The 72,089-nt window shown below is 36.2% G+C and overlaps 4 protein-coding genes across 5 annotated transcripts; 3 read left to right on the plus strand and 1 right to left on the minus strand.

Moving 5' to 3' along the window:
* Positions 1–4,837: 4,837 nt before the first annotated feature.
* Positions 4,838–10,742, plus strand: LOC104908541 (CBBY-like protein). The gene is made up of 8 exons (XM_010697656.4): positions 4,838–5,277; positions 7,341–7,411; positions 7,539–7,697; positions 8,321–8,387; positions 8,557–8,652; positions 8,913–8,959; positions 9,924–10,004; positions 10,414–10,742. Exons 1-8 carry the CDS (start codon positions 4,951–4,953, stop codon positions 10,535–10,537), a joined length of 972 nt encoding a protein of 323 aa, XP_010695958.1. The 5' UTR covers positions 4,838–4,950; the 3' UTR covers positions 10,538–10,742.
* A 29,776-nt stretch (positions 10,743–40,518) lies between these two features.
* On the plus strand, positions 40,519–50,521 carry LOC104884445 (lysine-specific demethylase REF6). Of its 2 annotated transcripts, none has more exons than XM_010669093.4 (7): positions 40,519–41,636; positions 43,362–43,440; positions 43,581–43,648; positions 43,737–43,887; positions 44,309–44,934; positions 46,310–47,029; positions 48,531–50,521. In XM_010669093.4, exons 1-7 carry the CDS (start codon positions 40,781–40,783, stop codon positions 50,255–50,257), a joined length of 4,227 nt encoding a protein of 1,408 aa, XP_010667395.1. In that variant the 5' UTR covers positions 40,519–40,780; the 3' UTR covers positions 50,258–50,521. The 2 variants fall into 2 exon arrangements, with proteins under 2 accessions (XP_010667395.1, XP_019103145.1); XM_019247600.3 differs by having other exon boundaries at positions 41,495–41,636; positions 43,598–43,648.
* Positions 50,522–51,838: 1,317 nt separating this feature from the next.
* LOC104884449 (uncharacterized) lies at positions 51,839–55,946 on the minus strand. The gene is made up of 6 exons (XM_057390848.1): positions 55,385–55,946; positions 54,989–55,270; positions 53,649–54,907; positions 52,658–53,393; positions 52,426–52,440; positions 51,839–52,377 (listed from the first exon to the last, which is right to left on the minus strand). The coding sequence occupies exons 1-6, from the start codon at positions 55,944–55,946 to the stop codon at positions 51,839–51,841; spliced, it is 3,393 nt and encodes a 1,130-aa protein (XP_057246831.1).
* Positions 55,947–62,140: 6,194 nt separating this feature from the next.
* On the plus strand, positions 62,141–67,591 carry LOC104884444 (zinc finger CCCH domain-containing protein 67). The gene is made up of 6 exons (XM_010669092.4): positions 62,141–62,693; positions 62,785–62,883; positions 64,828–64,938; positions 65,141–65,410; positions 65,843–66,094; positions 67,071–67,591. The coding sequence occupies exons 1-6, from the start codon at positions 62,292–62,294 to the stop codon at positions 67,215–67,217; spliced, it is 1,281 nt and encodes a 426-aa protein (XP_010667394.1). The 5' UTR covers positions 62,141–62,291; the 3' UTR covers positions 67,218–67,591.
* Positions 67,592–72,089: the final 4,498 nt, after the last annotated feature.

The raw sequence follows: 72,089 nt of genomic DNA on the forward strand, positions 1-72,089 counted from the left end.
CTGCGCTTTTTCCTAACTAGCGCAACCCTTCTAGCTTAAGGACTGCGCTTTTCTAGCGCAGCCCTACTTAAAAAGTGAAGGGCTGCTACTGAAAGGGATGCTGTCAAAAAGCACAGCCCTACATGCCTTTTTTAGCGCAGCCCTTCTTCATTTTTCCACTAGTGCTTGGTGGCTGAATTTTTTTTAAAAGAACTAACCACATTCCGTTAGTGGTTGTCCGGCTATGGTGGTTGTCCGTGGTGGAGGTGTTCAGTCGTTGGTGGTGGTTTGTCAGTGGTGGTACATTGTTGTGGAGGTATGAGAGATGGAGTGAGGTGGAGGTGAAGTTTGATGAGAGGTAAGAGAGTAAGAGTGGGGTGAAAGGGGAGGGATATGGGGGACATTTCAAAGAAAAAATACAGGCGATTTTTAGTAAATACGGGCCGTAAATAGTGATTGGGTTACTTAAATGGGTCAAACTTCAAATCCTAACCCACTTATTTTGGGTTAGGTTCGTCTCAGGTTGTCTACTCTTACCATATCTAAGTAAAATAGACCGATCAAAGCTTGGCCAATTTGTAAGTTTTATAGGAAATTATTTATTATTTTTCTTATCATTACTTTAAGACATCCTTCTGTTTGATTTATTTTGACATAATTCAGAAGAAATAAGTGCATATAACTTCTAATAAATCAAATAAATTCCTGTAATTTATACTACCTCTGTAGCTTTTTAGTTTATGTAATTTGACTTTAACGCTTGTCAATGCAGAATTTTGACCATTAACATTTCTAATTCCGTAACATGTAAAAACTATAAAAAAATAATCCTTAATCTCTTCATTTTTCAATTGCAACATTTCTATTATAAAAATTTCATATTAATTGCAACATTTCTTTACTTGGTAATATCTTTTTATATGTCTATCTCCTATGACACTTCCTTTCACCAAACTAATTGTTGACCCGCGCAATGCCCATGTCATTTCATGTAACTTGACATTTATTTATTTATCAAATCAAGTGAAATATTAATTCATTCTATAGAGTTTGATATTAAAATTAGGCGCTTGTAGTTTGAAATTATAATTTTATGTCGAATATCATTAAAAAATAAAATTGTAAGTTTCCGATCACAATTGATGACAATCATTAGTAATCCCTCCCTAATGAATTACTAGCAACAATTGAATATTTTACCTCTCGCAAATATACTTAATGTTGCTAGTAATTCATTACGGGGGGAGTAGTTTGTATTTCTCATTTAATTTTTTCATATGTAGTTTTATTATTTTATTTTTGTTGGGCCCCCTTTGGGAACCCCTTGATAAGAAGGACCATAATGGACCAGCAATAAAGGTGATCGTGGACTGGGCCGGACTTTGGCCAAAACACGTGGCTCGTTTCGGGCCAAAGGTTTGGGCCGGGCCAAAAAAAATTCGCATCAAAGCCCAGTATTTCGGGCCGGCCTTAGCGTGCGGGCTTTCGGACAATTTTCAGATCCGGCCAAAATTTGGGCTATTTTTCCAAACCTAGGTTGTCCTTAGCCCAAATTTTGGCCCAAAAAGTCGGGTCGGGCCAAGCCGAAAATTCATGCCCAAAATCCGTCCAAAATCCGACCGCGCCAAGCTAATCTTAATTACCTCTAACCAGCACCTATCGCAGGTCAGCCAACCCACCTACACTGGTCAATGCTTGAGAGTTGGGGGATTAAAGGAATTCCTACTCGCAAAACAAGTAGGTATTGGGGCTCGAACTTGTTACCTTAAAATCACAAGGTGAATTGCCTACCACCTCCATCAAGCAAGTTTGGTTCAATTTTATTATATAATGAGGTATAAGGATCAAGTAGTTGGAATTAGAGTTTGGCATCAGTCATCGGTGCAGGTTGTGCTAGACCCATACTCAGACCCCGCAAATTTGGATTTAGGCCCATATCAGCTCTAGAGCCACAAGGTCTGAAAAATCCGGACCCTTCCCCAGATCCAATGGGTCTGATGGATCCTGGGTCCAAAAAGGGTATGTCAGGTCCTTGGTTCAAAATGCGCTCATTAGGAATTTCTGATGTTTTTTTAACCTCTTAATTTGTTAAACATGTTTTTTAGTTATTAAAATGATAAAAGAACAAAATAATAGTTTAATTCTTGTATAAACATTTAAAGTTAAACACATTCACAACAAATTGACGTGAATTTTGGTAAAATGTTTAATTACCACTTTAGATATTTTGTATTATAATGCAAATTTTATATATAAAAATGAAAATGGATCTACGGGGCGGGTCTTGATCTGAATTCATGAGACCCGGGTCTGGGTTTTACCACCTAGACCAAGATCCTATCCAAACCCAACGGGTCTAAATGTTTTAGACCTGAGCTCTTCAAAATGGATAGGGTCCAACTGAGTCTCGATCAGATCATGGGTCCATGACCGTCCATCTCCAAGTGTGGTGGTAAGATCATAACATTTACAACCCGACTTGTGTGGACTTGGTTCATTGTAAAATTAGTGTGCACCAAGCTCACACACGTGAATCGTAACGCACACTACTATAATACAGAGAAATCCACTATATCATAACATATACACTATATATCAGATAGAAATATACTATATCATAAACAAATACACTATAAAACAAAGAATCACTATAGCTCTTGCAAAAAAAAAAAACCACTATAGCACAGAGAAAAACACATTATACCACATATAAACACACTATATCGAAATTGACAATATTATCCTAATCTTCTATAACAGGTTCAATTGTACAATCAACTATAATAGAAACACACTACATCACAAACAGATACACTATATTAGAAAAAATTAAAAATACACAGTATCACAAACACACTATAGCACAAAGAAACACTATCACAAATAAACATACTATAGCAAAGAGAAACGCACTATATCGAAACCGACAATATAATCTTAATCTTCTATAACGGGTTCAATACAATCAACAATATCACAAAAACTGAAAAATAGAGTAAGAACTTGAAGAGGGATAAAGTGAAGCAATCATGAGAGAGAAACTGAAAAGGCATGAAAATCTAAGAGAGACAAAATAGTAGAAGTTCTAATCATTACAGCCTATATAACATCTATTGAGTGCACACTAATAACTATGCACCGGATTTATACGAGTTTTTTTTCATAACATTAAAACTCGAGGGTCCCGCTAGGTCCTAGGGGATTTGGGGGGGGGGGGATAAGGTTTTCCTTATCACCCCCATCTTCTTCTCAAGGAATTTGACTTACAAAAATAACTAATTTTTCCTTAACGAGATGCCAATTTAATAAGGTCTTTCATCTTTTCTACCTAAAAAAAATTGGGGAATTCGAAATTGCTTAGGGCATATTCTATTCGGCATAAAACAGCTGAACTGAACTGAACTGATTGGAGCTGAACTGAACTGATTGGAGTTGAACTAAACTAAACTGAATTGAATTGAATTAAATTAAATTAAATTGAATTAAATTGAATGAAATAAATATATAAATAATATTTAAACAATAATAATATGAATATTAAATAATAATTATAATGATGAGTAATAATAATGAATAATAATAATAGTAGTATTTTGGATATTTTTAAATAATAGTTATAAATAAATAATATTAATAATCATAAATTAATAAAATAATAATAATAATAATAATAAATGATAATAATCATAATTAATAATAATTATTTCATATTATTTGTATTAATATATTAATACTTGATGATGATATATAATACCAATAATATCTAATAAGTAAATTAATATTACTATTTTAATAATTAGATTTAATAATATAATACTCCATCTGTTTTTTTTTATCTTTCTCATTTGGAATCTTGACACTATTCATGCATAGAGAGAATCTTCTCAAATGTTCTTAATTTATAAGAAAAAACATAGTCATGTGGGGTCTTGTTTTATTCGTCTCAATTAGTACTTTATTAATATTCAATCGTTATAATTTTTACTAATATATAATGAAAGATATTTAAGTTTTAAAACGTGCATTGGAAGACGCGCACAGGAAAGTGAGAATGATAAAAAACAGAGGGAGTAATATTTAGTAATAATAATAATGATTGGTTTGGACCGCTAAAATTAAATCATAAACCGTTTTGACGCGATTTGATTGGTTTATGGGCTAAAAAACGTGGGTTTATTTGTGCTTTGACCTAAACCATGTTCCTTTTAATAATAATAGTAATAATAATGAGTAAAGCTATAATAAACAAAACAACAACAACAACAACAACAACAACAACAATAATAATAATAATAATAATAATAATAATAATAATAATAATAATAATAATAATAATAATAATAATAATAATAATAATAATAATAATAATAATACTTAATAGTCATGATATAAAAATAAATAATAATAATAATAATAATAATAATAATAATAATAAGAGTAATTAGTAAAATAAATTATATCAACATAATAATAATATTTAACAAAATGGTTATAAAAGAATGGAGTTGAACTGAACTGAACTAAACTGAACTGAATTGAACTAAATTGAGCTAAACTGAAGTAATTGGAGTTGAACTGAATTGAACTGATTGGAGCTGAATTGAACTGAACTGATTGGAGCTGAACTGAACTGAAAATAAATTGGAGAGAATAGACCCTTATTCTCTTATCCAAAACTTTACATCATTAATCAGAAAAATGCTGACTAAATGACTTCAAATAAAAAAGACCTCATAGCAAGGAGCATATAAAAATGAGAGGCCAAGCTCGAACCCCTGAAATCTCCAAGGACTAAGGTGGACCATTGTCCCAAAGATAGCAGATAAGCCATGGAGTATTATGAAAAAAAATCATTTAGAGTTAGACAATATTATATCATTCCTATTTTCTCCTGTAAAATGCTGACCATAGGTTAGTTAGAGAGAGAAATCAAATCCCACTCTCTCACTCTGTCTTCTCTATTCTTCTCTAATGTCTTCCTCTGTCATGTATTCCCCATCAACAGCCCCTTCATCTTCCACACCCATTTCTTCCCACTCAAAACTGTCCAAACTTTGCAGCTTTAAGCAGAATAATGCAAAAATCCTCTCACATTCTTCTCTGTTTGGTAAATCCTTGACAATAACAACTAATGATTTACACGCAAATCAAATAAGTAGAAAAAAAAGTACAAGTGTTGTGAGATGCTCTGTTTCATCCCCTGCCATTCCAGCAGCTCTTCTCTTTGATTGTGATGGTGTGCTTGTTGATACTGAGAGAGATGGTCACCGGGTTTCTTTCAATGATACCTTTACTGAAGTATGTTCTTCATATCTCTTTACTCTTTTCGTTTAGAGGCATACATATCCATTGCTATGTCTGAGTGTTAGAGGATCAAACAGTTAAGGAAAAATAAGTCTGGAATAACATAACACTCACGGCCCGTTTGGTAGTTGTTAATAAATTGCGGTAATGGAATGAATTTTAAGTGTAATTTTATTAGGGAAGCACCCTTAAAATTTCCATGGAGAAACATTTTTTCTCCATGAGCAAACTATCTCACCCCTAAACTTGTGTTTTTGTCCCTAAGGGGAAGCAATTTTCGTTACTACTCATTACCACCCTACAAGGTGGTATTTTTTTTTTTTTTTTTTTGAGCAGTACAAAGTGGTATTGGATGGGAATGAAAATTCAAGAAGAAAAGTGGACACTTTAGGATAAATTAGCATTACCATGGGAATGAACAATGATATTTTTCACAAATTTACATACAAATTCATTCCAATTACTACCATTTATGACCAACTACCAAACGGACCGTCAAGGATAATTTATTCTCATTTGGAGGGCTCTTAACAAGTAGGCTTTTTTTTTTAAAAACCACTCTATAAAACACTAAATTGGTAAGAAATGCGGTATGTAATTTCTTCTTACGAAAACAAATCTTAAACAATTTTTTTTTACGAGCACAAAAAGTTATTTCAAATTCCAATCGTTAACCCAAGGGTGCAACATTCACTGTGTCATGTACAAGTTACGTGACTTTTTAAAGCCAGCAAAATCTATGACATAGTCAATGCCTTAATATCAAGTCAATGATCGGAATTTGGCATAAGGTTTGTTCTCGTAAAAACATTTTATTTAAGGTTTATTTTTGCAAAAAAAAAATTATATAAAGTGATTTCTCACAAATTTTATGAATTTATAAATTAATTTTTGACAAAAAAAATTCAAACAAATAAGCAAAGTCAAAGAGTTCCAAATGAGCAAAGAACTTAGAAAATAGCGTGGGTTTATGATGCTCACAAGTCTTCAATACACATGCTCTGCACTCTATAGTGGTTTTTAGGTTTATTGATGATATAATTTTGATAAATTTGTTTGTAATTATTGTATATCACCACTCTTTTGAGTGTGAAAGCATTCGTTATACACCTACTTTTTTTCATCATTTACTTATTTACTCATTTGTAGATCTCCTTATTGTGCGAACTTTGCTTATTTGAAGATTTTAAACGAGTAACAAGTAATAAGTGTACCACCAAATGTATGATAAAAGTTGTAATATTAATTATGTTGATTCAGTTTGATTACTTATTTTATTGTGTACTTTTTTTTATTCTATATTTAAATTTGTGATATGGTTGTCTATTTTATCTCTTTGATACTTCTTTCATTTTCAAATATATGATACTTTTTCTGTTTTCAAATACTTGCAAAGTTTGAATTTGAGCACACAATCTAAGAAAAAGATTATATCCCGTAAAAAAATGTATAGATCATAAATGAACAAGTTAGTTCTTATAACTCATACTTGATAACTTAAACCTTTCCTTGAACCAGTGTCTAAATTACTTAATATAAACTTTTTCCATTTACCATCTTTAATCTCTTCCTTAGATGTAACGTTGCAAGTATAAGTTGTCAAATGACCAACTCAACCAAAAGTTTAAGCTAATGGTTGAAGTTCCAGAAATAGATCTATACTCTATCACGTTCCCCCACGCAAGATCCCTCTGGCCTTGATGTGTGGATGCAGCACATGCCTCCCTTATACCCAGTGCTAAATATTCCACTGAGAAAGGATGGGTGAATGAGATTCGAACCCGTGACCTTTTTATCACGCTGGCTCTGGTACCATGTCAAATGATCAACTCAATCAAAAGCTTAAACTGATTGTTGAGCGGTTGAGCCCCAAGAATAAATCTATACTCTATCATAAGTTATTGAAGTTCTTAATTGGGGGCAGTTAATGAGATTGGATAACATCTATTGGACTTAATTATATATGATGATGAACCTAAACAGGTTAATTTATTAGCATATGCTTCAACTCCTTCATGAATTCATTTCAGACTTTTGAAATTTGAATGAATCCACAGAGGGGACTGGGTGTCTCTTGGGATGTAAATTTGTATGGCGAATTGCTCAAGATTGGAGGTGGTAAGGAAAGGTATATATATCTTCTTAATCCATGATAGTTTACTCATTACAAATTATATGTAAGAAGACAAATTGTTGAATGGCTGTTTCTTAAGCAATTTTGTCTGATCTATGGTGAAATCATTTGCGTTATGTAGGATGACTGCATACTTTAATCAGACGGGCTGGCCAGAAAAGGCTCCTTCAGGTGATGCAGAGAGAAAGGATTTTGTTGCTTCTCTCCACAAGCAAAAGACAGAGCTGTTTATGGCACTTATTGAGAAGAAACTGCTGCCTCTTCGGCCAGGTGTTGCAAAGTATGTTACTTGAATTTATATTATGATCGAACATTTTCCAGTTTTTGGTCCAATGATGTTTCATGGCTTATTATATATTGTGCAAAAAACTCAAGATTAGTCATAGTTGTATAGTTATACTAATCATGTTTATCTTGAAAACTAACCACAAAAAACGGTAAACTATTTTTTCGGGTTTTTATATCTTTGTTTTAGTTTTCAAAAACTTGAAACAATGAAAACAAAAAACGATATTTCTGGGCCTCTATGTTTTTCCTTAGCATGGTCAAGACAGACTTACAACTATGCTTGAGCAACATTTTTTTTACAATAATGGAGTTTTTTGCTCAGTCATAATACTTATCATGACCCATTTGAACATGCTTTCTCATGTTTCTTTAACATGGACTTGACTACTTGAGAAATTTCGAACATCCCAGAAATACAGGATTCACCAATTCAACGTTTTAACATATCAAGTTCACATCCAAATTATAAAGAACACATGTGCCTTAGTGGGTGCCTTGATTGTTCATATTATCATGCATATGTCACATTATAATTAGGCTCAAGCTCACATTATTAGAGATTACGTCTGTCGATTTGCTTGTAAGTATCCGAATTTTCTGTTCTCAACTGTGCAGGCTGATTGATCAGGCTTTCTCAAAAGGAGTCAAAGTTGCTGTGTGCAGCACATCTAATGAGAAGGCGGTATGCAACTTAAACGTGTATGCTTTATTGTTTTCGTGCAATAACTGTCAGGCTCAATAATGACTGACGTATTATGGTTGCTCAAATCAACAGCATTAAGTTCTATGTTTTAAGTTTCATGAAAGACTATAAAATCAGTTGTGAGATAGATTGGATGTATTGGTTTCAGGTTTCTGCGATAGTTTCATGCTTGTTGGGACCTGAGCGAGCAAAGAAGATCCAGATTTTTGCGGGAGATGTGGTCCCTAAGAAGAAACCCGACCCTGTAAACTTCCGTTCCCCGTTATGCTTATAGTTTAATCTATTTACTGAGAGTCTCGGGCAATTAGCTCCTTTCCTTTTGCTCAGTATAATAACAACAAAAAATTATGGTTTATGATATATTGTCACAACCCACAATTTCAATACTCTTAGCTTCATTGATGTCACAAGATTGTCCTAACTCCTAAGTATCTCTACTTTCTTCTTTTTCTTGTTGAATGAAGTTCTTAATCTTTTGTACTTCGCATGTTTCTTTTAATGCAGGCCATTTACGTACTAGCATCCACAACCCTCGGTGTTGATCCTGCAAGGTACATAAATGATAATTTTTGTGATACTAAGCTATGATAGTACTACCTCGCTATATATACTATCTTGCCTATTCACGATCTCCTATGCACAACTTTGGTTGTTAATGTTTTTAAACAAGTATCACTATAAATTATGAGAACTTTGGTGGTTGAAAAGCCGCTTTAATAATGTCAAAAATGGGAATCGTAACACTAGGTTTTTCCACCAAAAGTGTCACTATGAAAAGGAATGCAACTATGCAAGTAGGATCCTTTATTTAAAAGATGATGTTGGGGGAGGACATCAACAACCCGTCGCAAAATCGAGAACTCGTTAATAATTTCTCCCAGACTCTCTATACCACATTAGTGATGATAGTGTGAGTAATAGTCATTCCCCAATTGAATTTGAAATAAAAAAAATCCCTATTCTCAACGAACCCTTATAAAGCTCCAAGGCCAGATGGCTTCCATGTCATCTTCTTTCACATAACAACATAAGAGGATACAAGTTTAACTGAAGTTGTTCAAACAGGTATAAGTCAACTAAACGGTATTCCTGTAGCAATTGGGGTTATGGATTTTCAGTTTATGGGAGGTAGTATGGGATCTGTAGTAGGGGAAAAAATCACCCGGGTGATTGAGTATGCTGCCAATAAATTACTACCCCTTATTATAGTATACCCTTCCAGAGGGGCCCGCATACAAGAAGGAAGCTTGAGTTTAATGCGAATGGATGTATTAGCTTATGAATGTAGCAACAATGATAGTTTTATGAATGTAACTTGGATGTCCCCTATCTCCCTAGTGATCGTATTTGCACTCTATATTTCTAATTCTAAAGAACTATTTAATTAGCTACTTAATATAACTATTAATTTCCACCAATAAAGAAAAATCAAAAACTAGAGGGAGTATGATTTAGAGAAGATCATCAATCATAAACTACAGTTTGAGCTAAATTCTATTGTTTCAATGTTCACAGTTGTGTTGTGATCGAGGACAGTGCCATTGGTCTTGCAGCAGCCAAAGCAGCAGGAATGAAGTGTATAGTGACCAAAAGCGGGTAAGTAATTGCAGTCTTAACAAATCATTCTGATTTTTGTATAGGATATCATTGCTGCTAATCTCAGAGTATTACTGAATTTTTAAGAATGTTTTGTGGATGAAAATACATTTCCCCCTATTTTTCTTTGTTTGGTTTGTTAAGGATGGAAAATAGTTTTCCAAATGGTGGACAATGGTTCTTGTGAGGATGGAAAACATATTCTTACATTCCCCTTTCTCTCCACACAGCTATCCTCTCCCTTCCACATTCGTTGTTTTACTCTCTCTTAACTCTCCATACAAGAAACCAAACAAAGGAAGACTAATCTACGATTGTGTTTTCCCTTAGAAATGTTTTTCATGGAAAATCATTGGCGAACCAAGCAAAGCCTTAGTATTGAAATAAGATTTTTCTCTATGTTTTGAAGTTACACAGCTGAAGAAAACTTTGAGAACGCAGACGCGGTTTTTGATTGCATTGGAGACGCTCCAGAGGAGAGATTCGACTTAGATTTCTGTGGGAGCCTTGTCGCAAAGCTGTATGCCAGTTAACCTGTCTATGTAATATAGATGAGAGAGCTTATAATTTGTGAAATGGTTTTTACTGAATGTACAAGGTCTGAGCATGCACTTGGATATTCTTCTACTAAGTAATGTATAGGTGTAAATGATATTGATTCTTGCTAATGAGTTAATTCACTCCATTGTTCCATGAAATAAGCTATTAATGAAACCCTCACTTCATTGTTTTTTTTTATAACAAACTCTGATATGAAAGTGGGCTTCAATTTGCTGACTGTTTAATGTTTTTGTACTTAGGCCTTGTTCTTCTAGATTTAATATCAGTTCAATTCAGTGCAGCTAGTTTGATCTCACGGTTTTTGTTCAATTGAGTTCAGTTCAGTAGTTCAAATCTACTTCAGTTCAATTCATCTCAGTTCAATTAGCCCAAAAGAATTGGGTCTTACTCTTGAGGAGGTTCTACTTTATATAAATTGCTAAACCCATTATGTTTGTTGTTAGAACTCGTTGTAGGATATTGTAGTGACTAGTGAGTAACCACTTACCCTGATAGACTCTTCCAAGCACTTATTAGATATGTTTTCTCTAAAGTTATTTACTGGCACACAATGAACACCATGTTTTATGGTAACACTATCGAGATATGAAGAAAAAGCCAATAATTCTTGGTTGTTAAGAAGGATTATTCAACAGACAACAAGAGTGTGAACTAGTTGGGTTAACTTGATACTTATCATCCATCATTTCAACCTATTATGAATTACTTCCTCTATTTCTAACTAATGTAAATTGTTTATGTTTCAGGCTTGTCAATTCATAATTTTAATGATTAATATTTACAAATATGAACAAATAAAAGTCTGTTATAATGATATTAATATTTTTAAAATATGCGTAGAGATCAATGTAACAAGATTTCATATGGCTACATTTTTTTTATATATGTATGAATCACAATAGACGTTAAATCGAAGTGTGTTAATAGTATCAAAGTAAAAGTTTGTAGATCAAAAATACCTGTCAAAATGCCATGTGATCGAAGTCTTGATAAAAAGGAAAAATAAAGGGCCTATTCAATAAAACTAGTTAGTTGTTAGCAATTGTTTAAAGTATAACAATTGAAAAAATAAAAGGACGTATAAAGTATTAAGTTATTGTTGAGAACTGAATGTAGATAAGTGAATAATCAACCTTTAGTATATGCGTAACTTTGTACGCAACCTTGGTGTATAAATCACCACACTTGTATTAGTAAGAAGTGGGCAATTAATCTACTCACATTTTGCATCTACTTCTCTTACTCTTCTTCCCTTAATCTCTAACACGTTATCAGCACGAACAACTCTAAGGTATAAATTTTTTTTTTCTCTACTTCACAAAAAATTACTACAAACTACTTTAGTTTTTTTTTGTGAGAACTACGCTCTATATTTGCCGAGAACTTGGATCTTCTATATCAAAAACTCTTAAAAAAAATTAGAAACCTTTTATATCTAACTCTACTAGACTTCCAGTGAAATTATTTTATACAAAGTAAAAATATACTCACCATATCCACTGCATACCTTCATCTCTTTTTTTTTCCATTTTGGTACTCGCTCTAATAATATGATGTAATCGAATCATGAATTTTTCTAGTTTATTGGACATACACTAGATATCATAATACTTAAGAAGAAAAATAGAGAGAGAAAGAATATATGACTTTTGAATATGAGAAATAAGAGGGAAAGTAAGAATGATCTACTCCTTATAAGCTGTAAAAGAATCCAAGGTCATGTTTTTTTCCTTTCATAATACATATGGCTTTCATGCATGAAGACACTCCACTACATAAAGGAAAATTAGTTTTACTGTAGCCTATAGTCTAATGACATACACCATCATTGATCTTATCACTCATCATTTCTTTCCTTTGCATATCACGTACAAGCTAAGAAAAAAAATTGAAAGTCCTGCCTATTTTTGGCATTTTCTCCTTATTCTTATCATCTAGGATTTATTTCCTTTTATAGTATTGTTGCTGTTTTATTGTTCCTTTTGTCTTTCATTTAACCTTATAAGAGAGAACTAAAACTGATGATATATAGAATATAATGGTCATCTTATGAGATATTTATATTGTTGTCACAAGTTCTTTTGGGTATTGCTTCGTCCTATCAAATAAGTTTAATAGTTCTTTCTTGTTTCTGTTAATATTGTTATCACTAGTAATAGTTACTTCTGGTCACGTGCCCTAGTTTCTCCCATATTATTGAATAATTATCTGTGTATTACCAACACGTATACATTTACATATTGTAAAATACAGTTTGGCAATTACCTCTATAAATACCGGATTACCCGTCTCTTACCACCACACACCCCTTATCTTATCTTTACTTTTTATCCAAAATCTATCCATCTCCCACTTTTCTTCTTCCACCTAATTTTGATCCCCATTTTTTCCCGGCCACCATAAATCCCAACAACAACAACCAACCTTCATCTTCTTCTTTTGAAGAAGATTTTATGATGATACGGTTTTATTTATCCCTCATTATGGCTCTAATAACCTTATTAATGGGGATAATTGTTTTCTTTTTTACACAAAAATAAAATCCAAATACAAATTCCCCAGGTGAAATAGTCCAAAAATGCACAAAAATTTTCATTAGTTGTGCATTTTACTAAGTTTTTTTGTTTTAGTATGTATTATATAGTCTTTCTTCCTTTCTTGTTACCATTTATTTTTCTTTTTTTTTGTTTTGTTTTAAAAAGATTAGTAGTTGTTATATACTAAACTAATATGGATTATGTGTTTGTAATATTTCTTTGCATAATATTTATGGTGATAAAAATCAGGGAGAGATAATATATATGATTTATTATCATTTACTAATTTCAAATATTTACATGTTTGTAATAAAAGATGGAAGATCTAATGAAAAGACAATTTAACATACTAGATCTATCTGGGCATAAATTTTTAGAATGAAAGGTGGACGCCCAAATGAATTTGAAGGCCCGGGGATTGGAATATACAATTCAAAGTATCACGGCCGAACAAAATGATGCAACTACATCAACCACATTGGTTGAAATAGCAACTGAACAAGAAAAGGCAAAAGCCTTAGTCCTTCTCAGGCATCACTTACATAACAGTTTGAAAACTAAATATCTACTTGTGGAGGATCCCAAAGAATTATGGGACGGCTTAAATGAAAGATATGGGCATCACAAAAGTGTGCTATTCCTTAAGGCACATTTTGACTGGACCAATCTGAGGTTCCAGGACTTTAAAACAGTCAGTGATTACAATTCAACATTGTTTAGAATTGTATTATTGTTGAAATATTGTGATCATCCCATAACTGAAGAGGAGATGATGGATAAAACACTCTCCACTTTCCACGCTACGAATATAATATTGGCACAACAATACAGGTTGAGCTTTCAAAAAATACTATGAGCTAATCTCAGTGATGCTTGTAGCTGAACATAATAATGATCTTTTATTGAAAAATCATAATCTCTGACCTACAGGGTCTTCAGCCTCGCATGAAATACATGCAATAGAAAACTCTGATCCACCAGAAGCAAATGATGTACATAGGAGTGGATGCGGTAATTACAACGGCCGTGGGAGAGGACGTGGTAATTATCGTGGTCGAGGGCGTGGACGTGGCAGAGACCAATTTTTCCCGAGAAACAATAATTTCAAAAATTTCGGAAGGGGACAACAAGAAAATTACAAGCAAACCCCAAAAAGAAAAGATGCATGTTACAGATCTGGTATGACTGGGCATTAGGGCCGCACTTGCCGCACAACCAAACATTTAGTAGAACTCTACCAAGCTTCCAAAAGAAAAGGAAAGGATGCGAAAGCCAACTTTGTCAATGAGGCAAATTCCTTCATGCCCAGCCTTGACATATTTGACTTTTTCATGGATGAAGCCGACTCGGGAAAAGACTTTACCCTGGGAGAAAACAACAATGTTTAGCTAATGCATGTATCAATTTGTTTTATTTCTTGTTCACTTGTACTTTTATCTCAGTCATGTACTTCATTACTATCAATAAAATAAACATTTGTTTTCTCTTAAACTAACTATATGTTTATTTTACTCTAAATATATGGATCGAGTTGGAAATGAATATCAATGCCTTTTGGATAGTGGAACATGCAATACATACCATATTGAAAAATAAAGAGTATTAATTTTTAAGAATTGGTAATGTTCCAAGCCGATGTTAACACTATATCCGGAACATCCAAATTAATAGAAGGCTTTGGAAAGGCTTGCATAATCCTCCCAAATGGGACAAAATTAACCATCAATAATGATGCACTATACTCAAGTAAATCTCAGAGAAATCTCATAAGTTTTTGAGATGTGCGTAAAAACGGTTATCATATAGAAACAATGATGGATAGCCAGAAGGAATATCTTTGTATCACAGAAAATAAATGTGGCAAGAAATTTATATGTGAAAAATTGCCAACATATTTATCAGGATTATATCTTATTGACACACGTCCAGTTGAAATAAATATGATCTCTAAGCGAAAATTAGAGAACAAAACATTGATTACTTTATGACATGACCGCTTAGGTCATCCTGGCACAGGAATGATGGAGAAGATAATCGAGAATTCAATTGGACATTCGATAAGAAACATAAGAGTTCCTAAATCAGATGAATTATCATGTGTTGCATGTTTTCCTGGTAAATTGATAACAAGGCCTTATAGAAATAAAATTGCAACTGAATCCCCAACATTTTTGGAGAGAATACAAGGCGATATTTGTGGGCCAATTCACCCTCCATGTGGACCATTCCGATACTTCATGGTATTAATTGATGCTTCAACACGATGGTCACATGTGAGTCTTTTGTCAAGTAAAAATATTGCTTTTGCAAAACTTCTTGCTCAAATTATTCGATTAAGAACTCAATTCTCATATCACACAATAAAGAAATTGAGGCTTGATAATGCAAGGGAATTTACATCCCAAATGTTTTAACGATTATTGCATGTCAATTGAAATTATGGTAGAACACTCTGTTCCACATGTTCACACACAAAACGGTCTAGCGGAAGCATCATCTAAGAGGTTGCAATTAATTACAAGACCATTATTAATGAAGTCAAAGTTGCCTTCATCTGTTTAGGGTCATGATATATTACATGCAGCATCACTAATTCGGTTGAGACCCACTGCCTATCATAAATTCTCCCCATTACAGTTAGTCTCTGGAAGAGAACCAATGTCTCCCACTTGAAAATCTTTGGATGCGCTGTATATGTCCCCATTGCTCCATCACAATGCACAAAAATGGGTCCACAAAGAAGGCTGGAAATATATGTTGGTTTTGAATCACCATCCATTATAAAGTATCTTGAACCAATGACAGGTGATCTATTCACAACTAGATTTGCTGACTGTCATTTTAATGAGGCGATACTCCCACCCTTAGGGGGAGCAAAGATGGACCCAAAGAATAAAAAAAATTGAGATCACATGGAATGCAACACAATTATCATTTTTAGATCCACGAACTAATTCTTGTGAACAAGAAGTGAAGAAAATCATCCATTTAATTACAAAGTGTTGCAAACCAATTGCCTAATGCATTTACGGATATTACAAAGGTGACAAAATCACACGTACCAGTTGAAAATGCCCCTGCACGAAATGAAATTCCAACTGTGAATAAGGCATTGGATAATGAACCGATGGCACGTAAGCGAGGAAGATCGCCTGGCTCTAAAGATTCAAAGCCAAGAAAAATGAAAAAAACGAGAGGAAGTAGTAGATGAAATAAAGAATGCTCTTCAAACTGAAAATAATAAAATCCAAGCTGAAAATAAAGATAAAGAAGCCTCAAAAGATGAAGAACATGAAATCATAGACAACAATGAAACATCAATTAATTACATTTCCACAAAGAAACAGTGGAATCGGAAAAATATTATTATGAATGACATATTTGCTTACTCCATAGCGGTTGATATAATATATGATGAAGATGATATGGAACCAAAGACCGTAAATGAATGTCGACGTAGACAAGATTGGCAAAAATGGAAAGAAGCAATTCAAGAAGAACTAAAATCACTTGAAAAACGTGATGTATTTGGACAAATAACCCGCACTCCTAAAAGTGTGAAGCCAGTCGGATATAAATGGGTATTTGTAAGAAAACGAAATGAGAAAAATGAGATTGTCATATACAAGGCAAGACTTGTCGCCTAAGGATTTTCTCAAATGCCAGGATTCGATTATGATGAGACATACTCTCCAGTAGTTGATGCGACAACTCTAAGATTTCTGGTGAGTTTTACAGTCTCAAACAGATTGCAAATGCGACTAATGGATATCGTGACGGCATTTTTATATGGATCGTTGGATGCAGATATTTATATGAAAGTTCCTAATGGGTTAAAATTACCAGAAAATCATATACCGAGAGAAATGTTCTCCATAAAATGAAAAAGGTCACTATATGGGTTAAAACAGTCTGGTAGAATGTGGTATAATCGTCTTAGTGAATATCTTCTAAAGGAAGGATTCAAAAATAATCCAACATGTCCTTGTGTATTCATCAAATGATCTCAATCAGGTTTTCCTATAATCGTAGTTTATGTTGATGACTTGAACATCATTGGAACCCCTAGAGAACTTGAAATAATTGCCAAGAACTTAATGAAAGAATTTGAGATGAAAGATTTAGGGAAGAGAAAATTTTGTCTTGGGCTGCAAATTGAGCATTTGAAGAATGGAATTTTCGTTCATCAGTCAAACTAGGGTAATGTTATATGTAGCCCTAAGGGCTACATATACATAGCAATTTATGAATTCATGACAAAATTTCACATCATTTGAGGTAATAAATGCTTGATTCAAATTTTTATTTCTATTTTAAACTTCTTATACATAGCCCTAAGTGCTATGTATATCATTTTTCGTCAAACTATAAAGAACAAATCCTTAAACGTTTTTACATGGATAAAGCCCATCCACTAAGCTCTCCAATGATAGTTCGATCTCTAAACATTAAAGATGACCATTTTCGATTGCGAGAAGAGAACGAGGAAATTCTTGGTCCTGAAGTGTCATACTTAAGTGCGATTGGTGCTTTAATGTACTTAGCTAACAACACACGACCGAATATTGCTTTTCCAGTAAACTTGTTAGCTAGATACAGTCATTCACCAACAAATAGGCATTGGAACGGAGTTAAACACATATTTCGTTATCTCCGAGGAACACACGATCTCGGGTTGTATTATCAATCAAAGCCAAACACATCACTTATTAGATATGCAGATGCTGGGTACTTATCAGATCCACATAAGGCGAAATCAAAGACTGGTTACCTGTTCACTTATGGAGGTACTGCCATATCATGGATATCAACAAAACAAACCTTGACAGCTACATCCTCGAATCATGCAGAATTAATAGCTCTTTATGAAGCAGGGCGAGAATCTGTGTGGCTCAGGTTAATAGTTACTCACATTCAAGAAGAATGCGGGATGAGAACAATTGCGGATAATCCAATTGTGATATACGAAGACAACACTGCGTGCATCGCACAAGTAATTGAAGGGTTTATGAAAGGTAAGACCAAACATTTATCACCAAAAATTTTCGACACCCATGACCTCCATAAGGACGGAAAAATTGATGTTCAACAAATTCAATCATCTCAAAATCTTGCAGACTTATTCACCAAATCACTCCCAGCAAAGAGATTTCAAGAATTGGTGTACAAAATAGGAAACACCTTCGTGACATGTGTTAAATTCAGGGGGAGTATTATACACACTGCCCTCTTTTTTCCTTCGTTCAGGTTTTTATCCCACTGGGTTTTTCCTGACAAGGTTTTTAATGAGGCAGTTAGTTGTAATGTCTATGGATGATTATCCAAGGGGGAGTGTTGAGAACAGAATGTAGATAAGTGAATAATCAACCTTTACTATGCAATTGTACCGTACACTGTAGTATATGCGTAACTTTGTATGCAACCTTGGTGTATAAATCACCACACTTGTATCAGTAAGAAGTGGTAAATTAATCTACTCACATTTTGCATCTACTTCTCTTACTCTTCCTCCCTCAATCTCTAAAAGTTATGAAATTAAGTACAACAATTCGGGAAGAAAAAATACTAATTCATTCCTGGAAACTAATTCAAAAAAAAATTCAAAATTTGCAGGGTCCCATTTTCGATTTTTAAATCAGAAACGACATGATATCTATTTGCATTTGACTCCCTCAATGTACGGGATGATCCCAGTAGGGAGAACTTTGAATTACAATTACTCTTCCCAAAAGCATATGACTAGAGTTCGAACTCTCAATTCATCACAGTTTGTATATTGTTGTACAACTACAGATTACCATACTCCAATGTATACGAGACTCTCCCTGTTGAAGGGCATAATAAGTGTGAACAAGATCCAAGTTTGGCCCACGGGAGATCGAGCTACAAGTACGGATTATCAAAATGGTATTGTGTCTCTCTGTTTGTACCTCTATAGGCGTGATTTTATATCGTCTACGTGATGTGAGTGCGTATTTTTGACTATCTCATTGTAAAGGTTTTATTGAAAATGTTTTGAAGTCCCCAACAAGTCTTTAAAGGAAGACTCATAAATCTAGTTGGATATTAGTCAATCATAGGGACAACTTTCGGACTTATCCAATGTAGATTTCTCCGTCATGACTCTATTAATGGTCAACGAACCATAGATTAAGTTCGGGGGTGGTACGAATAAGATCAAGAATCAAATTCGCCCAGTGATGACATCTACTTAATATCGATTCATGTTTATATTTATGTAAAGAAATAACCATATAATATTTTAATGCACTCCGAATAATAATCTATGTTGGTTCATTAAACAAACAAATGACTAATTTTTGGTGATATGTTATTATGCAATTAGATTATAGGGAACCTCTAACAGGTTGTCCAAATTACCTGAATTAGTTGTTAGAACAGTTTTGTAGGTCTTTGATTAGCAATAATAATCATGTGAGGTGCAAACATTAAATCATACAATCATTCATATGAATATACAATATAGAATAAAAGAAATAAATAAGGGAGATTTAGGGAAGAATGTATGAGAGAGCGTTAATTCCTTCAAGATACACAATATGACAAGTAAATTGTAATAAAAAAGGAATTAAATTAGAGTTAACCCTCGGGAATTATACCTTTGTCGCCTAAGTCTTATGCAACAATCTTCAGGTCTTTGCTTGCTGGCCTTTTTTTTATTGTTTTAAGATTATTTTTTATCCTTTGATAAAATTTATCCTTTTAAATTCGAAATCAACTATTTTAGGAATAAAAATATGATTCTCGAAATATCCTTTAAAAAATTAATTATCAAGAATAAGTAAAATTAAAATATAAAAATGCAATTGATTTTTATGATAATTAATTAGACTTTATATTTTTGAAATGCTTTTAGGCTTTCGGTTGTTCGATTGCTCTTCCTTTGGACCGAACCAATTGCGCACTCAATCAGGAGACATAATTTTGTGTCTGCAAAAGCCCCCACTTTGACTGAGGTTCAGGAAATTGATAGTCAAAACATGCGGTGTCGAGACGGAGAACGATTTTAAATGCTTTATAGTTTAGAACTGATCTATATATCATCGATTTCTGCAAGTCTGCAAGATGAGAACTACAAGTAATCTCATTACCTGTATGAGAATATTTTAATAGATAGGTGCAAACAACTTAAAAATAATAATGCACGTAATGATGCAATGATGTAAACTTGGACTCTTCAAGGATACATGAGACCCTATGCAAGGATCAGAATTATGCAAAGCTAACGAAGACGAAATGTAATGCAAGATGAGGGTTATGCAATAGGAGGTATGGATATGTAAAGAGACATAATGGTTTTCAAAAACTGTTTTGGTAATGAATCGGGGTCCGCAAGTGAGATCCTTATATTACAACTCTTGCGGAGTTTAATTTGGAGGAACCACCACATATACATGAAACCCCACTTTGGGTAAGCTTGTCATGAATTAGGCATTATGAGCTTAGATTGAAATGTACTTGATCTGTATTAAGCATTCAGAGTTTGTCACTAAGGATTCTTCAATTGATATAGGCAAAGTCAGATATCGCTAGAGATCATGGAATCGTTTGAGAGTCCTTCAGAAATAAAGAGAGCTTGGATTGGAAAAAATTAAAAATTTAAATTTGTACTCATATAGATGTAGGTGGGAAAAGGCTTTGACATGGCTAGGTTCAGGCTCGAGTCTATGTCGGGGTCTAGAAAGAGTATACTCCTGAATACTAGAAAGTCAAATCATTAGACCTTGTTTAATTTATTTTATTGAAGTGTTCAGACCTCGGACGAGAATTCCTAAGTATCCTTGCAGAATTAAACCATTCGTAGCTATGGCTCTGATTTTTCTCATTTGTTTTTGTCCTAACTTTTGTCTAGTCCTCCCTTTCGGATTTTCAACAGCGGGCTTGGACATACCTTGAAGAAGGAGTTGGGGTTGATATGAAAGGTTGAAAGGCTTAAGGTTTGAGGTCTTGATGAAAGATTTAATTGGATGAGCTAAGGTAATGATATAGGATTTGGATTATATGACTAAGGTTTTGATGGACAAAAGGATTTTGGAATGAGGGGTATTGGAAGGCTTTGAAGGTTGTTTTGTGGAGCTTTTAAGGTTATTTTGTGGAGCTTTAAAGGGATTATTTTTTGGCTAAGGATTAGGATAATGAATGATGGTTTAAGGGTTTATATATTTTGGTTGCATGAAGATGGTTTATGGATGATGACCTTTTGAAATAATGGAGGGAAAAGGAAAATAACTCCTAATCCAAAGTATGTCCACTTTTATTATTAATCAATGTTATTTCGTGGAGATTTGAAGGGATTTTCTTTGGCTAAGGATTAGGATAATGAATTATGGTTTAAGGGTTTATATATTTTGGTTGCATGGAGATGGTTTATGGATGATGTTCTTTTGATGATGGAGGGAAAAGAGAAATAATTCCTAATCCAAAATATGTGCACTTTTATTATTAATCGAGGTTATTTTGTGGAGATTTGAAAGGATTATTTTTTTGCTAAGGATTAGGATAATGAATGATGGTTTAAGGGTTTATATATTTTGGTTGTGGAGATGATTTTTTTGTATCTTTCTTTTTTTATCATTAATCAAAGTCATTGAGGATGATTTGATTCAAGTATCATCATCAAATTCGAAGCATATATGATGGTGAAAGGCCAATGAAAATAAATAAAAAATAAATAGAAATAAAAATGGAAAGCTATAATAAATGAAGTCCTATAGTGACGTAGGCTCGATGAGAAATGACAAAAATGACATAATGTAAGGATCTCTGACTCATCTTAAGAAACCAAAAATAAAAGACTAAGCCTTTAGATTGTTGATGCACTTCGCAAAAGGGTTGTTATGATGTCGATTATCATTGTAGCAAGTATTAGAAATCTGTTGTCACCGACCATGTTTCGCAGCATATTTATGGTATTTGACACTAGATGTCATGTGGAATTTGCGGTAGAAGTATAGGTTGCATCTTTTGAATTTTCTTTTAGGTGTCGGGTTCGGAGTCGACCCTATGAAAGCAATCACACCTCTATTGTGAAGGCAGTCATAAGTAAATCTCATGACTCTAAATGAAGTCGGGATGGTGATAGTACGATTGATGAGATTTAGTGTAGGCTCACATTTTGTTCCTCCATTAGGCATTATATTTAACTACTTTAATTAGTTGATGTGAACATACCGTTAATTAACTGAGAACATATAGCTTTTACGTATAAATATTGTTTGACATACAATGAACACCTCAGTAATAAATTGAGGAGATACAAATTATAAGAGGGAAAAGAAAGTAGAAGACAAAAAAAGCAGGAAAGAGAAACAAAAAACAAGAGAGAAAAATGTTCATATATATATTTGCTACCATATAATCCAGTGTTGAATATGATCATTGGCCTGAACATATGATCATTCTAATTAAACTTCAGCAAATAGCACTGTACACAACAATTGATCCTAGAATGAACACACGATAATATCTGTAGATAAAATTCAAAAAAGAGAAATCAGGAGAGGGAGAGAGAAAAAAAGGAAAATATATCTTATAAACAATATGATGAATAACACAAATGAGGAGAAAGAAAATATAATATCTCGAAAATTTAAACTTTGCTTAAATTAAATAATAATAATTAGTGATTAATATTATCCTTTAATCATAAGTTAGAATTGAAATCTTGTTACTCTGTATCCAAGTAAAGTAATAATTAATTCGTTAGCTGAATATATGTTCCAAATAATAACAAGGTATGTTAGATTAGATAATTACATTAGTTAAAGTAATAATAAACAAATTAACTAGTAAAACTTTTCAAGTACTCCTAATTCAATGTGGGAACAAATTTGTTAGTAGTAAGAATAAAAAGGAAAAGGAAAAGAAAAAGAGAAAAGAAAAGAAAAAGAAAAAGAAAAGGAAAAGGAAAACTCAAAATAGAAATTATGTTACTTTCAACCCATCCCCATTTTTCTTCAAAAACCAACCCAACTATGGAATTTTATTCAACCCACCATTTATTTTACACAAACAAACTCTTATTCAATTAAAAATCCCAATTCAAATCAAACCCACCCAAAAATCTAATTTTTCATCAAATCAAACCTACCCAAATTCCAAAAATTAAACCCCAACAAGGCTATATAAATAACCATGGTTGCTTCAAGATTATCACCAACTCACCATCCACAACTCCACTTAAACATTTGCCGGAAAACTTCCACCCTCGCTGGAAAACGCCACTCAAAACACCCCCTTAAGTTCCTCTATTTTTGCCCCACACCACCCCCTCTCTCTCTCCTCTGTTTCGGGTCAGCCACCACACCCCACCGTAACGCCGTTGCACTGCCACCTATACTCAGCACCACCAGACCCACAGCGCGCCTCCTATGCGCCACCACCGCACCACCACACAACCACCCTCCTTCTCTCGCCTTTCTCCTCCTCTCTCTCGCGCCCCACCTTGGTCTTCTTCAAGCTGCAACCACTATTGCACCAGACGCCGCTGCTCGACGAAAGCCGACGAACCACCATCGTGCCGTTGCTGTCGCAGCCCCACCAAAATGCCAACCGATCTCCCTCCTTAGCTCCCCTGTTTTCGTGTCTGAGCATAGATTAAAAAGGAAGAGATATTACAAGCCTCCCCCGGCTATCAATATTGTTAAACAGGATTCCAGGTAATATCTATTGCTAACGCCCACGATCCCCTTCGAAATGTGTTTCTGAAATGATGTTTATAATTATGTTAAGTATTTTGTGATATGATTCTTTATATGGATTGTGGGATACTTAAATTGTTTTTAAATGAGATTCGTAAATGATGATCTTATGAGTTATTTGATGTCCAAGTATGGTTGATGAAAGATCTATGGTTTATGCTGATGAATGCTAAACAAACAAAACATGATAAATAAAAGTGAAAGAGGTTATGGCAGTATAATGTTACGCTTATATAATTTATGGTCGTGCACATACCTTCCCACCCGTCGTACACCCGAAATGGGAGCCGGCTCCTTGAGGGGTACCGCATGTTACGCTACTACTCTATTTTGGTACGAGCAGTGTAACCAACAAGGGAGTTGGGCTCCTTGAGGATCATCGCATGGTGGTGTATCCAACAAGGGAGCTGGGCTCCTTGAGGATCATCACATGGTGGGAGACGTCCCACATGTCTATACTCGCCAGTAGGGCTGGCAATGATGCGAGTCGAGCTCGAGTTTGACTAAACTCGACTCGAACTCGAAAACTCATACTCAAACTCGACTCGACTCGAAAACTCGCGAGTTTCAAATTTGCAAGCTCGAACTCGAACTCGAAACCTAAACTCGAACTCGAACTCGTTTCAAGCTCGAACTCGAACTCGTTTCAAGCTCGAACTCGAACTCGTTTCAAGCTTTTTGGTCATTAGATATAGTTCTATTTTTTATAGAAGAAATTCTTTACTTTGCTTTTTGGTCATTTTATACACTTTTTTTTCATTTTTTTTAAAAGAAAAGTACAAGTATTTTTATAGAAAAAAATAAAGTTAAATAAAACAAAAAAAATTAAAAGTATATATATATAAAATTTTATCGAGTATCTCACGAGTTTCTCGAGTCGAGTATTGAGTTGCTCGACTCGACTCGTTAACCTGTCGAGTCGAGTTCGAGCTCGAGTCGAGCTCACTCGAGTCGAGTTTTGACCGAGCTTTGATCGAGTCGAGTTCGAGTAGCTCGCGAGCTGTCTAAACTCATTGCCAGCCCTACTCGCCAGTTACCATGTTAAAAGATGAAAAGATAATAGGAACTTATGAAGTATCAAGATGCTATTTATAACTGTTTACTTTGCTATTATTTCATTACGAATTTGAAATATGTTTTACTATATTCTCTTCTCCCTATTTCCAAATAAAATGAATTGAAATGAATTTACGTTGTTAGGATAGTATGTTACTGAGCTTTGGCTCATGATGTTTTGTTTTCTATTTTAGGTATGAGCATAGCCATTGCAAGAGCGTTGTTAATAAGGAACATGTTCAAGGAAAATTGTGTGGTATCTTATGTTAGAGAAATTATTATTATAATTTGAGTCGAGTATTTATGTATAATTTTTAAGGACTATTTAAGGTTGCATTCTATTAGTGGGCCATATCCCACAGGCTTAAGAACATTTTCGCTGCTAAGTATGAGCAACTGTGTTTAATTAAGGTTATGAATTTTCAGGGTGTTACAGAGTGGTACCAGAGCTGAAACCTAGCCGGAAGTGTGGAGTAATAGACTTTGCACCGCCTAGGTACGATCATTTGGGAAATTAGATATTGAGAGAGTCGAGGTTAATAAATGACCATTTGGGTAATAGAGTCTAAGAAATGAGATGCTGAATGGAAAAGTTATGAGGTTTACGCCTAGGTATGTCCTTTGGGAGTTAGGCATTGAGAAACTTGAGGTTAATTGATCACAATTTAAGTTAATAATGGAGACTATGACATGTGATGTTGAATGAATAATTAATGAGGTTCTGCCTAGGTATGGATTTTGTGGGGAATTAGATGTTGAGTGGCTCGAGGATAAGTTGATGGATATTCAAGTAATAGAGACTAATGACTTGTGGAAAAAAAAAAGAAAAAAAAACTTTTGAGGCATGAGTTGTTATATTTAACGTCGAGGTAAGACACAAAAAGGGATCAGTGAAATAACGTAAATAATATTTGGAGACATTATGGCGAATGAAATTTTGGGTAATAAAAAGGTTAAGTCATAAGGAAATATATATATAACCATCTAATAGGTTAATGGTATTGTGGACACTATCGAAGTCGTAACTTAGGATCGATTTTTATTTTAAGAAAGTTCGTGCGGTGATCACATGATTAGAAAAAAAAATTAAGGAAAATTAGGATTTCTTACTTGAGGAATTAGGAAGCAAGAACACTATTTCAATCATAAAGATTCGAGTTTTAAAAGTTGAAGTACGTTATAATGTGCCGCGAGCTAATGTTGGGTGTTATGGTCTTTAATTGCCGAGGAACGAATTATGGTTTTTAAGTGGAGCATTCATTTAAGAATTAGACAAATTATTATCTTGAAGGAACAAGAATGTGTCATTTGGAGACATAATAACTACTTGGAGTATAACTTGGAAGTAAGCATTTGGATGTCGAGAGAAATTTTGAGAAATAAGATCTTAACTATTAAGGTCATCATATTTTGAATATTTTATGAAGATTTTGGAAAAGACATCTTGTATGTGGAGAACTAGGTATAACACTTTGTGACGATGATAATTACCTTAGTATGGTTATTCAGATAAGTTTTAGAATGTGTAATAGATAATTCTAAGTGCTCAGGTTCATACGGAAGATGACATGTTGCGATGAATGTGGAGAAAATTAAAGTTGGGATAAACAGTAAATGCTATTTGGGTTTGATAAAGCGAGCAATGAACCTTGCGCATATCAGGTAAATGTATAATTAGGTTGGAAATATGTTACAACATTGTTAAGAAAATAAACGCTTAGCCTTGGGACACTGATAATGAAACAGGTTTGATAAGACGGTTGAAATTAAGGATATGTGAATAAGAAATAGAAAATTTGAGGTTTTAGGAATAAATTACTAGATGATATTATTATAATTTTGATGATTTCAAAAGTCTGACAAAGTTCATGCTATAAAATGATGGATGGTGAAAAGATAAAGGATATACAGATGTGTGCAAGGAATAGTTAAGCCGGGGGGGTATTATAAAAAGGACAAGTTCGATTAATAAATATGGGCTAAATATTTCTATGAAATTGGATGCACCGAGTAGTAATTGTGTTAATGATTTTGGAATTCATGGAAATTGATTTTTTTGGGAATTTGACATTATCTTTAGGATTGTAATATTGGTTTTGAGATTATGTGACTAATAAATGTAGAGAATTAAATGACGAACAAAATTGTGATAAGGGTATTAAGTGAAGATAGTACAAGAGCTTACAATCTTACTTGAAGGATGGATGACCGTATTGGATAAAAAAAAAAATTGGTTGGAGGTAGAAATAAAGTATAACTAAATCACTTGTAAGCAATACTTCCTTACCAACCTTATTCTGAGATATTCTCAAAGCCATCAAATTCAATGATATTCTTGAGTAAGGGTATAATACTAGTTCTCATTAGTGATAAGACATTAATAATTGAATTTTTAGATATAAGTTTGATGCCTTGGAAATATTGATAGAATCATTGTAAATACGTACTTGTTTTAGATTATAATAAAAATGAGTAACTTAGTCCGAAGTATTTTCTTTTTTCTATGACCAAAGAAATTGGCCTTGCAAGGTTTGAAAATCTAATCTGCCGATTAATTGTATTATGAATTATGAGATTTCATGCCTAAATTTAGCACGTACTATAAAAAAAATGTATGCACTTTATTTTGTTTTACCAAGTTTCGAGGACGAAACTTTTTCTAAGGGGGAGAGAATGTAATATCCCGAACATTATAACTTTACTTAAATTAAATAATAATAATTAGTGGTTAATATTATCCTTTAATCATAAGTTACGATTGAAATTTTGTTACTCTATATCCAAGTAAAGTAATAATTAATTCGTTAAATGTTGCAAATAATATAACAAGGTATGTTAGATTAGATAATTACATTAGTTAAAGTAATAGTAAACAAATTAACTAGTAAAACTTTGCAAGTAGTCCTAATTCAACGTGGGAACAAATTTGTTAGAAGTAAGAATAAAAAAGAAAAGAAAAAGAAAAAGAAAAAGAAAAAGAAAAAGGAAAAGGAAAAGGAAAAGGAAAACTCAAAATAGAAATTATGTTACTTTCAACCCATCCCCATTTTTCTTCAAAAACCAACCCAACAATGGATTTTTATTCAACCCACCATTTATTTTACACAAACAAACTCTTATTCAATTAAAAATCCCAATTCAAATCAAACCCACCCAAAAGTCTAATTTTTCATCAAATCAAACCCACCCAAATTCAGAAAATTCAACCCCCAACAAGGCCATAAATAGTCATGGTTGCCTCACCATTATCACCTACTCACCATCCACAACCCCACTTAAACACTCGCCGGAAAACTTCCACCCTCGCCGGAAAACGCCACTCAAAACACCCCTTTAAGTTCCTCTATTTTCGCTCCACACCACCCCCTCTCTCCCCTCTGTTTCGGGTCAGCCACCATACCCCACCATAACGTCGCTGCACTGCCACCTATACTCAGCACCACCAGACCAGCACCGCACCTCCTGTGCGCCACCACCACACCACCACACAACCACCCTCCTTCTTTTGCCTTTCTCCACCTTCTCTCTCTCGCGCCCCACCTTCGTCTTCTTCACGCTACAGCCACTGCTGCACCAGACGCCGCTGCTCGATGGAAGCCGACGAACCACCACCGTGCCGTTAGAGATGGCAATGGGTCGGGTCTAGCCAGACCCAGACCCGTTTATTTTTTTAAGATCCAAACTCGACCCAGACCTGCTGGGTCTAGAATTTTTAGACCCAGACCCACTGGGTCTAGTGGGTCCATGGGGACTAAATGGGTCCTTCTTAGTTTTTTATTTCAATGACTATAACAGTAGGCAGTGACTTTGCGTGACATTTTTTATCAAACTACAATGACATTCTCGAACAGTAGCTAATTATTCACAAAAGCACTATAATTTCACAATTACAATAAATTTCACAATAGCACTATAAGTATATAACGGTAGCTAATTATTCTATCAAATTACAATGACATTTTCGAACCAAACTACAATTTTAGTTCATAGAATATGCACATTTTCTATCAATTCTAAAAATTAGAATGGTTATAGCATTTATAAAAGATTACAAATTAATTATCAAAATAAACTAGAGAGTTAGAGTTGCAGATTCATAACTTGTGACTTGCGAGTTTTGAGACTATAGAGGTGGCCAGTCCTCGACGAATGCTAGGGACTAGGAGTATGCCGGATTGTGTGGTCACCGGATTGTGAAGTGGTCGCAATCAAATTCAACTCTCCCTTAGAAAAGTAGGAGAACCAACCAGTTTTACGGGGGTTGTGCTAGGAGTATCAAGTTACTGTTACGCTATTAGAGAGCCATGGAGTTAGAGTCTTAGAGAGTTAGAGAAAGAAAGAAACAGTTGTTAGAGATGGGTAGGGCAGATGGCGAGTATTAGGCTATTAGGGTTTTGATCTTTTAGAATTTTTTAATTTTTTTAATATATTAATATATATGGGTCTGTGGGTCGGGTCTGGACCGGGTCTGGGTCTGACATTTCTGGACCCAGACCCGACCCAGACTCATTGGGTCTAAAAAATGGACCAAGACCCTTATAAATGGGTCTGGGTCTGGTCCAGGACCCATTGTCATCTCTACGTGTCGCTGCTGTCGAAGCCCCACCACAGTGCCAACCGATCTCCCTCCTTAGCTCCCCTATTTTCGTGTCTGAGCAGAGATTAAAAAGGAAGAGATATTACAAGCCTCCCCCGGCTATCAAGTTTGTTAAGCAGGATTCCATGTAACATCTATTGCTAACACCCACGATCCCTTCGAAATGTAAATCTGAAATAATATTTATAATTATGTTAAGTATTTTGTGATGTGATTCTTATATGGATTTGGGATACTTAAATTGTTTTTGAATGAGATTCGTAAATGATGATCTTATGATTTATTGATGTCCAAGTATGATTGATGAAAGATCTATGGCTTATGCCGATGAATGCTAAACAAACGAAACATGATAAATAAAAGTGAAAGAGGTTCTGGCAGTATAATGTTACGCTTATCTACTTTATGGTCGTGCACGTACCTTCGCACCCGCCGTACACCCGAAAAGGGAGTTGGCTCCTTGAGGGTACGGTACGCACTATCTATTTTGGTGCGAGCGGTGTATCCAAAAAGGGAGGGGCTCCTTGAGGATCATCGCATGGTGGTGTATCCAAAAAGGGAGCTGGGCTCCTTGAGGATCATCACATGGTGGGAAAAGGACGGCTCCCATCACATGTCTATACTCGCCAGTTACCAAGCTAAAAGATGAAAAGATAATGGGAACTTATGAAGTATCAAGATGCATTTATAATGTTTACTTTGCTATTATTTCATTACGAATTTGAAATATGTTTTACTATTTCTCTTCTCCCTGTTTGCAAATAAAATGAATTGAAATGAATTTACGTGTTAGGGTAGTATGTTACTGAGTTCTGCTCATGATGTTTTGTTTTCTTTTTAGGTATGAGCATAGCCATTGCAAGAGCTTGTTAATAAGGAACTGTTCAAGGGAATTGTGTGGTATCTTGTGTTAGAGAAATTATTATTATTAGTTGAGTCGAGTATATATGTATAATTATCAAGGACTATTTACGGTTACATTGTATTAGTGGGTCATATCCCACAGGCTTAAGTTTCGTTTCCGCTACTAAGTATGAGCAATTGTGTTTAATTAAGGTTATGATTTTTGGGGTGCTACAAAAAACTAATAAGAGGTGACAAAAATCAAGTTAGAGAAAATAAGAGTTTTAGATAATTAAATACAAAGTCAATAAAGTAGAGGAGAAAAAAAGTTGCCTAAAACCCAAATCTAGTAAAATAAGGTCACCTTGAGCATGTTCATTTAGGTGATTATATGTTCATCATGTGTACGATGTTCATTGTAGGGACGTGTGCACGATTTAATTTGTGATAATTTACTGACTTTTTGTATATTGCAGAGAACAACTCATTGTCCTTGGAAGATTCAACTGTTGTTAGATGCATCAAGTAATTTCTTGCGCAAAAGTAGATTCCTCACATGCATGTCTAGCGAAAAGTGAATCGTGTAGTCGATTTTATTACAATATTTGTTCTCTCGGTCCGACCATCCACCAAGATATTGACCCTTTTCGGTTATTAAATTCACAAATTCTTAGGTGTAACTATTTTGTGTAACAAGATACTCATCACACGTGTGAAAGGTGAATGTTGGGTGCACCGTGCGCTGCTCCACACCACCACCATGAAAAAACTCTCTTATTAGTTTATCTCTCCTCCTCCCGATAGCTCAACCTCTCATAGTTCACCAAAACACAAATTGTTTCCCAAATTCTCAATTGATGAAGACGAAAATCATATCTTGTTGCGATTATCTCACTCAAGAAGATGAAAATCAATCATATATTTCTAGGTATTACAACCTTTGAATCAAATCTTGTTGCTTTTTCTTTGTTCGCAAATCATTAATCCGATAATTTTTGATGTTCTTGTGCGATTGATGTGAATCACAAACCTAAAATCATCAATTCGCGACATCATTTGTTCTGGATGATTCGATTCTTCTTCTATCTACTTAGCATCAACCTTTGAAGAAGTAGAGGAGAAGAGAGAAAATTTAATTAAAAGTTGAGCACAAAAACCTTCAAAATCGGCCTCTCTCTCCTCAATCCACCATTGATGTGAGCTTCAACAACTAACAACCGTGTCGATGCCATCATCATCACCTTTAATTTGTTTTCTTCGTCGAGAGATCCGGCAGCACGGTAGCGTCATTGTCCACAACGACAATGACGGAGAATATTGACGCGAACGTCGGTGCAGCGATGCTACAATTATTTTTTCTCTCCTCTGTGGTTTTGTCGCCTTTGAAGTTCTTCTTTGCCTTTGAAATCTTTATTCGAGGGCTTTGTGGAGTAAAAGCGTAAGTTTGAAGTGTTGTAGGTGATTGGGGTGAGATTGATGAGGTGGTTGTGGTGGCGCGTGGTTGAAAGCATCGTTGCCTGATGATTTGGAGCGTTGAAGTGAATGGAGAGTGAAGGTGAGATAGAATATGTTTTAGTGAAAATGATATCATTTTTGTGAAAAATGATATAGATGTCAACAAATATTTTGTCTTGATGAAAAACTGACACAAATTTGATGAAAAATAACATAAAAGTGAATAAATGATAGCATTTGTCTTGTAAATGATATCAGTTTGTATAATAATAATAATAATAATAATAATAATAATAATAATAATAATAATAATAATAATAATAATAATAATAATAATAAATATATATATATATATATATAAAGAGTAGTAAAATGATGATGAATAAAGGAAACGATAAAAGTTTGTTGAAAATGACATAAAAGTGAGTAATAATAATAAGGTTTATAAAGTGTTAAAAAATGATAATGAATTGAGGAAAAATGATACAAATTTGCTGAAAAATGACATAAAAGTGAGTAATCATGATATCATTTATCTTGTAAATGATACATATTTGTGTAGTAACGATAAGGTATATAAATAGTTGAAAAATGATAATAAAATAAGGAAAACGATACAAGTTTGCTGAAGAATGACATAAAAGTGAGTAATAATGATATCATTTCTCTTATAAATGATACTTCCACCATTATTTTTCTATTGCAACAATGAGATTTTTACACTATTCACTCAAAACTGTTTCACTATCTCTTGCGATTTTTACGTAAGGAAAAATATAGTCATGTGAGATCTTGTTAGATTCGTCTCGATTTATACTTCAAAATATCAAATTTGTATAATTTTTACTAAAAAATAATTAAAGATATTAATAGTTAAATTTGTGCATTTGCTGAAAACTCTATTGTTGCAATATAAAAAGAACAAAGATAGTATATATTTGTGTAATAATGATAAGGTATATAAAGAGTTGAAAAATAATAATACAATAATGGGATACAAGTTTGTTGTAAAATGACATGAAAGTGAGTAACAACGATTATCATTTCTCTTATAAATGATATATGTTTGTGCAATAATAAGGTATGTAAAGACTCGAAAAATGATAACAAAATAGCGGAAATTAAATGACATGGAACAACTCTAAAATGATACAAGTTTGCTAAAAAATGACATAGAAGTCAGTAATAATGACATAAAGAATCCTACAAATGACATAAAACAACTTAAAAAATGACATGAGACAACTCGAAAAAATATGATATGAAATACGCCAATAATAACATGAAACACTAATATTAGCTCACACATATGAGATGTTTTTTTATAAGAATATGAGATGTTGTTACACAATAATTTATGGTGTAACATGTTATCCAAGACGCACTCTGTTAAATTTTCTTATTTTCTTCGATTGATAAGTCAGGATAAAGTCTTATCATTAGGGGTGTTCGTGGGCAACCAACCCAAAACAACATTTCGGGTTGCTCTTTTTACGAACCGTAATCGTTTTGACCAGTTACCGCTTACGTGATTAACCGATTTTTTGGTACGGTTTTCCGGTTAACCGTTAGCCATATATATTTTCTATTTTTTTGTGCATACATTTTAATATTATATGTACTCTAATATAGTAGTAAATGTAATATAAAGTGGATAATAAATACATTGGAAAACATATAACACTAAGAATTCACTTCATTTTCTAATTATATTGTTTATATTAGTACTAGAATTTCCAAATAATTACATACTTACTCTAATTGTTGTAACTTAATAACAAATATTAGAATTAATTTAATTGTTTGAAAATGTTTCACAATAATTAAATATAGAAAAAAAATATCGGTATTTTAGTAAACCATTTACTCAAAAATCATAACTATAACCTTAACTGTACCATTTAACCGTTAATTTCATCGGTTCGGCAACCTTTCCGTTAAAATATTTTTTATCGATATGGTTACGACCCATTTAGACTGTTTTTCATACTTCGATACAGTTTTTTGGTTTACCGTTTTTTATTAACACTCCGACTTATCATCCTTAAGAATGTTTTAGTTTGGCTCTTGATTGAAAAGTCCTTCCTAAACTTTCTTTCCTTACTAAAGAAACAAGTACCAAGGAAAAATGAAACACATTCTAACTTGATCAAAACTAAAATCTTCTTTGTTGTAACATCATATATTTTTAGTCCAAAGTTTAAGTATATATATTACTCATAACTTATGGAGGGGACGTTCTCTTCACCTTAAAAACACTAAACTTATATGAACTTGTGTGAACTGAATTGAACTGAACTTATCTAAACTTATTGGACTTGATTAGACATGATTCAACTTATTGGACCTAATTGAAACTTGTTGGATCCAATTAGAACTTATTGAACCAAATTGAAACTTATTGACTTGACTGAAACTTATTAAATCTAATTGGGTCTGATTGAAACTTATTGATAATTGACTATTTGGATCTGATTGAAGCTTATTGGACATAATCAGACCTGATGAGACCTGATTGCACCTTACTGAAACTTATCAGAACTTATTGGACCTGAAACTTACTTTTTTTAAGGCGAAGAGAACGCACCCAAAAATTTCCTAATAAGAATTCAATTTTCGAGTTTAAGTTTTTTTTTTTTTTGTGTGTGTATATATATATATATATATATATATAATATATATATAATATATATATATATATATATATATATATAGAAGAGAACGCACCCAAAAATTTCCTAATAAGAATTCAATTTTCGAGTTTAAGTTTTTGTGTGCGTTCTTATTAGAAATTTTTTGGGTGCGTTCTCTTCGCCTTAAAAAAAATAAGTTTCAGGTCCAATAAGTTCTGATAAGTTTCAGTAAGGTGCAATCAGGTCTGATTATGTCCAATAAGTTTCAATCAGATCCAAATAGTCAATTATCAATAAGTTTCAATCAGACCCAATTAGATTTAATAAGTTTCAGTCAAGTATATAAGAAGTGAGTTCATATATATATATAAGGGAAGGGAGGAACAATGATGTCCTCTTTTGAAATGCCTATTTTGCCCTTCTTCCCTTTCTAAATTACAGTTTCACTTATAAATCAAAGGGGCTTCAAATCATAAATTTTTTTCATAATTATAACAATCACTCACAAGTCAACTAAAATCATAAAATTGCATAATTTACATTATGCAAATCACTAAAATGAGGAAATTTTATAAACTACAACCTATGAAAAAATTGACTTGAAATAAAAGTGTCCACTTTCTTTACAATTTATGAAGTATTGTACTTAATTCAAAAATCAACTAAAAAATTATAATATTAGAAATCATAAATAAATTCAATAAAATTTCTATTTTATTCATAGAATTTAATTTTGCAAAGTAAAAAAAGAAACAAAAAGAATGGTGAGAGACTTAAGTGACAGAAACTAAACCAATCAAATTTTGCAACTAAAAACAATTATACTTCTTATGTCTAATGTTCAAATTTTGACTCTAATGCCGTAGAAAATCGAGTTTCTGTTTCGACAAAAATTCAAGCACGCATCGCGTGCACAAAATTCTAGTATCTCTATTATATAAGCCAAGGGAGGAGGTGTGGTGTCCTTTTTTGAAGTGACTAAAATACCCTTAATGATCTAATTAATGGAATGAAAAAAATTACAAAAGCAAATCATTTAAAAATTCTCATTCCAACTTGCCATTTAAAACAAGTTTAAAATGGTATATGCATCAAATACTTCAATCAAAAATTAAATGGACAAAATATTTATACCTTATAAAAAAAAGATGGTGGCATACATAAAGTGCACATGAAAAGTCTGAACATTCACTACCTTTGATAGTCTTTAATCCAGTTAAACCAACTCATTATTTTTGTTCTTTCTGTTCAATATTCATTCACAAAAAATTAATGTTAACAATCACTCACAACCTTTTTATTTTTTTACATTAGCGAATTAATATATCTAAATTCATCTAACTGTTGAATTTTTCACATTTAAGTTTAATCATAAATAAAATACGAATGGAGTATCTAATAGAATAACAAATTTTGAAATTAACGCATGCATCGCGTGCATATGAAGGCTAGTATATCATTGGAAGAAGAGGAATATGACACCAACTTTTTTTTGAAGGGACTACAATTATATCAAAATAAAATGTAAAAAATATAGAGAATACCTTTTACTTTTTTTTTTTTTTTTTTTTATAAATGGTAAGGAAAAGAGTAGGTTAGGAGACCCTCCGCACGAGGGGAGCTCCTACCTTATCAAGTACAAGTATAGTATGAAGAGCAGAGTGAGTACAATCATCTATAGAGAACTGTGACTCAACTAAATGACCCACATTAGCCACCCAATCTGCTGCTTGATTAGCTTCCCGGTAGATATGCCGAATATCCGAAGCAGAAAAAGAACATAAGAGTTGTTGAATGTCCTGTATAATATGAGCAATCTGCCACGGGGGAGACCAGAGACCTTTTACCGCGTTAATGACCATAAGATTGTCACCTTCGATTTGTAGATTCAAAATGTTATGCTGCAAAGCGAGCCGGAGGCCTTGTTGGAGAGCAGTAGCCTCGGCACTAAAGACGGAAGACGAACCTAGGTTGAAAGCCGAGGCTGTAATTAATTGGCCCGCAGAGTCGCGGATGATTATGCCTGCCGCCGCCGAGGAGCCGCGAACCGAGCCGTCAAAGTTGAGTTTGAAGAAGGAGGGTGGAGGGGGCTCCCAAGAGACCGGGATGGAGGAAGGGTAAACCGGAGATGAGGGGGGGTTAGGTGAGATGGAGAATGGGGAGCCGAGTGAGTCGCACAGATCAACCGCATTCCTGAGAGTCCATTCTGAAAAAAGAAACTTAGCTTTATGTAAGATACGGTGAATGTTAAGAGACTCACCAGTGAACATGACAGAGTTTCTTTCCTTCCAGATGCTCCATAGAAGAAAAGCAAATTTAACAAGGGAAGAGCGGTGAGGTCGGAGGGAGGACAATGTAAGATGTAAGGTGGTCAGTGGAATTGAGTGTGGTAACCAGTCCTTAAAGTCGGGGAGGTGCCAGAGGGGGGTGAGAGAGGGGCACCCTCCAAACAAATGATCAACCGACTCGTTGTGAGTGGTACAAAGGGCGCAATGAGAGAAAGGAATAATGTGCCGGTGAGCTAGGACCTCACGGACGCCTAGACTGTTGTGACAAATTTGCCATAAAAAAATTTGCAATTTTGGGGGTATCTGAAGGTTCCAAATCCACCTATGCGGCCATTTTTCCGCATCTTGGGGAATATTGTGAGCTAGCCAGGTAGCCGACTTGATCGTAAATTGACCAGAGGAAGTAGGCCCCCAAATAGGTTCGTCCGGAATGGGATTAATTGGAAGGGGGATTCCTTTGATGGACGATACAATAGAGTCGGGGAGTAAATGTTTCAATTTGTTGATATCCCAAGACCTATTTGCAAGAATGAATTCTTGGACACGAAGCGAAGGATCAATCTGGTTTTCCGTGAGTTTTAATTTTGTCATTAAATTCTCATTTGTACACCAATTATGGAGCCAGAATAAAATTTGCGATCCATCACCTATTTTCCATCGAATTCCTTGGTGGAGAAGGTTTTGCTGTTTTAGAATGTTTTTCCAAATCGGAGAATCGTTTGGTTTGGGTTTACACGCAAAGAAGGATTGGCCCTTTAGATATTTTTGTTTGACAAGGTTAACCCAAAAATTGTCTGGGTTAGTAAGAATCTTCCAGCCCAGTTTAGCGAGAAAAGCTTTATTCATGGGGAGGGTTTGGCGTAACCCAAGACCACCCAGCATTTTAGGAGTGCAAATCTTATCCCATGCGATGAGGGGGGTAGCATTTTTCTCTTTATGCTGACGCCAAAAGAATTGTCGGTGTAATGTATCGATAGACTTTGCTATTTGGCAGGGAGCATAGTGGAGGCACATGTGTAGGAGGGAAGAGCTTCGAGATTAGTCTGGATGAGAGTAAGTCTGCCAGCTTTTGACAAAAAACCCGACTCCCACAGATTTATCCTACTAGATGTTTTTTGGACAATATGTGCGAGGTCAGCTTTAGAGGGATGGTGGTTGCTGAAGAAAATCCCTAGGTATCTCCTGAGAGACGAGTTAGGTAGCATATTAAAATGACTAGCCAGAGCTGTCTTACGGGATGGAGGAATTTTGCGGGAGAAGATGACAGTAGATTTATGAAAATTTATTAATTGGCCAGACAGCGCACAGAAATCATCAAGAAGGGTTTTGAGGTTCCTGCAAGCTGAAGAGGTTGCTTTGCAAAAAAGAAGGCTATCATCGGCAAACATTAGGCAGGGAATGGTAGGTGTGCGGGGGTGTAATTTAAACCCAAGACCCGAATTTCTGGAGTGACATTGCAGTGTTACTTTTCGGATCAGGACTTCCATACAGAGGATGAAAAGATAGGGTGATAGAGGGTCACCTTGACGAAGTCCCCGAGAAGGTCGGAACCAAGGAGAGGGCTGGCCATTCACTTTGAGGGAGTAAGAAACATTAGTAACACATTCCTGGATCCAAGAAACCCAGGTGGGAGGGAATCCGAAAGCTTTTAAAGTTTGCCAAAGAAAATCCCATTCAATTCGGTCGTACGCTTTTTCCATGTCAAGTTTTAAGGCGCACCATCCAGTCTTGTTTTGTGACTTGTGGAATGTATTTAGTGCTTCTTGTGCAATTAAGAGGTTGTCGTGAATAGAGCGATCTTGAGTAAAAGCGTTCTGGAGGGGGCTAATTTCCCGTTGCAAAATTGGCCGGAGGCGAGATACTAGTATCTTAGATATGGCCTTGTAAATGGTGTTGATAAGACTAATTGGACGGAAGTGATCCGGGGAGTCTGGATCTGCTTTTTTGGGAATAAGAGTGATCAAAGTGTGATTCAAAGAAGGTGGTAATTTGCCGTGATAGAAGAAGCTTTGGACCGCAGTGGTAAGTTCGCGGCCAATTATAGGCCAGTAAGCTTGATAGAATTTCCCCCCGAAGCCGTCCGAGCCTGGGGCTTTGAGCGGGTTAATATCGAAAAAAGCATCTTTTACTTCATCCGGCAAGATGGGAGCTAATAAAGAATTGATATCCGCTGGAGAGATAAAAGGTTCAATGAAATCTAAGTTAATGTCTCGGGAGCCTGAGTGGGCGGAGCGGAACCGAGATGCAAAGGAGTCAGATAAAAGATGGGACAGTTCTTCATGGGAATCAACCCATTGACCAAGTGTATTTTTAAGGCGAAAAATAGTCATGTTAGCCATAGTTTTTTTCATTCGATTATGGAAAAACCGAGAGTTGCGATCGCCTTGAGTTAACCATGTTTTCCTTGCTGACTGACCCCATGATTTTTGAGTAAATAGGAGCAATTTTTCTCTTTGAAGAATTAATCTATTTATGTGTTTGATAAGAATGGTATTGTGCGGCTGTTGCCAGAGAGAGTTCTGCAATTCTTTAAGTTTTTCCTCATTTTGAATTAGTTTATTACTTGTATGGCGATATCGTGACTTAGCCCATGTTTTTAGGGTAGTTTTAATCCTGCTGAGCTTTTGTTGAATACGAAAGAATCGCGAGCCTGTGATGGAGACATTCCAGTGTTGACGAACAATAGTGTGTGAGTGTTTATCAAGGGTCCAAAAATTTTGGAATCTGAAGGGAGGGGGTCGATATATGTTACCATCATTGGAGCAAAAAACGACCGGAGCATGGTCGGAGACAGTGAAAGGCCCGTAAGAAATGGTACTGTGGTCAAAGGCATCATAGAAGGATTGGTGGCTAACGGCTCGGTCAAGACGTTCAAAGATGGGGTTGTTTTGAGAACCACCTCGCCAAGAGAAGTTTTGCTGGAGACAGGGAATATCCATAGCATGAGAAGAAGAGAGAAATTGGGGAAGGCGATTAAGTTGGGAGGATTTCAAGGAACTCCCCCCAACTTATCTTGTAGGGAGAGCATTTCATTGAAATCCCCAAGAAGGAGCCAAGGAAGTTGAAGCGCAGACACATAGTTGGTCAAAAAGTGCCAAAAAATATCTTTATCTATGTTCTTAGCTGGACAATAAGTGCCCAGAATGGAGTACATTTTATTATGGGGTTTATAGAGGACGTTAAGATGAACCAAGCGATCATGAGTATAGTAGTTTTGTACTGTAATGTTGGAGTTATTCCAGCATACCCACATGCCACCCATATGATTAACGGGGTCAACAACTAATTTATTGTTAAAATGGAGTGCTTTTAAGATGCGATGGCTGTTGTGATTATTGGTTAAGGTTTCAAGTATGAAAACGATGTCGGGGTTATATTTGTTCTTTATATATAAGAGTTCAGTTATAGCTTGGGGTTTTTTGCCCCCTTGGATATTCCAACATAAGACTTTCATAGAAAAACAATTTGGGAGGAAGATCGTTGCCAAATATAGCGGTACTGCGGTTGGAATAAGACACATGCAAGAACCCAACAAAAAAAACATAGCAACACAAAAGGCAGTATAAAATTTGTCCAAAGCGAGTGATGGCGCACTCGAGTCCAACGGGTTAAGATAGCCCGAGCCAGTTCGAGTAGAGACAAATGTGTAGTCCAAAGCGAGTGATGGTTCCTTTTACTTGTCCACACAACAAATGCAAATAAAATGGAGGTATATTTTTTTTTGCCAATGTTTAGTAATAATGTAAATATCTCAAAAAAAAAGATGTCCAAGTCCAATACAAAGTTCCTCACCCCCACAAGTCGAATAAAACCCACTCTCTCTCCCCACTCATCCACTCTTTACCATTCCCCTGTTTTTCCCCTTTTTCGTCTCTCTTTCTCTTTCTCTTTCTCTCTCCTCTGTTAAAAAAACAGAGAAGAGGCAGAGCAAATTATAAAAACCAAATAAAACCCACCCCACCCCCAATAAAAACTTAAATGAACAACAATACCCAAATCTGATCACGACCCATCTTTTCTCTCTCTTCAATGGCAAAAACCCAGTAGCTCAATTTTTATTTCTAATTAAAAAAAATAATATTATAATGGGTTCTTCTTCATTTGTTACAGCAGAGCACTCAACTCCAGAGGTATTTCCATGGCTGAAAACCCTACCTGTAGCTCCAGAGTATCACCCAACAATTCAAGAGTTTCAAGATCCAATTGCATATATTTTCAAGATTGAAAAAGAGGCTTCAAAATTTGGAATTTGCAAAATAGTCCCTCCTGTTCCACCTCAATCAAAAAAATCTGTAATTGCAAATTTCAACCGTTCACTTGAATCTTTAAGTGATACCCAGAAAAACCCTAAATCTCAACCTACATTTACAACAAGGCAACAACAAGTAGGGTTTTGTCCTAGAAAACAAAGACCTATTCACAAAGCTGTTTGGCAGAGTGGTGAGTATTATACCCTTCAACAATTTGAAGCAAAAGCTAAGAACTTTGAGAAAATTTACTTGAAAAATAGAGTTAAAAAGACGGTTTCACCCTTGGAAGTTGAGACCCTTTATTGGAAAGCTAATGGGGATAGACCCTTTTCAGTTGAGTATGCAAATGACATGCCTGGCTCTGGTTTTGTACCCATGAAAGAGAAAAAAACAGGGGAAGTTGTTGCTAATGTTGGTGAAAGTGCTTGGAATATGAGGGGTGTTGCAAGGGCAAATGGGTCTTTGTTGAGGTTTATGAAGGAGGAGATTCCTGGTGTTACTTCACCTATGGTTTATGTTGCTATGATGTTTAGTTGGTTTGCTTGGCATGTTGAGGACCATGATTTGCATAGCTTGAATTACTTGCATTTAGGGGCTAGTAAGACTTGGTATGGTTGTCCTAAGGATGCCGCCTCCGCTTTCGAAGAGGTTATCAGAGTTCATGGATTTGGTGAAGAGATTAATCCCCTTGGTGAGATGGTTTTTCTTTTGTTTTAGTATGCTGCATTGGAGCTTAGTGTGGATGTATGTATAGATAAATTTATGTTGTTTTTTGTAAGTTTACTATTGATTGTTGCCTTTTTAATAGGAACAATGTTCTGGTTGTTAGTTTAGGATTATTGATGGAGTATTGAGTTTACTGGTAAAAATTGGAATTGGTTATGACAAATATATGCCTGTCTAGTTTGCTGCTTTTTTAACGGCGCAAATTGTTTTACTGTTGTTCAAGCGGGTGATTGTTAGTGAGCTTGTCAGAACTACTATATTTGGGGAGTTATTTGTCTTGCACCTTGTCTTGGATGTTGCTATCTTTGAAATGATACAGAGGTAGAGTATTCGTGTGGCTGAGTTTGGCACTTGATGAAGTAGGGTATGTGATGATGGGATTATTGTTAATGTGGCGTTCTGCACTTGGTTTAGGAATTATTGATCGGAGGCCATTGATTATAATATGTGTGGTTTTTTTAGTGGACCTTAGGAATTATTGATCGGAGGCCATTGATTATAATTTGTGTGGTTTTTTTAGTGGACATTAGGCCAAATTCCTAACACTTATGCACACATTTAGAGGTTTCCTGGTTACTTGTGAAAATCCTTGTACCTTCCATTCTTGGTATATTGTCTTATGTCATTAGTCCAAGAAAGATGAACCATATGCATTGAGATTCCTTTTACATCACATCTAGAAATAGTTGGCCTTTTAAGATCTTTCAGATGCAATTTTCCTTCTTGCCAGATGATTAGCAATGTTGTTAGTGGGCAAGTGAAAAATTTTGGCAAACAATATCAGTGGCCATTTCTGCACATATGTAGAGAGAAAACATTGAGATTTTTCTCACCTCGTGGCCATTTCTGCACATATGCATGAGATTGGATTTCAGGGCGGGAGACGTATTATCTAACAACAACAAGATTGACCCTGCAAATGATGGTGTCTTATGAGATTCAGATGTATGTAGCTTTACTGTTAATTAGATATGCTTGGTAATGTGTAGATAGAATGCTATTAAAGAGACATGTAGGCAATATTTTGGAAAAGAGAATGTGCAGTGTGGAAGATGGCCTTTGATTTTCAACTGATACTCCTGTATAATTTACTTACCCTCTCGCTTTAGATTTTCTAGTTTAGATAAGACTCATCATGAGTAACAGCCTTAAGTGAATTGCGTTGAAGTTCTGGTAGAAGTTTTCCTCTATAACTAAACAGGGATGGCTTAGAATTGCAACAAAAATTTAAATTGGACCTGAAATGTACTTGCTTTTCCACACATACATTATTTCTTTCAAAGAAGACATCAGCGTGAAGTGAGGCCATTTGAAGCTTTACCTTATATCTAGAAATTACTCTTGGCAGGTGCTGATTACATTTCGATTTGTGTGCTTTATGCTGAAAATTTGCTGGTGAAACATCCAAGTCCCGTGTTAGAAACTAACTGTTGTCCTGTCCATCTCCATCTTTCTGTCTTACATTTTGTGCTACCATCTGAATTCATGAGATGATGTTTTATGCCGTATTGTTAATTGAGGGTATGATTTAACTGTGCTCTGCAGTAACATATAAGTTCTACATTTATGTTCAATTGTGTCTTCCTAGACCTATTAACTTGCAACTTTTTAAAGAAATTTCATGCTGGTGAAGGGAAATTGAGCTACTTGGTCAAGGTAAAAACCTGATTTATTCTGTCTCATGCAACAGTTACCTTCGCAACACTTGGTGAGAAAACTACAGTGATGTCCCCTGAAGTACTCGTAAATGCAGGGGTTCCCTGTTGCAGGTGATTCTTGCCCTTGAATCAATTCCAATTGGCTATTTTTTACTTGTTAGGCTGACGTTATTACTTTAGTCTAAGGTTTTCTTCTTGAATTTGCCTTGAAATAATTAGTCCTATCCACGATTTCTTTTGCTTCTGATCAGGTTAGTGCAAAATGCAGGGGAATTTGTTGTCACATTCCCGAGGGCTTATCATTCTGGCTTCAGTCATGGTGAACGAACTTTTTCATCTTGTTGGTTGTTTGGTCGATTCATCATGGATGAGTATGTAGTTGATTGAAGTTGAACTTATTTTTGTAGGGTTTAATTGTGGGGAAGCATCTAATATTGCCACTCCTGAATGGCTGAGGTTTGCAAAAGATGCTGCAATTCGAAGAGCCTCAATAAATTATCCACCAATGGTTTCTCATTTCCAGTTGCTGTATGATCTCGCGTTAGCAATATGTTCAAGGTGCATGTTATGTGTCTTGATAGATTTTTTGTTCGACAATGCTGCTAGCACCATGTGCTTTTGTTCCATGAATACAATTAAATGATGGAACAATTACAATGAATCGGTGTTTCCAGGTTTTAGCTATATATTAGTCTATGGGAACATTATATTCTCTTGTTTATGTGGTTGCAGACATATTCGTGGTTTATTTTTGGCCTTCATTTCCTTTTCTAGTATTTTGCTTGGCTGATATATCTCTGCTCTCATAGCGTAAAACTGTCTCTTACTATCAGATGTAAGCAATTTCGGGCAGTTCTCAGTTTGATTCTTGCCACTAATATTGAATCTCTTAAATGCATTACAATTCAAAGAATCTACTCAGCCACCTTGCACCATAAGTTTAATTGACGTCTCAGACAGCCCCTCTTTTTGATGTTAGGGTGCCAACGGGTAGCAATGCTGAACCTCGAAGTTCCCGCCTAAAAGATAAAAAAAAGGGCGAAGGTGAAATGCTGGTTAAGCAGATGTTTGTGCATGATGTAATACAGAACAATGATCTTCTTAATACTCTTGGACAAGGATCTGAAGTTGTACTTCTCCCTCACAATTCTTCTGAAATCTTTGTTTGGTCCAATCTGCGTGTTGGATCTAAATATAAAGTGAAACCCGGGCTGCCTTTTAGCTTATATAGTTCAGAAGAAGCTATTAAAGCTTCTGATGACATTATGTTAGCTAGAGATGTTAAGCAACAGAAAGGCTTTCATTCTGTCAAAACAAAATTTGGTGGATGTACTACGCCCCATGAGATCCAACACTCAGAAACTTTTAAGGGAGGAAGTTCTGCTGGAGATGGATCGGACCGTGGACTGTTTTCATGCGTCAAATGTGGGATTTGGACCTTTGCTTGTGTTGCCATTGTTCAACCTACTGAATCAGCTGCAAGGTACCTGATGTCAGCAGATTTCAGCTTCTTTAATGATTGGATTGCTGGTTCTGCAGTATCAAGTCATGGAATAGATGCAACTGATGGTGAAGCATATACATCAGACCCAGATTCTTTTCCAGGTACAGTATATGTATGATTCACTATGCTAGTTTTGCTGACTAAAGATACATATTGGCATTTGGCAGGATAATTCCTCTTTGTTTCCTTTTTGGTTCTTTTCTTGATCAGTATTATCTTTCCTTATTTGTTGTTGGCTTGGTACTCCCTATTTAAAAATAGTTGTTAGAAGTGTTTATAACTAACAGAGCTAGCAGTGGAACTATCCTTGAAGAGAATAATATGAATTCATAGGGCATTGATCAAAGTGATATTCTGTTCGTGCTGTTACTTTAATTACAGTTAGCATTTTAGGAAGGGGAGATAATGAAACTGTTGGTTGTTCAGTTCCTCTGTTTACAGATGCACATAGTCTCGGTAAACTTAGAATCTTCATGGCATGAGGGCTTAATTTTAGTTTAGGTAAACGTTAGTAAATGATAAATTATGTGTTGAGTTACTTGTACAATGACCAACGGGTGGATTCAAGGACCATGATACTCCGATCTTTAACTTCTATTTTTTTGAATTCGCGAGACCTTAATTCCGTTTCCAGCTGTCAGATTAGTTAAAGAAACATCCATTGGTCCATCATATCTTGTAGTGCTGAAAGCTTTTTCCCCTGCTATCTTATCTCTGCAGCTGATGATTGACTCTGTTTTTGTGGCTGCGAGGATGCCGTAATTAGTGAGAGCAGACCTGAATGAAGGAGAGCGTGGAGAATAATAATAAGTATTGTGCTGGGGAAGTGTTTTTTTTATTTATTGGGTGGGGAGTTGAGGGTTTGGTTTTAGGTACCAACAATATCTGGGGCTAGGGAATGTTGGAATGTTTCTTAGCATCACCAGAAAGGGAAAGTGTGAGGGGCTATAAGGGATTATGTCCAAATAATTACTATTTTTGTTGTTTCTCTAGAGAAATACTTGTAACCTTAGTTACGTGGACTCTTCAATTCACCTCAAGTACCCGTGTCGGATCCTTGACACTCGGACGTGGGCACGGACACTTGGACACTTTATTTTGGGCCAAAATCATTGAAAATTTTCAAAGAATAGCAGAGTCAAACACTTTGACACGTACCCGTGTCAGACATGGGTATACAGGTCTAGGTAACATAGCTTGTAATTGTCCGTACTGTGTCTCCGTTTATATATATAGTGATAGACAAATAAAAAGTCTTGGTCAACTTGAATGGGCCACGTTTTGTACCCCGTTGAGTTTGTGAATTATGGCTGGATCGATTTTCCAGTACAACAACTTTTTTGCCCTCTATTCTATTGATGAATGACTTTAATGGGAGCTCTTGAATTAGCCCTGCCTATTGGCAGGATGCTTATTGAAGTGAATTCTTTCTCTTATTTAGAAAACATGCTGACTGAGATGCTCCTTATGCTGCAGGGTCCATGGAAAAAAATGCTCCTGATAGCTTGTATGATGTCCCTGTCCATTCTACAGATCACCAAGCTCGGAGCATGGATAACACGTCGAAGTTGAAGTCAAATACTCCTGAGACTATGAAAGTGGGTTCAGATACAGAGATGAAGAAAGAATCATCTGCACTTGGCTTATTGGCTATGACATATGGAAATTCTTCCGACTCTGATGAAGATGATCTGCTACCCAATTGTCCTGTTGTTTCTGAGGATAATATGTCTGGAGATGGTTCATGGGGAGCTAGATTTCACCAAGATGATTCTGCATCACCAAATTTTGAGCAAAGCTACGATAGTGGTGTAGAAAGGGGTCCAAGCCAAGTTTCTTCAAGATCTGAATGCGAGGATGAGGATTCTCCCCAAAGATTTGAGGTCTATGGTAACTGTGGCCATAGAAGGGTTAATGGTGATGACAATGATTATGAATCTCACAACTGCTCTGCCAAATTCACAGAGGAAGATACCCTAACTTCAGAGCAACATTATTCTCCTATGGTTGATGAACATGATACTGCAAAAATCAGCTGTGCTATTGATCCAGTGAGCAAACCGAATCTTTCTTTTGCACATAGATGCGATGAAGATTCTTCAAGGATGCACGTTTTCTGTCTCGAGCATGCTCTTGAGGTTGAGAAACAACTGCGACCAATTGGTGGGGTGCATATCTTACTCCTTTGTCATCCAGGTGCGTGTGGATATTTTATACAAGCTGAAGCATAATTGTGTCAAGTCTTGTCATTTATATATTTGGTAGATAAGTTTCCGTATAATCTCAAAATGGGAGGATTCTCATTCAAGTTTGTATTATATTTCAGTAATATGTCCTATACTTTTTGTAACTGTAACTTGTAAAGTAGTAGGCCTCTAAGTTGTCTCTGAATTCCCAAATCAAGTTGGATGGGAGACAGCACCTTGAAGCTGTCAATGTAATGCTTAAAGAGCCTCTATGTAGCTGTATGAGTGAGTAGTTTTACGTCTGATGTCCCCTGATCCTGACCAAAGTGGAGCTTCATCAGATTTCATTGTTATGATGGTATGCTAGGTAGATTAAGGATGGTCCCCACTTCCTTCTCTATCTTGTAGTCTAATAGAGAGTGGACTACAACCGGCATGTTAACCCATACACCTGACCACCCCATTGCTTCCTCTAATAGTACTAAGAGGAAGTAGCCATTAGAGTTTCGAATTCAGATCATGGTGGTGGAAGGCAACCAGTATTACGCATTTTGACTAACCAATGATGGGACTTAGGTGAATAATCGAACCATTAATGCTTGTATTGGAAAGTTTGTGTGAATGACAGCTCTTGCTTGAGTAGACTGCTGCTCACCTTTTTCTTTGTTGTGTTGTGTTTTTCAGTTGTCTAGGTGTGCTGCATGTTCGTATCTGATTATCATGCTTAGATAGGTGGTTTTGGCTTTTAAATCTTAAGGCTCTGGTTCCCAGGTACTCAACCTTGGAATCTGTACTCACTGGTGATTGGTGCAGATTACATGCCCAAACACTTGGCTTAATTTACTGCAGAACTGGGAAGAGGCTTCTGTATGTCAAGCAAAAATTTTCTTCTTTAGAGAGTTTGTGTTGGCCTCTGTCAAAATGTTATTAGATGCATGGAAAGTCAGGCGTGTATGTAAATGTTATGTGTCTACTGCTCTTTTTAGTGGATTTTTTTTTCTGTGTTGTTTTTGGTTAATAGATCGAGTTTTCCTTAATTATACTTTTGAGTTTTGACATAGCAGCTGTGTTAAATGACAACAAATGAAGTAATTTTTTAATTTGCATAGTCCTAGCTATGGGAGAGTTAAGGTACCTTTTTTGTTGTTTTAGAGGTAGCTTAAGCAAACACGCTTCTGTGGGGTTACGGCACTTATATGTCATGGACCATAACTGTGTTTAGGTTAAGTATTAGTCATTACAGCTTTATGAAGCCTAACAGTAGAAACTAGAAACATCCACTGCTAAAAACCTTGAAGTGTCCTGGTGTAGTTAGAATGTGTTGTTCAATAGGGCAGTATCTCCATTAGGGGACGGGATTTGTTATTTGCTTTCTTCAGTATTTTCAGTTATATTTTTGTTTTTCGAAGTAGTTTGATTTGGATTTACTCCCCCCCTTTTTTTCTCCATATCTCACTATTGCATTTTGATGTTTATTCCCTTTTGTTTTAATTTCATCTGGCCTATTTCAGACTATCCGAATGTAGAAGTTGAAGCAAAGAAAGTAGCAGAAGAGTTGGAAATGGATTATGTTTGGAAAGATGTTGCTTTTTCTGTGGCCACCAAAGAGGATGAGGAGCGGATTCATATGGCCTTGCAAAGTGAAGAGGCCACACCGAAGAATGGGGATTGGGCTGTAAAGCTGGGCATCAATCTCTTTTACAGTGCCATCCTTAGTCGTTCTCCTCTCTACAATAAGCAGATGCCCTACAACTCTGTCATATACAGTGCTTTTGGCTGCAGTTCTCCATCAAAATCCTCTCAGGAGGCCAAAGTTTTTGGCAAAGGGTTTGGGAGGCAGAAAAAGTTGGTTATGGCTGGTAAATGGTGTGGTAAAGTGTGGATGTCGAATCAGGTTCATCCTTTATTATTGCATAGAGATCTTGATGGAGAAGATAGTGTTCTCAATCCTTGCCTGAAATCAGATGAGAAAGTTGGGAGAAAATCAGAAACTAGCTATAAAGCTCCAACCACCGATACAAATAGAAAGCTTGGGAAGAAGAGGAAATCAATGGCAAGGAGTAATATAGTCAAGAAAATGAAATTTGAAGTTACAGAATTTGCAGATACTGATCCAGAAGATTCAGTAGATGATAAACCAGAGTTTGAGACTAGGAAAAGTGTTAGAAAACCGAAAGCACAATGTAGGCCTATAAAGAGGGTAAAACACCGAAAAGAAGATATTCCAGATATCATGTCAGAGGATTCACAAGATGAGCTTGAATTTCATCAGGGACCTCTGAAAAGTGCAAGGGCCTTGAAGCAAGGAACTAAACAAAATTTGAAAGCAAAAGGCCATCAGAGTGTTGCCACCATTGACAGTTACTCTGATGATGATTCACTGGATGATAGATCTCATCAGCATGGATTGAGAAGCTGTAATAGAAAACTGAAGGCAGAGGGAAAATCAACCAGAAAGGTAAAACCCCAACCAGAAGAAATTGTGGATAGTGGAGAGTCTGAAGGTTCACCATCTGATGAATCGGAACGGGAGGAGCATAGGGGAAACATAAAGAGTCCAGGCTATTCTCAGCGGCGGGTCCCAGATTTTAAAGAGTTTGAGCCAGTTACTGATGATGACGAGAGGGATGGTGGGCCGAGTACTCGTTTGCGGAGAAGAAGTGTAAGGCCTACTCAGGAGAGGAGAGAAACTAAAGCAGCAGTTAAGAGGCAAGTGCAGAATTCCAAAGGAAAGAAAGCACCTCCAGTAACTAAGAATGCTGGTCCAGCAAGAAAGGGTCCCAAGATGAGGCTTCCGGTATCAAGAGCACCAGCAATGAAAGGTCCAGCTAGGAAGAATCCCTCTCTCTCTTCCGATGATGCAAATGCAGAAGAGGAAGCTGAATTTTGTTGTGACATTGAGGGTTGCACCATGAGTTTTGGGTCAAAACAAGAGCTTGCGTTGCATAAACGAAACATATGCCCAGTCAAGGGATGTGGTAAGAAGTTCTTCTCACACAAGTATTTGGTGCAGCATCGGCGTGTTCACATGGATGACCGTCCCTTGAAGTGTCCTTGGAAGGGATGTCGAATGACTTTCAAGTGGGCTTGGGCCCGCACAGAACACATACGAGTCCACACAGGGGCCCGCCCGTATGTCTGCAATGAACCAGGTTGTGGACAAACGTTTAGGTTTGTGTCAGATTTTAGTCGTCACAAACGCAAGACAGGTCACTCTGCAAAGAAGACTAGGAAATGATATATTTAGATGATATGTACACATAATTTAACATTGCTTCTTGAGTTGTCAAGGAATTTGTTATAACTTGTAATTGATTGACCTTAGGCCTTAGTTCAATTTTTTTAGGGTTTTCCCTTTTAACTGGGACTTGGTAAGAGTTGTTGAATCTGTCATGTCAAGGGGGGTCTTCATTGGACCCATTCTTTCAGTTCAATCAAGAAATTCCATGAGGAACCAATTGTCTTAAACTCTTATGTGTTATATACATAATACATGCTATGACTGTAGGGGTGCTTATCGAGCGAGCCGAGCCCGAATAGCACTGGGCTCGGCTCGAGCTCGTTTATAATTTCCCAGGCTCGGCTCGGCTCGTGAGCTCGCCGAGCTTGGGAGAGCCGAGCTCGAGCTCGCGAGCTCGTTTAGGCTCGCCTCGCGAGCTCGTTTAGGCTCGGCTCGCGAGCTCGCTTAGGCTCGACTCGCGAGCTCGTTTAGGCTCGACTAATGAGCTCGGCTTGGCTCGAAGGAGGTGAGCTTGTTCACTCACCCATCATATGCTTTTATAACTTGATTTCCCTCTTAGCATTGCTAAGATTTCAATGTGGGACTTCATGGTTTGTTAAAGAAAAACAAACTCACTATCCCCATTTCAATGTGGAACTTTATGTTTTGTTTAAGATAAACAAACTCATTCTACATATGCTTATATAACTTGGAATCCCTCTTAGCATTGCTAAAATTTCAATGTGGGACTCCATGTTTTGTTAAGAAAACAAACTCATTATACCCTTGTTTTGTTTACATATGCTTTTATAACTTGGAATCCCTCCTAGCATTGTTAAAATTTCAATGTGGGACTCCATGTTTTGCTAAAGAAAAAATTATCAAATATTTTAAGGATTAAATAATCAACTATTTAAAATTATACTTCATTCCCTCTATGAAGAAAATAAAGTATAGTTTTTGTTTCCCAACCAAGGGATACAAAATTAAACTTTAAGTTGAAGTAAGGAATAGTAGCTATTTATAAAGAAAATAAGGTTGATCCTTGTTTTCTTAACCAATGTGGGACTTTAGTGCCTAGTGGAGTAGAGGTGAAGTTGGATCACAAATTAAAATATATAATTTGTAATCTAAATTAAAATATAAATTAGTATTAAATTTTTTTAATATAAAATATTTTTTTAATAAGAATATTTTTTTAATATAAAATAATAAACGAGCTGCTCACGAGCTTTACGAGCCGAGCTTTGCCTAGCTCGGCTCGGCTCATTTAAGTCTCGAGCCGAGCCCGAGCTCGAGCCGAGTTTCAACGAGCCGAGCTTTGACCGAGCTTTGACCGAGCCGAGCCCGAGCTGCTCGCGAGCTTGTCAGGCTCATTATCACCCCTCCTATGACTTTGCTTGGTCAAGTGGTTTCTTCTTCTCTGTGCTTGTAAGGAAATGATAGCATTGAAATTATGTACAACAAATGCAGAATGGTGCTTACTTCAATGTCTTCTACGAGTGTGTAGATTTTGGCAAGATTTTTTTTTTTTTTTTTTTTTTTTTGGACATCGGTAAAACGTACAAGAACACAAAAAACCTAAACAAACCTAAACAACTACAGGGTGGCCATTGGTATATGTCCCAGGCGGACATGATTGGCCAGTTCATGTGCCTTCTGAACTTGTTGGCGATTAGCTTTTATAATCCGACACCATTGGAGTTGTTGTCCCAGGTAGCGAATGTCGTTGAGAGTCCAGGCAATCGAAATAGGTTGTGTGACCTGATGAAGTAAACTCCAGACCAGTACTTCTGAGTCTGTATAGATCAAGATTTGACGATAACCTCGAGCTTGAGCCCAAATCAAGGCCCCCAGACAAGCGCGTGCTTCAGCAACCAGAGCCGACTCAGCATAAATGCAGTTTCCTTGCCCCTCCCTAGCGTTGGTGGTAACGTGATCAATCCCCCAGGCAATACCGGCCAAAGGAGAAGACTTCTTCCAGGACCCATCCACTTGTATATGTAACTGTGGTACCCCGCAGAAAGATATCCCAAAATGTGCGAAAAAGAAACCTGGAGGACCTAGTGCCTCACGCAAAGAGCTAGGCTGAGGGAAAGGAGTAGCCAGAAGGTGAAGTGTTGCTGAATGCCTTTGTCCTGGAGTGAACGGAGTAGAGCCAGATCAGGTATTGTTCCGTTGAAAACCTTGTGATTCCGACCCTGCCAAATAGCCCATAAAATAGCCACAAACAAGGGAAGACGATGGCCATTGTATCCATCCTGCTGGTAGAAATAGTGTATCCATGCAATGAGCCAATTTTTAAAGGCCACAAGGGGAGTTGAGTTGGAAATAATACTCAGTTGGCTAGTTTGCCAAGCTACGTGGCTAGATGACAAAAGCGGAAAAGGTGTTGGCATGTCTCAGGTTCCAAGTTACAGCTTGGACAACCATCTGATATAGCCAGACCACGGTACGCAAGGTTAGCTGTTGTTGCTAACCCGTTGTGGAACAGTTTCCGGAGGAAAAGTTTCCATTTTGGCATGATGCGCAATCCCCATAGAATCCGAAAGAAATCCGAATTGAGAGGGGGGTTCATGCTGTAGATATCGGTATGTCGAGAGAGGAAGTAGTAGCCAGATTTGGTAATGTATTGGCCCGATGTAGTAAAAGGCCAAATAGAAATGTCAGCTTGGTTTGTGAGCCGTGGAACTTCAAGAGCACGTATATCGCGAACCGTGCTGGAATGAAAAAGTGAATGAAGCCGGGAAACATTCCAACCTTGTTGTTGAGGCAACAAGAGTGAAGCAATGGAGACAGTAGCAGCAGTGCGAAGAGAAACATTATCCCGAAAGAGGGGAATCTTCCTATGAACCCAGCGCTCCTTTCCAGCAAGTAGTCTGGAATTGGATCCAATTTTCCAAACATAATTTGTCAAGAGCACCTTCTCAGCTTGAATTAAACCGCGTGCACCCCAAGAACATTGACTCCGCATAGAACGCAGTGTAGCTATCGAGGAACCAGGGCCCAGTGTTTGACCAGAAAATACTTTGCTGATGAGGACATTAGAATTCCTATGAATACGCCATACTTTCTTAATCAGAAGGGAACGATTGTGCACCGCAATACTACGTAAGCCGAGGCCACCAGCACCTTTTTGCAAATGCAAGAGCTCCTTTTTTTCTCAAGCAATTCCTTTACCAAGCAATTGACCAGAAGAATCGTGCAGCATGCATCCAACTTATTAGATTGTTGTGGGAATCAAGAAGACGGAAAGGATGTGGCATGGAAGCAATGAGGACGAATTAATGAGAATCAATTTCCCAGCTTGCGAAATTGGTGAATGATTCCACGCGTTATCGCTGAGCAATTTTATCAAGTAAAAAGGTGAAGTGCTGAGTTTTCTTCCCTTGAATATCCACAGGAGTACCAAGATATGTGCCCAGGGACTCTTTAGCATCAATTGCAGGATACGTTTGTATTCCTGACCCATGTGCTCGGAAACATTTGGGCTAAATTTAACAAATGACTTTCGTAAACTGAGCATTTGTCCAGAGATATGGTAGAAGCGAGCAAGGAGGTTGGACAGTTTCGTACAGGAAGTAATCGACGCTTTAAAGAAAAGCAGAGCATCGTCAGCGAAAAACAGATGGGATATAGAAGGGGCGTACCTGTGAGCTCGAAACCCGTCGAATAGTCGAATATCCATAGCCATTATTAACATGCGGGAGAAGATATCCATACAGAACAAAAACAGATAGGGGGATAGGGGGTCACCCTGGCGGAGACCACAATGGGAAGGAAAGGACTCTGTAACCTGTCCATTAACCAGGATGCGATATGTCACTGTAAATATACATTGACTAATCAACTGTATCCACTGTGCAGGGAAACCATAGGCTTGAAGAACCTTTAAGAGAAACCTCCAGTTAATCCGGTCATATGCCTTGTTCATGTCAATTTTGAGAGCCGCCAGATGAACATTACCGCGTCGACGTTTATTAAGAACATGGGTTAACTCATGACTGATCAAAATGTTGTCATCCATATGACGTCCCGGTATGAAGGCACTCTGATATTCCGTGATAAGATCACAGAGCAACGGCCGTAAGCGGTTGACCAAGCACTTCGAAACACATTTATAAATTGTGTTACATAGACTAATCGGCCGAAATTGTGTCACATCCTCAGGATTCTGTCCTTTAGGCAACAAAACAATCAGCGTCTGGTTCCACTCATGAAGTATGAAGCCTGTTGTGAAGAAGTGATTAACAGCTTGGAACACCTCGTTCCCGAGGGAAACCCAGTGATGTTTGAAAAACTCGGCCGTTGAGCTTTCCAACCCAGGAGATTTTCCCTGACCAATACTAAACATGGCCTCATGCACTTCATCCTTAGAGAAAGGTCGAAGGAGCTGTTGTTGTTGTGAAAGAGAAAGATGAGGTAAATTTAAGTCGCGAAGTACTAAATCAATGGCCTCATCTTGGACCTGGTCAGAGGCATTAGACACCCGAGACGGGCCATATGCAACCTTGAAATAATGTAAAATAGTATTCACTATGGTAGGACCATCCTCAGTCCATTGCTCATCTGCAGTCCATAGTAGGTAGATATATGCTGATCGTTGTTTTTGTCGCATCTTATTATAGAAGAACTTGGTTGGAAGTTCCCCCATTTGAACGTATTTGTCTTTAGATCGTTGCGACCAATAAGAGTGTGCTAAAGCAGACTTATCCAACTCCTGCTAACGTTGGAGCATGAAGGCATTACCTTGAGGAAGAGTGGAAATATGAGTCGCATTGGCAGCTAACTTTGTAGAAAGCTCTTGCCAATCAATCCCCCAAACAACTTTATGATCCAAACACCATCGCCTGATCTGAGTGCGAAAGATGGATAGATGTTTAGTGAACCGGTACATTGTTGACCCAGCTATGGGAATGCGCCATACAGACGAAATAATGTTAGGTAAATCAGGGTGTATGAGGCACCAATTTTCAAACTGATATGGCCGACGATGAACTTGGGAAGGTGGCTCCGTCTGGTAAAAGATAGCTGCATGATTAGAATGCAGAACAGGAAAGTTTTTAATATAACCAAGTGGATATCTGTCATTCTAAATTGGGGAAGCATACACTCGATCGAGACGTTCCATGATTAAATCCACACCATCCCTGTTGTTTGTCCAAGTGAACCGAGGGCCAACAAAGGGAATATCTTGTAATTCTAGAGTATGCTTCCAATTGGTGAATTCTTCCCATCCCCTAATAATAGTAGCCCCACCCAACTTATCCCCATAATGATCAAGTTGATTTATATCACCAATAATGAGAAAGTCAGGATAGGGCGCTAACAAGTGTAACAGTTGATCCCATAATAAAGGACGAGATTCCTGGCGCGATTCTCCGTACAAAAACAAAACGTACCAGATCATTTCATTATTAGCTGAGATTTTACAAAAGACATAATTACACATGGAACTAAGCACGTCAACAGCAAAAGGAGCCCACGATACGACAACCAGCCCACCACTAGATCCTAGGGCATCTACACCAACTACAGTACGTGGCTTAGTACTACGTAGCAAGGACTGTACATGAGTAAGAGAACATTTTGTTTCTTGCAAAAACAAAAACATGGGCTTAACTGTAGCTAACAACCAGTGTATGTACGGAATTATCGGGGTGTCACTGGAGTTCAACCCCCGACAATTTAACGACAGAATATTCATGGTGATATCGGTGACTGGTCTGGGTCAGTCACTACCCTAGTTGAGTCATCGGACACTTTTACCACCAAAGAGAAGTGGAAATCCATGTTATCTGCCCGCAAATCACCGCCAGTACTGCGCTGCCTCTTGAAAATCCATTTGCCAGCGGGCATAGGTGCTGATGTTGCAGCTTGCCTTTTCTTAGACGAAGGGGACGTAATCTCGTCCAGGTTCCACTCCAAAATGTCGTGCCATTGATATATCAGTGATAGCCTTTCCTCGAAACCTCCCATGACGGAAGCCTACATTAAAGCCTCCTTTAGCTTCCCATTGTTCCAAACGTTGACGCTTCCCATTGTTATACTTGGAGCGGCCCTCGAAGGCCAAGCCATCAACACCCTCAGCTGATAGAGTACGCTGCAAAGGTTCAATGCAACGCTTGTGTCCTGCAAAAAAACATGTGGGGCCTTCATGTATGGCCCGATGATTTGACGAGCCAACACGAGGCTCATCTGGGCGGGAATAGGTATCCCCTTGATTCGAATGAGGAGGCGGATGAAGGCGTAGCCACGCACTAGGTCCAGCTTCTTCAGGATCTGGAGGATGATTTGTAGTCCATCCTTGTTGAACTAATGCTTCAAGAGTCCCAACATGGCTAGATGGAACCCGAAGAGGAGAATGAGTACCATAGCCCCACGCCTCATCATTTGTAGGCGCATAAAGATCCTCCTGATCAAGTCCGACACGAAAGGTCGTTGGCGAACGCGTGGTAATTCCCAGATGGCAACGAAAAGGAGGCCGAGCCCCATTGTCTCGCCCTTCGTCTGTTGGAGCAGTGGCGGAAGAAAGAAAAGAAGTTGTAGCTGCCTTTGTCTGTCCATGGCAACTTCGTAGGGGAGAAGAGCCCCCTATTCTTCCATATGTAAGGTCATCCACACCTAGGCGTCGCCCAGGAGGGGGTAAAACCTCTCGGCTACTGTTGGCAGGTGAAAGAACCTGAGTGACGCTGTCGGGTGAACCCCGAGAGTACGAGGTAGGAGGGTTGGTATGGTGGTCGGACTCATGAAATGAGGAGTTATTAGCCTGGGAAGGTAAATTTGGTGGTTCAATCGACGGTTCAGAACTTGCCACCTCCACACGATCCTCATCCGAAGAGTCCACAACATGAACATCAACATGTCTTTCAGCAAAAATATAGGGATCGTGGTCGGGCATATGGCGAGTTAAATCCACCCGAGCATTCCGGTAAATAAAACGATTTGGCAACCCACGAATAATGTTTGTGTAAAGAGGAATACCCATGGGACCAAACATGATGGTCATTCCATCATGCTCAAACTCCGTGAACCGACGATGAATGAGATGGTGTGCATCATATGCAGACATCAGACATCGGCCAGTATGATGTCCCACATAACCGCATTGTTTACAAAATTTAAACACCCCTTCATACCTAAAATAAACCCATACAACTTGGCCATCCCCCAAAGGCAAAAAACAACCAGGTATAAGCGGCCTTGATAAATCCACCACTAACTTAGCCCGTAAAAAGGCCTCCGGTGGAAGCCCCGGCCCGGTATCTTCCACAAATTCCACCACCCCGACGTGGGACAAAATATGTGACGTCCATGCATGTTCCAAAAACCGCCAAGGTAAATTGTGGATACACACCCAAAGGGTGGCCAAACTAAAATTAATAGTCGAGGGAACTTGATTGGCGGAACTAGCGTGAAAAGTAATAAGCTTACCATCAATCACAGTAGTATGCTTGCGGAGGAGCTCCGCACTGTCACGCAGATCTTGACACTCAAAAATGAAATAAACCCCAGTTCGCAAAACACGAATGGACTCGCGAGTAGTCCAGTGGTTATTGACAACATTAGCCACTAAACTAGTGTTCGAAGGGACGAGGTCGAAAAACCGACCCACCACCGAGTGACTCCACTCGATATTAGGTAAAGGTGGGAGGTTAGAAGGTGGCCTACTGAGAAGAACACCCATTCGTTTGTGGACGGAACGAAATGGCATGCCTTCACTATTACTAGTTTGGTGCCCAGAAAAACTCATATTGCATATATATAGGTCTTGGAGAAAATTTACAGGGGAATTTATTACAGTAGTTGAAGTTGGAAGTAAGCGAGTTAAGGAATCGAGTAAAACTTCGGTGGCAGTGAAAACTTTAAATAAGCGGAAAGATAATTGAGATTGAAGGAGAAATTACCGGATGAAGACGGATCGACAAACGGATGACATGTGGTGGGCCAGGTGTCGCTGACCAGTGAACCTGTTAGCAGAAGATTGGTGTTTTTGGAAGTCGGTGAACAAACCTTTGAGGAAGGGTAAAGAACAGAAGAACCAAGTGGGCCTCACATTCTAGTGAGAGAAACTCTCGTATTTGAGAGAAAAGTTTTCAATCGCCATTTGTAGAGAGAGAAAGAGTCTTTTGATTTTGGGAAGATCAACACAATAATTTTGTAAATATACATACTCATATGGAGTAGGGATGGCAGGTGGGTATAATTTGGCGGGTTTCGCACCGCATCCGCCCCAATTGGGGCGGGTATGGATATGACTTTGGTGGGTAGTGGGTGGGTATGGATACGAAAAGTCAAATCCGCCATGGGTGGTGGGTATGTGGTGGATATGAGGTCACATCCGCCCCAAATCCACCCGCCCCGCCCCAAATCCGCCCGCCCCGCCCCATATCCGCCCGCCCCGTATAATATTTACTAATTTACTCTTTATAAAATAAAGAATTATGTTCAAAAATCTAAAAAATTGTAAAAAATAATTAAGAAATATGAATACTAAGAATGTGTACTTTTTTTTTCTTTGAAATGGGTGTTTCTAATAATTAATTTATATAATAGGTTATATATAGAAAATACATCAGGTGGGCGGGTGGAAAATCCACCTAGGTGATGGACGGGTATAGGTGGGTAATGGATATCCACTTGGATGGTGGAGCGGATGTGGGTATAACCTTATACCCGCGTGGACGGAGGTGGATATGGAAACTTGTACCCGCCATGGTTGGCGGGTAGGTGGTGGGTATGGAAAATTTAGGTGGAGGTGGGTGTGGATTTAGGGGTATCCGCATCCGCCCCGCCCATTTGCCATCCCTAAATATGGAGTAGGTTTATTCGATATCTCTCAGGATCAAATGATCCCTTTTTTCTCCTCACTTTTGTAACACAACTCCTCAATTTATTTCTTTTTCTTTGGTGTAGATATTACAGATGGGAAAGTAATGGAAATGTTATTCATTTATACGAGTGCCAGATAATGCCAGACCGTAAGTCACGAGCGAAGTTGTAAGACGGTTGATATCATGCCGACTTCATCATACAATTCATAACCATTATCTCAAAAATAAAAATTATCTAAAAATCATAACTATTAACCCCAAAAAAACACAACTTTTAACTAGAAAATCAAGACTATAATGAGTACTTCTTTCTTTTTTAATAGTTGCAACATTTTGACTTTTGCACTATTTCATGTACTTTGACCGAAAGCTTGTGACAAATATATAATACAAACTTTAACATATAAGATATTATTGAATTTATCTGAATATATATTTACAAGGTTTCAACTTTTTATAATTTTTTTAAATAGATAATTGAAGATATTAATCGTCAAAATTATCTATTGGTAAACGAAAAAGTCAAAATGCTGTAAGTATTAAAAAACGGAGGAAGTACTAACCATAATGCCACAACGATCAACGTAGCCGCATCGTAGGTGTTTCAAACGTTCAACGATGATATGATTATTAGTATTTATTTTGGGTTATCAATTATTGTTTTTTGTGTTAATAGTTATGGAATCTCGAATAGTTATGGTTTTAAGGTAATGATTAATAGCTATAGTTTTGAGTTTAATTATATTTTTCTGATATATAGTTATTATTTTTGAGTTGATAGTATGGAAAACTAACCAGTTGAGTTCTTTTGTATACCACTTTTTGCAAGAGACAACATTTTGATTTTTTTTTTCGAGAAACAACTTTAACCTATTTTCCGACTTTGAGCCACAGATTTTTGATGTTGACCCACTTTAATAACCCATATGCTCTACAAGTGTGAATGGCTTTTACAATATTTTAAGTAGAAAGCGTGAGAAAGGAAAAATTCAATGCACATGCAGTATCGATAAAAAAAGTGGTACATAAATACCATGAAGTCGGCGGGTAAAATTGGGTAAAATTGTATCTTGCAAAACTATAAAATTTTAATGTTATATTATGAATTTTTTTAAAATTCATATGAGACACGAAAGTAGTACAAAATACAAAGAATGGGAGGGGGGAGTCGAACCTGTGACTAATAATTCACAACACCTCAATCTTAAACACTAGGCCAAAACATCATTGGTTAAAAAATTATGAAATGTTATTTTTCACAAAAAACGGTATATAAACGGTGTTCCTTTCAAATGACCTTTGAAATGAAATATGAGAGTTTAAACACCAATATACTATAATTTCAATGCTTAATGTTTCAAAATAAAACATAATAAAGTCTTATAATTGTATATAATTATAAAGACATATACAAACTTTTTGATTTCTAACACTTTTATTTAGGTAATAATATTATCTTACCCCAATTACATTAAAATTGTTTTTATTATCCCCCAATTCCTTAGAAGTTTTTATTTTTTTAAAAAAACAACTTATCATGTTATAACGTTGACTGTCTAAGTTTACACTAGATAGAAAATTACAAAAAGCTAATACAATCACCTATGAAATTTATGAATAATAAATATATTTAATAATTGTAACTGATCCGAGATTTTGCCCGAGCTAAAATACTAATTTAGAAGAATTTGCAGAAGCTAAAAATTAAAATTTTAGATAATTACTGAATATTTATAATATCAATCAATGTGTATTTTGTACTGAATTCCTAAACTAACGACTACCGTTAATACTGATGTGGAATAAAAAGTACCGAAACATGAAGCCTTGACTTTCGGGTGTATCTCTCGAACTAGAACAATGAACAATCTGTTTAATTAAGGACATTAAGGTTTGCTGCCGACACCCCCCGCAAAGTTAGTGTCGGTGGAAACAAGCCTAAGGCGAGATAAACAAACAATTGCGAAGGAGTAACTAGATTTAATGTGCACAAAAGTATATAGAAAGTTAAATTCGGTGCGTAATAATATTTAATAATCTAAAATTAATTGTTAATGATAAATAATGCAACTGTTAGGAGATATTGAATTGCAATTCTACCATAGAGTTTTATACATTTTCTTTTTTATTTTTTTTGTTGATGTTAAGTTATCTTGTGTTGTGTTTTTTTTTTAAAAAACAATTATTATTTTCAAAAAGTAGAATTTGTTGGTATTTTTTAATTTTTTTAGTGTCTTCCTATGTTTCCCTTTATATGATATATACTATTATTAGCCGATAGGCGGTTCCTTTATTTGTGAATTTTCACTATCATTCGTCGCTCTCAAGTTTTCTTCCTTTTCTCGATATAAACTTATGATTTTGACTCAATCCTTTATTTTCGATTTGCAATTAAATTAGGAATTATTGTCTATATATGACCAATTACAAATTGATGCAGGTAGCAATAGACTCAATACAAATCAAGAGATAAAGTCCGTAATACAAACTACAATTTTAGTTAAGTTTGATCGTTACAACAAGATTTAACCATCCCATGCTACTCATATAGTCATATGAGCACATTACTAGAAGTTTCCCTCCCTCCCGAATTACCTACAACCTCGTCGGAGCACAAATCTCCTCCCTCTTGAATGATACCCAACCTCATCGTAGCCTAACCACAATCTATTTGAGTTTGGTAACGTGCTAACGATGTGAATGACATGTGATTGTCAAACTTTGTTTTAATTGCAATGCATAACTAAAACCGTTAAGTAGTAGTTTTTTTTAAAGAATTTACTTATAAAAGGTAGTTTTATGATTTTTTTTTTTTTAAAAGGTAGTCTTTTTAGAAAAAGTTAATTATAAAAGTTAGTTTTTTTGAAATTTATATTACATATTAGTATGTTTAAATGTCAATATGTAATGTGCATTAAAAAAGAGAGGGAGTATAAAAATCAAAATATTACAAGTGAAAAAATGAGAACTTTTATATTTTTCTCTGATAGGAAAAAAAATAAATAAAAAAAAATAAAAAATTGAGTATATATTATTGTTACTAGTAGAAGAGTACAGTGGAGAACTAATGTGCATTGTGCAATAACTACTACTGCTACTGAAAATACTCAAATAGTAGTAGTTGAACTCATTCCTTCCTTCAATTCTCTTTTTTCTGCGTTCACAACTCTTCCATTTTTCTAGGGTTTTAGAATGGTTAAGCAGCAACAACAACAACAATGGAGTCTGAATTAGAATCATCACCAATTGTTTCTCCAGCAAAACAAGAATCATCCTCAATCACATCTCCAGAACCTTCTTCTCCGCCGTCTGATCATCATAAATCTTCCGATTCCATCAATGATCAGCTCAATTCTCTCTCTTTTGAAGACACGAAACTCGACAATGGCGGTGAAGATCGCGATCACACAGAGGAGAGAGAAAACAATGAAGAAAATGAGGAAAGTGAGAATGTGAGCAAAATCGAGGAGAGAGAAAATGAGTTTAGTCGTAGAAGAAGTATTAGTGGCTTTCCGGTGAGGCCTGATGCTGAGGATTGTTCGTTTTTCATTCGGAATGGTACTTGCAAGTTTGGGATGAATTGCAAGTTTAATCATCCTCCTAATCATAGGAAATTTCAGGTTGTGAAAAGTTTTTATTTTTATGGATTTTGTTTGATTTTTGTGTGTTTTTTTAGAGTGAATAAGTAAAACTTTTCTGCCATTGTTATAGGGTGTTAAGGTGAAGGCGAAGGAAGAATGTGTCGATTCTGCTACACAAAATGCGACGGAAAATGATGAATCTCTGTATAAAGAACAGATTAATTGCAAGGTGAAAATGCTTGTTTTTCTTATACTTATCACAGTTATTGTAGTTATGAATTGGATGTTGCTTTACAAGGAGTTGCTCATGCCAAATTTTTGTGATCCTCTGTTTGGACTGCATGAGTTTGATTTTGTCAAAGCATTTCTTGAGAATCGGTTAATGAACTTGGAGAACTTAACCAAAGGATTACCTCATGATTTACAATCTGTTATTGGTTTTGATGCTAAAATATGTGTTGATATGAGTCATGTTAGGGATCTACAGGCATGTATATGTATCATGCTACATGTGCTTCATTGTCTTAGCAAAGGGACGTTTGATGATCTATGTTACTTGGACACAGGCATGAGTCTTGGGTGTGGGTAGCGGGAGTATGACTAGTATCCGAGTGTCAATAGTCAGCACGTCAAGGCTTATAATTTATGACAGACATTGTCCTTAAATTGGACATGGGTGTGGAGACTCGACATGCATGAACCATAATTGTCATCATATAGACCTTTATGTGTGTAATTCTTGACTTGTTTGTTAGTTCTTGATAAAATTATGATCGCATACCCTTCATAACATTTATCACAAAATCTTTTCTTTCCCTCTTTTCTTGTTAATAGAGGTGTCAGGGATGAATAATGATGTGTTGGCCTGTTGTGCAAGGATTTCATACCCTTGTCAGAGTGTCGAGTGTCCGACATGGACACATGGTTACGCAATGCAAAATGGGGTGGAATCATGGTAGGTGCTGATACGAGTCATGCTATATGTGTTTGTTGCTGAAGACATTACACTATGAGCTCTCTGCATTCTAATAGAATTTGGATGTCATACTGTGGTAGTGTGGTAAGAATCATCATTTGTGGTCTCATCACATATCATCGTGCAACTCGAGGATAAAACTTCTATTCATGCTGAGAAAGCAATAATATATGGGCAACACAAGATAATAGACTCGACAACATGCCCTTTATAAGTGTATGTTGTAACACATGGATGACTTTAGTCAAAGAAAGCGAGTCCATTGAGGATGTAATAACATTGGTTGCAAAGTAATTGTCCATCAACAAGTGTTTTAAATACCTTGCTATATGATCTTAAGGAATTCTTTATTATAGGAATTAGAGCGACGTTACTATGAGTCGAGTGCTGGGAATGATGAGATACGATATAAAAATAGGACTAAAGATAATTGAAAGAGGGTTGAAAGTACAAATATTGACGATAAGATAAGAGATAATCGATTACAGTGGTTTGAGGCATGTGAAACGTCGACTAGGTGGTGTAGTAATTAGGGTAGTGGGAAAGTTGGGATACTGGAGATTTTAGAACAAGCCCGGAGAGGCCGAAAATGACTTTCACAGAGGGTGTTAGAAACAATATGAAGATTTTAGGTTCTTAGGAGCTTATAACGCTCTATGTAGACAACTATCGGAGATAAAATCTTGATTCATGCAAGGTTCCAAACTCTTTGACGTTGTGGTAGTTGTTGTTGTGATTGACTATGTTGCATGGGATTCGTTTCTTGATATAATTACCACCCGTAGTATATTTTTTGAGAAGTAATTCTTTTTAATCTTCAGGATAGTGTAAACAGATCATGTGTTCTTTTTCTGCTAAGATGTCATATTTCGTCACTTTTTTTTTTTTTTTTTTTTTTTTGAGGGGATTATATTTCATCACATAAAGATGATAAACATTATTAATTTAGGCTTCCACTATATGTTTAAAATTCTCTTGGAATTATTAGCTAGTGATAATTTGTTTAAGTGGTAAATTCAATCTTTTGCCAATACCAATGTAATAAATGATGTTCCCTCATCATTCCTGAAGTATTGCTAAAATTTTGGATCGAGAGAATATATACTTTATGCATCATCTGCTATATTAACGTTTTTATTACAAGTCTGCCATAATTTTTTTTCACCCTTCTATGTTTGTCTTTTTCTCTTAATGCAGTACTTTGATCGTCCTGGAGGCTGTAAGTTTGGGAAAGCTTGTAAATTCAACCACAGCAGAAAATTCAACCCTACCTTGAAGCTTAATTTTATGGGTTTGCCGATTCGTCTGGTACTAAAAAAAGAATTTCATCATCTTGGTTGAAATCTTCTTTGGCTACTAGAATTTTGTTATGGTGATTGATTATCTCTTTATACTTCTATTACCATGTACTGTGGCCCTGAGAAAAGCGTCCTCTCTGTCTAAATTTTGTTCACTTATCCCATGTCATTGATATAATTTGTGATGAAGTTCTGCCTTTCTGGCTTCACAGGGAGAAAGAGAATGCCCTTTTTATATGCGCAATGGCTCGTGCAAGTTTGGAGCAAGTTGTAGGTTTAACCATCCTGATCCCACATCTTCTGGAAGACCTGATGCCTTGTCCAGATATGGAAATGGAGGACCCATCTTTTCACCTGATGCCTCGCAGTCAACTCCTGCACCCTGGTCTCCTACTGCTCTAAATGAAAATCCTCCCTATGTGCCTTTGATGTTTTCACCAGCTCAAGGTGTTCCTACGCAGCCAGAATGGAATGCTTACCAGGTAGGTTCTATTAAACTCATTTTACTTTTCTAGAATGTCTGTTGGGGACAAAGATGAAGCCTCGGTAGTAGACCTTCTTTATCTGTTTGTTATGCTTCAAGTATAGCAAGTACTTTACTAGTGTATTCTACTGTATGGTTGTTTTAGATGGCTAAGTTTTTCTAAATGATGTTCAGTTCTTCAAATTTTTTTAAGTAATTCTTTGTATGTTGTTATCTTTTTTTTTTTCTTGCACTGGGGACTGCATTTTTGGGATGAGAAAAGTAGGGAAGCCTAGAGAGTTGCCTTGAAAATTTGACAATACAAAATGAACAAAGAAACAAGCATCTTAGTGATATACCTTAAATTACTTTTCTGGTTTTCTCTTCAATAATTTTCACAATTGTCCTTTTTATATTTTTCCTGTACTTGCATGCATGTTGTTTTCTGAAGGCTCCGGTTTATGCACCTGAGAGGAGTATGCACATGTCACCAATATATGCAATGAACACTCGGTTATTGGAAAGGCCAGAGCACACGCTGGGTGATGAGTTTCCAGAAAGGCCCGGCCAACCTGAATGCAGCTTCTTCCTTAAAACTGGCGATTGTAAATACAAATCTGCGTGTAAGTTTAACCATCCAAAGAGTGCAAGGAGTCAGTCATCTGCGTGTCTTCTCAGTGACTTGGGTTTGCCCCTAAGACCTGTAAGTTATCTGTACTTCCTCAGCTTTTGGATTATCTGGTTGCTGCTTCCTGTATTATATAATTTTTTTGTTCATTACTGTTTCAGTTTGAAAAAAAAAATTCTGATAATATTTGCTTGATGTTAAAAAGTAATGTCAAAGGCAAGATAACAACACTTTCCTCCATAAAAGGTGAAGATCATTGGAGTTATAGCCTAGTTCTATCTGTTAGACTCCCTATCTGTACATTAGAAAACCTGTAAAGTCAGCTCTTTTGGAGTTGAGTAGTGAAAAAGAAAAACGCTTAACAGTAGCTGATAGATGCAATAATTCCATCAAGCTAAGATAACATGAGATAATTTTGAGCGAATATTGAATGCCTCAAATGGGATATCTGGTTTCTGATAGATTGAACTGATCCTTATTCATTGCATCATAGGCATCTAGAAAAAGAAAAAATATAGACTAAGCAACTTTTAGGCCAAAAGTTTCAGTTAGCTTTGTGATGCATTATTCAAGTGCAGTGCTATATTAAGCCCAATTTAATTTTTTTCGATGTCTGTTCAAATTTCTATTTTTGGGTTTTGGGTTTCTAATTTTTTGGTTTATTCAAATTTCTCTTGCACAACAAGTATATTTACTTTTTGTTGATTCACAAAGAACGTGTCAATGTGGGATGTTAATTTTAGTTCTGAAATAGTTTGCATGCACTCTTTTCCCCAAAGTGTATCTTTGATTTAGTATAATGCCATAATGGAACGGTTTCTCGTGTTTCCCCTCAAAAAAAAAAAATAGTACTTTTTATTAATTGAGAAATAAAGAAGTGTCCAGAATTGAAATGCTTGTTTCAAATCATTTCATATCTGAGAAACTTGATTTGATTGAATTGTATATAACAGTGCTAATATATTTATTTCTATAGATTATCTGTGTGGCTTGATGCATCCCCAATATGTTCGATTCTAATATTGGCTACTGCTTTGGTTTGAGAATTCAGGGTGAAAATGTTTGCAGCTACTACAATCGATATGGAATTTGCAAGTACGGGCCTGCATGTAAATATGACCATCCAATAAACCATGCCTATTCACCGGTTTTAGGCGACTCTATGGTCAATAACCAGGCCATGGCAGCTGGTATTTAGATCCTGAATCTGAAGCAACTATTATGTACATTGTTAATGGAATGCCTAGCAATGGACAATGATTCAGGTTAGAAGGTTTTCAGTGGAACTCTTTTCGCTAATCAAGGACAGGTTGAAGCTGGTGACGGTTTTCTAATCAAAGTGTTTCGTAAGGGTAAAGCTGTAAATTATGTTCCAGATTACAATATGTAAATTATTAATCTAGAAATTCCCATATTTGAGGAGTTTCTGCTGTGAATTTTTAGTTTTACTTTCTAACATGTCTATGTGGTTGAAAACCTTTCGCCCGAGGTTTTGGACAGTGATTCTTGTAGGGTGCATAAACTCGTACTTCCTAAGGAATTGCAAATGTCTTTTGAAGTTTTATTTTCAAAGGAAGTGTAAACACTTGTTTAGTTGACTAGTAGGAGTAAAAATGTCGTTTAAGAAGTTTTATCCTGACTCCTGAGGGAATTTAACTCATTGTAATGAGGCAAGTTTTTCCTTTTGGCACTTTGTTTTTTGGGCAAGAAGTGAAATATGGAGCTAGAATCCTGCATGGATTAATCTGGCTTCTAATGGAGTAGAGTTTGATCTTATAAGCGTTTACCACACTACCGAGTAATGTTTTTTTTTTGTTTTTGGGTGATTTGTTAAGTCGTGTAATTGTGTTTATGTTAAAAGAACATGGAGTTTTTTCTAGTGAGAGGTTTGAGGAGCTAGACACGTCATCAGTGGCATGACGTTGAAGCAAATTTGATCAATCAAGATGGTGAAGACTCGATTTTCTTTAATTCAATTACAAAAATAAATAAGCAAATCAACAATCAATATATATAGGGGTATGCTTTTGTTTACACAAAATTTCGAGTCAAAGTAAATAAGACGAGAAATAAAGTAACAAAGGAATTATATTTCAATAAATGTATTGAGTACAATCTTTGTAAACATTTTATAATAAAAAAATAAACTAAGTCCTCTGATTCTGTTTCGTAGTTTGAGAGTGACACGTATTGGTGTCGACGTGGAGTTGAATGTAGACTGACCTGTTGTCAATGTCAACCTGAGTTTGAGTGTAGGATGACGTTTTGTCAACGTCAAACTGAGTTTGAGTTTTGTTTGGGTATATTCGAATGAGGGCTGACAAAGCTTGAATCTCAGTCGAATATGTTTGAGTGTGTATCTGAACAGTCGGCACAGGTTTGATGTGCTTGTTGACTAATTGCAGAGAGAATTCTAAGAGAATTTAATGAGCTCTTGAGAATAATGATTTTTCCCTCCCCTCAACTGAGAGATGTGAGGTCTATTTATAGGGAATGGAGATCCTTTCAAGGACTTGGTAATTTATGAGTTTGGGGCCGTTTATAACTTAGAAGTCTTTTTTTTTTACCTTTTGCCATTTGACCACCTTATTCGGACTAGTAATATGGGCTAGCCCAAATATTTTAGAACCCAAATTATATTTGTTTAATTTAATTTGGATATGTTATATTTGAGTGGGCTAAATTAATTAAATTGGGCTAATCATATTTATTTTAGCTCAATAATAATCTATTTATTTTAATGTAAAACACTAATAAATTTTTAGTGTCTACAAATTGCCCCTCGAGACAGCGTCACGTACACGATTTGAAGTGTTTAATCGTGACAAGGTCTCGAATTTGTGTTTGGTTTAGCAATTAGGTAACAATCCTGTGTTACTAGATATGTTTTTTTTTCAATAGAGTTATGTATTACTTGCAACTCTATCAAGTCTTGAATCCAAAACCTAATCATATTTTGATTAGAATTTTGTAATCGACAGAAACAAATCTTATCCCACTAGATTTTAGCTTTTAGCATACCGTAATCTATAAAACCCAAGAAGATTTTTTCTTAGTTGTTTTTTCATCTCATCGTCGCATATTATCAAGAGAGAACAGGTCTTTTCAACCTCCAACCAACATGTAAGTCATACACTAAACTATACACCCTCTCTTTGACTTGGCACTGCACTACTCCTTTTGAATGTATGATTCATGTTGGTAGTTTACTTAGCCTTTTTTTTTTGTTGCATGATTATTGTAGACAAACAAGAAATTATTCTTCATATGCTTGTATTCCTCATGTTGCACCTCCTGTTTTCTCTTTCTATTTTTTCTTTTCTTAATGAATTCTGCTTTATAACTCTCCAAATCAACGGCCTCAAATTCATCATATGTGATTCTTCTCGAGCAAGCGCCATTGATTCTGCAGATTTTTTTTTTCTCGATTTTCGTCGATTAATTCGAATTTTGCAGTCGCGAATTTCTCAAATGTTTCTGAATTTTCGATGAATTTTGTTATCATCGGCCCGTCAATCATTACCGCCATCTTTTTTCGCGAAGATAAGAAAATTACAGAGGATTGATTTTTTTTTTTTTTTGTTATTGTTTCTCCTATTTATTGGGAAATTTGAAGGTGTTTGATAATGGCGGTAGACAAGAAAAAAAAAAAACAGAGGTGAATTTATTGGTTTTTGTTTTTTTTTTTTTGAGTTTGAAGGTTGCGGTATGCCTTCATTTTTTTTTTGCTTACTTTTTTTTTTCTTCAATTTTTTTTCTTCTATTTTTTTTTGTTTGTTTTGATGGATAATTTTGTTCCTATGACATCATGATCATGAACATCCTCATACGTGTTCGTGAAACTAGTGTATTAGGAATTGCTTTTGTGATTTTCTTTTTCAACAGTTTGGATTTTTGACATACCATCAGATTTTGTGAGATACTGAACTTCTAGACTATCTTTGAAGTGTTGCAGAAGTTCAAGACTAGTGAGGTGATGATTTCGTTATACCCTTTTTGTCTAGAATATTTTATCTGTATATTATTGTAACACCCCGATAGTTTTTTTTTTTGCTATAATACTTAGAGATAGTATTACAGAGGTTAGTTTTTTTTTCACTAGTCCATACTGTCATTTCTTCCTGTGATGATGCATTATACTATTATACTTTCCTGTTATGATGCATGAACATTATTTTTCCTTCCTGCTAACTGTTTATATTTTTTTGCCTGCAAAGTGTTATATGTTCAGACCTTTGTTTTCGTTTACCCCTATTATCTTGTGGGAACACGTTAGAGAGTGCTACACCACTATGGTTTATTGTGTTGTAGCTCTTCAATTATAGCTGCTAACCTAGGAAGCTATTTTAACCCCATCATTCTGAGCGACGATGAAGTCGACGAGTTTCATGCACCTAACGACCATAGAGAGTATACAGATCTTCACTGGACGATGCGATGCATCTTAAGAAAAACCTAGTGATGATGAGATCATATTAGAAATGGACCATGCTCGAGGCACCACTAGGAAAGATATCTACCATGCTTACTTCAGGAATGAATCGGAGACTGAACCTGAAGAGGATGATGATACCGTACCCATTAGAAGATCAAAGATAAAGAGGAAATTCATTGATTATGATGAGGATGGGGAAGAAGAGGATTTTGAGGATGTTACATTCCTGCCTGAACAATATAAGGAAGCTGAGGATAAAGATAGCAATGTAGTGTCATAGTCTTGCTGGCTTGTTCTGATTAGGATTCTCATTTGCAGGCTTACTATAGTTTCCTTGGTTATTCTGCTGACCTCCAGGCTTAGGACCATGGTTTCCTGACTGATTGGACTCTGATCTAGCCTGATTACCATTCCCTTGAGTCTTCAGATCTTTACCGTGCTTGGAGAAGCACTCATATAACTCCCTATGACCCTTCTTCTGACAATAGTTACAGGTCACTAAATTTCCCTTAAAGTCTCTCTCATGATGGTTTTTGTCACAAAACTTGCAGTGATGCACTCTCTCAGGTTTTCCCTTGCGACTATCCTGATTATTCCTCCCTTGGAAACTCCCATTACCATTCCGATTTTTCTTGAAATTTCCTTGGTTTTCTCCAACACTAACATTTTTCCTCTTCTCACCAACTATCCCATTCTTCTTATCTCTCCTTGATTGCAACCCATAGATATGTGAAGCTCTCCCATACACCACATCTAAAGACGTAAAGGTCTCACCTCCTAGTCCCAACTGAATTTCATCAGTCAACCCTTGTTTGAACCTTTGAGCCTTAAGCTCCTCAGTAGCTACAACCTCAGGTGCAAACCTAGACAGGGCTATGAATTTGTTATAGTACTCAGAAATGGTCATACTACACATCCTAAGGTTGATGAACTCTTAAGTTTTTTGTTTTTCTCATGAAGGCAGGGTAAAACTTTCCCCTCAAAACAACCACAAAGGCTTCCCAATTGAATCCCTCAACAGCACTCAATCTAGCACCATTTTCTTTCTACCATAGGTCAGCCTCATCCTTCAGATATAACACAGCCTGACTTACACTCATATTAGCAGGGCAGTTCACTACCTCAAATAGCTTTTCAAATTCCCTAATCCATTTTCCTAAGAAGGTAGGGTCAGATTGTCCCTTGAAGTAGGGTGGTTTCACTTTGGCCAGTCTTTCGAACTTTTCTCCAGCAGTCTCAGGACGTTCAACCTTTTCCTGGGTTAGTTTCTCCGCCAAAAGGCGAATAGCAGCAGCTAAATCAGTGTTATTGGCCATTCTACTCTGGGACCTGAAAGTAATATAACTCTACTTAGGTTGCAGTATAACTTACATAGTCATCTAATAAGGCAACATTTGATTTGATCATTAAAAATCGCATCAACAAACAATTCCACTAAGTTCCAACATGAAGTGTTCTATAATAATCACATAATTGTTCACGTAAAATATATTCATATCAACATGAAGCGGAATTGAGCAAGTAAAAAAAATATGATCACATAATGAAAATTTAAAAAAAAAATATTCCCATCACGTGCCCAAAATAAGTTCTTACTCACTCAAGTAAGGTAAATAATATCTTTATTCTTCCATA

Source organism: Beta vulgaris, chromosome 7, assembly GCF_026745355.1.
Source record: "Beta vulgaris subsp. vulgaris cultivar EL10 chromosome 7, EL10.2, whole genome shotgun sequence".
Classification (NCBI taxonomy): Eukaryota; Viridiplantae; Streptophyta; class Magnoliopsida; order Caryophyllales; family Amaranthaceae; genus Beta; species Beta vulgaris.

What these genes read in the sequence shown, in the direction of transcription:
- LOC104908541 (XM_010697656.4), top strand. Translation starts at nt 4,951, where the DNA reads ATGTCTTCCTCTGTCATGTATTCCCCATCAACAGCCCCTTCATCTTCC. An exon ending in ATTGGAGGTGGTAAGGAAAG is followed by an intron (nt 7,412 to 7,538) that starts GTATATATATCT and finishes TGCGTTATGTAG; the next exon opens with GATGACTGCATACTTTAATC. An exon ending in CTTCGGCCAGGTGTTGCAAA is followed by an intron (nt 7,698 to 8,320) that starts GTATGTTACTTG and finishes TCAACTGTGCAG; the next exon opens with GCTGATTGATCAGGCTTTCT.
- LOC104884445 (XM_010669093.4), top strand. Translation starts at nt 40,781, where the DNA reads ATGGGTTCTTCTTCATTTGTTACAGCAGAGCACTCAACTCCAGAGGTA. An exon ending in TGAAGAGATTAATCCCCTTG is followed by an intron (nt 41,637 to 43,361) that starts GTGAGATGGTTT and finishes CTCATGCAACAG; the next exon opens with TTACCTTCGCAACACTTGGT. An exon ending in GCGTTAGCAATATGTTCAAG is followed by an intron (nt 43,888 to 44,308) that starts GTGCATGTTATG and finishes TTTTGATGTTAG; the next exon opens with GGTGCCAACGGGTAGCAATG.
- LOC104884449 (XM_057390848.1), bottom strand. Translation starts at nt 55,946, where the DNA reads ATGAATATTCTGTCGTTAAATTGTCGGGGGTTGAACTCCAGTGACACC. An exon ending in TATTTCCACTCTTCCTCAAG is followed by an intron (nt 54,908 to 54,988) that starts GTAATGCCTTCA and finishes AACGATCTAAAG; the next exon opens with ACAAATACGTTCAAATGGGG. An exon ending in GTCCCTGGGCACATATCTTG is followed by an intron (nt 53,394 to 53,648) that starts GTACTCCTGTGG and finishes TGAGAAAAAAAG; the next exon opens with GAGCTCTTGCATTTGCAAAA.
- LOC104884444 (XM_010669092.4), top strand. Translation starts at nt 62,292, where the DNA reads ATGGAGTCTGAATTAGAATCATCACCAATTGTTTCTCCAGCAAAACAA. An exon ending in CTAATCATAGGAAATTTCAG is followed by an intron (nt 62,694 to 62,784) that starts GTTGTGAAAAGT and finishes CCATTGTTATAG; the next exon opens with GGTGTTAAGGTGAAGGCGAA. An exon ending in CAGAATGGAATGCTTACCAG is followed by an intron (nt 65,411 to 65,842) that starts GTAGGTTCTATT and finishes TGTTTTCTGAAG; the next exon opens with GCTCCGGTTTATGCACCTGA.